General features: G+C 43.2%; 3 protein-coding genes across 6 annotated transcripts in view; 2 read left to right on the top strand and 1 right to left on the bottom strand.

Annotated features, from left to right (window-relative positions):
* The first annotated feature begins 276 nt into the window (after nt 1-276).
* Nucleotides 277-13,197, top strand: LOC109868917 (interleukin-17 receptor D). Its single transcript, XM_020458678.2, has 12 exons — nt 277-552; nt 1,171-1,255; nt 5,015-5,173; nt 5,740-5,858; nt 6,136-6,259; nt 6,454-6,492; nt 8,205-8,365; nt 8,484-8,558; nt 8,683-8,749; nt 10,501-10,641; nt 10,728-10,897; nt 11,337-13,197. The coding sequence occupies exons 1-12, from the start codon at nt 382-384 to the stop codon at nt 11,871-11,873; spliced, it is 1,848 nt and encodes a 615-aa protein (XP_020314267.2). The 5' UTR covers nt 277-381; the 3' UTR covers nt 11,874-13,197.
* A 2,145-nt stretch (nt 13,198-15,342) lies between these two features.
* LOC109869227 (SRSF protein kinase 1) lies at nt 15,343-32,247 on the top strand. 3 transcript variants are annotated; one of them, XM_031804048.1, is made up of 16 exons: nt 15,343-15,450; nt 16,137-16,191; nt 19,363-19,499; nt 19,916-20,024; nt 20,227-20,314; nt 20,478-20,672; nt 21,240-21,405; nt 21,532-21,557; nt 21,709-21,940; nt 22,234-22,383; nt 22,477-22,680; nt 22,895-22,995; nt 23,213-23,320; nt 23,905-23,974; nt 29,770-29,862; nt 30,170-32,247. In XM_031804048.1, the coding sequence occupies exons 1-16, from the start codon at nt 15,438-15,440 to the stop codon at nt 30,355-30,357; spliced, it is 1,935 nt and encodes a 644-aa protein (XP_031659908.1). In that variant the 5' UTR covers nt 15,343-15,437; the 3' UTR covers nt 30,358-32,247. The 3 variants fall into 3 exon arrangements, with proteins under 3 accessions (XP_031659908.1, XP_020314803.1, XP_031659909.1); XM_020459214.2 differs by having other exon boundaries at nt 22,234-22,680; XM_031804049.1 differs by lacking the exon at nt 15,343-15,450 and adding an exon at nt 15,602-15,865 and having other exon boundaries at nt 22,234-22,680.
* Nucleotides 32,248-64,581: 32,334 nt separating this feature from the next.
* Nucleotides 64,582-72,089, bottom strand: part of LOC109869099 (copine-5-like) — a 173,829-nt gene continuing 166,321 nt past the window's right edge. For both annotated transcript variants that reach the window (XM_031804051.1, XM_031804050.1), the window contains 2 exons: nt 70,218-70,291; nt 64,582-69,733 (listed from right to left, as the gene is read on the bottom strand). In XM_031804051.1, coding sequence (XP_031659911.1) covers nt 69,530-69,733; nt 70,218-70,291 — 278 coding nt within the window. In that variant the 3' untranslated portion in view covers nt 64,582-69,529. The remainder of the gene's footprint in view (nt 69,734-70,217; nt 70,292-72,089) is intronic.

Here is a 72,089-nt window from a genome sequence, read left to right on the forward strand (position 1 = left end):
GAAAATGTGATCCTATTTTTTTTTTTTATACAAATAAACCTACACTTGGATGCTGTCCACTTTGTTGATATAAATTAGATTATATCAACTTGATTTATATAATTAAAAATATATATATATTAATTTGTCCTTGTTGTTTTTAAGTGTCATTGAATGAGAATATGGTTTGGTTGGCTCTTGGAGACTGAACAGTTAAAGCGTGCAGGTGCCTGTGTTTTTCTTTTGCCCTTTAGCTTCAAGATACCACACCCTTGTTTCCTTCACTCTCTCTCACGCACTCACCCCGATGTGTCAACTTCATAGCGTTCTCCATGTTGTACATACAAGGACCCGACAACACCTATTGTTTTGCAGAAAACGGATATACAGTCCGATTGGGAGATGTTTGAGTCCAAGTGCTTTGCTTTTGGGCACTGCTATGTGTGCTTTGGCAGCATGCGGAGAGCCAAGCTCATCTTGCTCCAGGTCCTGACTCTGAGTCAGTACCTCTGGGCCCAGGAGGACCTAACAGCCATCTCGCCACAGGACTGCAGTCTTAAATGTGTCCTGCAGGTAAGCCTCCACACACATGAATTAGGCCTCTGCCCACTACCTGACTTTCTATATCTTTCACAAGATGTTTGGCTAATTTTCTCTGCTATTGTTGGAACACTGAAGGGTAGGAATCAGACTGGCCTGTGACATGCAGGATTTTTAAAAAAGGGCTAAATTAAGGACAACATCTTTAAATGGACTACATAAGTACAAAATTATTAATCCCAGTAAATAGTCAACTGTAGAGTAGATTTAAAGTAGTACAGTGATTGATTGTGTGAAGTTTTGCCCTAGTACAGTATGTACATTTCTCCCATCTGAAGTGATATATGCCATTAACAAGCAGACTTCATCCAAAGTGATTTACAGCCATGCATGCAAAGGTAGTAGGCAAGATAACCTACCTAGTATACTACCCACCTGACAAGTGAGAGCCTGGGCTCTCTGGCTGTTTCTGTTTTCGCTCTCATTTTCTCCAGCTGTGTGTTGTCTCTTAGACTAGTAATGACTCCTGAGGACACAGCCAAAAGGAAAAGAAAGGATGGCTCCTCCTCTCCTCCACCACTGTGTTTACCTATTCACGGTGTCACGTACAAGTCCTTTATGCATACCCTGTCCTCTCACACACCATCTTAGGGGGGTCCAGGATGTGTATACTGCAGAATCAGCAGAGAAGATGTTGCAAGAACCCTAGGCGTTCCTTCTGTCGAGACATTTGGAAGTAAGTGTGTTTGACTGGTCTGACTAAACAGGTTCTCATCCTACAGAAATTATTCACATCGCTTTGACTTTTTTTTTTAAACAACATTTTGTTTTTACAGCCTGAATTTAAAATGTATTAAATTGAGATGTTGTGTCACTGATCTATACACAATACCCCATAATGTCACAGTGGAACATTTTTGAGAAATTAATAAAAACTTGAGTCAAATATTCAAACCTTTTGTTGTGGCAAGCCTAAATAAGTTCAAGAGTTAAAAATGTGTTAAAATAGCTGAATATGTTGCATAGACTCATTCCGTGTTCAATAATAGTTGGTTAACATTAATTTTGAATGAAGTACCCCATCTTTGTACCCCCACACACACGTTTATCTGTAATGTCCCGCAATCGAGTAGTGAATATCAAGCACAAAGACCGGGGAGGTTTTCCAATGCCTCTCAAAGAAGGGCACTGATTTGTAGATGGGTACAAAAATCAGATGCTTAATATCTCTTTTACGATGGTGAGTTATTAATTAGGCTTTGGATGGTGTAACAATACATCCAGTCATGACAAGGATACAGGAGTCCTTCCTAACTCAGTTGCCAGAGAGGAAGGAAACTGCTCAGGGATTTCACCATTAAGTCAATGGTGCTTTTAAACACGTTACGTAGTTTAATGCCTGTGATATGAGAACTTAGGATGGATCAACAACATTGTCGTTACTCTTCAATACTAACCTAAATGACAGAGTGAAAATAAGGAAGCCTGTTCAGAATAAAAAATATGCCAAAACATGCATCCTGTTTGCAACAAGGCACTTAAGTAATAATGCAAAACATTTGGCTAAGAAATTAACTTTTTGCCCTGAATACAAAGTGTTATGTTTGCCGCAAATACAACACAACACATCAATGAATACCTCTCCTGATATTTTCAAGCAGGGTGGTGGCTGCATCATGTTATGTTACACTGGCCATCGGCAAGGACTAGGGAGTTTTAGAGGATAAAAAGAACTGGAATACAGCTATGAGCACAGACAAAATCCTAGAGGGAAACCTGATTCAGTCTGCTTTCCAACAGCCAATAAGAGACAAATTCACCTTTCAGCAGGACAATAACCTAAAACACAAGGCCAAATCTACACGAGTTGCTTTCCAAGACGACATAGGAACATTCTAAGTGGCCTAGTTACAGTTTTGACTTAAATCGTCTTGAAAATCTATGGAAAGACATGAAAATGGCTGTCTAGCAATGAACAATCACCAACTTGACAGAGCTTGAATAAGTTTTAAAAAGATTGGACAAGCTCTTAGAGACTTACCCAAAAAGACTCGAAGAATCATTAATGTAGATGCCAGCATGATTACAGATAAACATGAATTAATTGTGAATAATAATAATAATAATAATGATGAGTGAGAAAGTTAGAGGCATAAATATCAAGCCCCCACAGTTGTGTCCAGTTGGCTGGATGTCCTTTTGGGTGTTGGACAATTGTTGATACACACAGGAAACGGTTGAGTGTGGAAAAACTCAGCAGCATTACAGTTCTTGACACACCATTGTGCCTGGAACCTACAACCATACCCCTTTCAAAGGCACTCATATTGTTGTGTCTTTCCCATTCATCTTCTGAGTGGCACATATAAAATCCATGTCTAAATTGTTTCAAGGTTTAAAAATTGTAGCCTGTCTCCCCTTCATCTACACTGATTTGAAGTGTATTTAACAGGTGACATCAATAAGAGATCATAGCTTTCACCTGGATTCACCGGATCAGTCTGTCATGGAAAGAGCAGGTGTTCTTAATGTTTTGTATACTCAGTGTATACAGTACATTCAGAAGGTATTCAGACCCCTTCTCTTTTTCCACATTTTGTTACATTAGTCTTATTTTAAAATGGATTAAATGTTTTTCATCGTTAATCTACACACAATACCCCGTAATGACAAAGCGAAAACAGGTTTTTAGACATGATTGCAAATGTATTAAAAACAGAAATACCTTATTTGCATAAGTATTCAGACCCTTTGCTATGAGATTTAATTGAGCTCAGATGGATCATGTTTCCATTGATCATCCTTGATGTTTCTACAACTTGATTGGAGTCCAACTGTGATAAATTCTATTGGTCGGACATGATTTGGAAAGACACACACCTCTCAGTATAGGATCCCACAGTTGACAGTGCATGTCAGAGCAAGTAATGAGGTCGCGGGAATTGTTCGCAGAGCTCCGAGACAGGATTGTGTCGAGGCAGAGATCTGGGGAAGGGTACTAAAACATTTCTGCAGCATTGAAGGTCCCCAAGAACACCGTGGCCTCCATCATTCTTAAATGGAAGAGGTTTGGAACCACCAAGACTCTTCCTAGAGCCGCCCAGCCAAACTGAGCAATCGGGGGAGAAGAGCCTTGGTCAGGGAGGTGACCAAGAACTCGATGGTCACTCTGACAGAGCTCCAGAGTTCCTCTGTGGAGATGGGAGAACCTTCCAGAAGGACAACCATCTCTGCAGCACTCCACCAATCAGGCCTTTATGGTATAGTGGCCAGACGGAAGCCACTCCTCAGTAAAAGGCACATGACAGCCCGCTTGGAGTTTGCCAAAAGGCACAGAAGGACTCTCAGACAATGAGAAACAAGATTCTCTGGTCTGATGAAACCAAGACTGAACTCTTTGGCCTGAATGCCAGGACAACGACCCTAAGCACACAGCCAAGACAATGCAGGAGTGGCTTCGGGACAGGTCTCTGAATGTCCAATCGAACATCTCTGGAGAGACCTGAAAATAGCTGTGCAGTGATGCTCCCCATCCAACCTGACAGAGCTTGAGAGGATCTGCAGAGAAGAATGTGAGAAACTCCCCAAATACAGGTGTGCCAAGCTTGTAGCGTCATACCCAAGAAGACTCAAGGCTGTAATCTCTGCCAAAGGTGCTTCAACAAAGTACAGAGTAAAAGGTCTGAATACTTACACTACCGTTCAAAAGTTTGGGGTCACTTAGAAATGTCCTTGTTTTTTAAAGAAAAGCATTAAAATAAAATAAAATTGATCAGAAATACAGTGTAGACATTGTTAATGTTGTAAATGTCTATTGACCTTACAGTGAAATGCTTACTTACAAGCCCTTAACCAACAATGCCGTTTTAAGAAAAATAACTTGTGTAAAAAATTACTGAGTAAAAAAATAAAAGTAACAAATAATTAAAGAGCAGCAGTAAAATAACAGTACCAAGTCTAAATACGAGGGGAACCGGTACAGATTCAATGTGCGGGGGAACCGGTACAGAGTCAATGTGCGGGGGTACCGGTACAGAGTCAATGTGCGGGGTTACCGGTACAGATTCAATGTGCGGGGGTACCGGTACAGAGTCAATGTGCGGGGGTACCGGTACAGAGTCAATGTGCGGGGGTACCGGTACAGAGTCAATGTGCGGGGGTACCGGTACAGAGTCAATGTGCGGGGGTACCGGTACAGAGTCAATGTGGAGGCTATATACAGTGGGTACCGGTACAGAGTCAATGTGCGGGGGCACCGGTTAGTCGAGGTAATTGAGGTAATATGTACATGTAGGTAGAGTTAGTCAAGTGGTCTGGAACTTTTCAAATGCACTGAGTGTATGTGTGTGTATATATATATATATATATATATATATCTCACTGTATAAAAAACACTGATCTAAAATACAGCAGTGTGTTCTATGTTAGTCATTGCTATTATTATTATTATTATTATTATTATTATTATTATCATCATCATCATGAATTTCCCCAGGTTGTGTTCCGTGGCCATGTTTTGTCTTTCTGGGTGGACAGAGCTCTGATGTGTGCCAGCATTATGTCCATGCTCCACACGATGTGACTGTAGAGTTCGTAGCTGATGAGAACACTAAATATGACACTGTCGTTGTCTCCTGGAAACCCAGCCAGTTTGGTAAGATACAAACCCTTTCCTGTAATCATCAATCGTCTACTGTAGATCCAATGTAGTGGTCATTTATAATGTGGTTGTTTGTGATGTCACTCAAATGGAATATGAATTCATTGAATGAAAAGGTACAGGCCTAGATGGCATCAATCTGAATATACAGTAATAATGGTGACTGTCATTGTGTATTGCCATAAAAATTACATTCATGTTAATGAATAGTATTGCCATGCATTCCTGTGTATGTTAGTTGACTCACTCTCTACTGTGTATGTTAGTTGACTCACTCTCTACTGTGTATGTTAGTTGACTCACTCTTTACTGTGTATGTTAGTTGACTCACTCTCTACTGTGTATGTTAGTTGACTCACTCTCTACTGTGTATGTTAGTTGACTCACTCTCTACTGTGTATGTTAGTTGACTCACTCTCTACTGTGTATGTTAGTTGACTCACTCTCTACTGTGTATGTTAGTTGACTCACTCTCTACTGTGTATGTTAGTTGACTCACTCTCTACTGTGTATGTTAGTTGACTCACTCCTTACTGGCCTTGTCCCTGTGTTTGTTCCAGGGATCTCCTTCCTCAGAGGGTTCCAGGTCTCCCTTCAGGCCTTGGGAGGATCTCATATGGCCTGTCAGCTTTTTCTCTTTCAAATCAATATTTCTCTCTCTGCCTCACATGCCCAAACGGTAGGACACTTTTCTAACATGACACCATTCCTCAAAATTTGTCAATCTTTTTGTTTAAAAACACATCTATGGAAAAAGGTGGATAAAACCCAGTACAACCTCAATACCAAGTTCTTCTAGAAGTTTTCTATACTTTTATTTTTTTTTCACTGAAAGGGATGCTACTGTAAAGTGAAACTGTTTAAAGTCAGAATGTGAGACGTAATTGGACCAGTAAAGCAGGGTTTGTCTTGTCAAGATTCCCGACACGTTTAATAGGCTTTATTGGGTGTTGTAGGTGTACCAGTCAGACGCCTTCTCCCGCCTAACCCTGGGGGCCCAGTATGCTGTCACTGTGATGGCCCTGCCAGTTCCTGAGTTGTGGGATAAATTCTATCACAGCACAATGTTCTCCACACGCAGTAAATCTTCCTTCTCAATATACAGTACCACATCCAACGGAACACGAGAACAGTGTTCACTAACACTGTTGGCTTCATCTATGACAAATGTTTTTTATTTTTGTACATTTACAATCAACCATGATCCAGTCACAAAAAAAAACACAACAAGGTGAATGTATTGTAAACGTGTGAATTCCCTTCCTGTTTTGCAGCATGCCCGGAGAAAAACGGACTTGAACATTGCAAGAAAGGTGAGAAATAAAACGCGTTTGTTTACAATCTTATGAACCGCTCTCTGTACCTCATTGGTTCATAAAACTCTGCTGCGTTTGTTTACAATCTTATGAACCGCTCTCTGTACCTCATTGGTTCATAAAACTCTTCTGCGTTTGTTTACAATCTTATGAACCGCTCTCTGTACCTCATTGGTTCATAAAACTCTGCTGCGTTTGTTTACAATCTTATGAACCGCTCTCTGTACCTCATTGGTTCATAAAACTCTGCTGCGTTTGTTTACAATCTTATGAACCGCTCTCTGTACCTCATTGGTTCATAAAACTCTGCTGCGTTTGTTTAGAATCTTATGAACCGCTCTCTGTACCTCATTGGTTCATAACTCTGCTGCGTTTGTTTACAATCTTATGAACCGCTCTCTGTACCTCATTGGTTCATAACTCTGCTGCGTTTGTTTACAATCTTATGAACCGCTCTCTGTACCTCATTGGTTCATAAAACTCTGCTGCGTTTGTTTACAATCTTATGAACCGCTCTCTGTACCTCATTGGTTCATAACTCTGCTGCGTTTGTTTACAATCTTATGAACCGCTCTCTGTACCTCATTGGTTCATAACTCTGCTGCGTTTGTTTACAATCTTATGAACCGCTCTCTGTACCTCATTGGTTCATAAAACTCTGCTGCGTTTGTTTAGAATCTTATGAACCGCTCTCTGTACCTCATTGGTTCATAAAACTCTGCTGCGTTTGTTTACAATCTTATGAACCGCTCTCTGTACCTCATTGGTTCATAAAACTCTGCTGCGTTTGTTTACAATCTTATGAACCGCTCTCTGTACCTCATTGGTTCATAAAACTCTGCTGCGTTTGTTTACAATCTTATGAACCGCTCTCTGTACCTCATTGGTTCATAAAACTCTCCTGCGTTTGTTTAGAATCTTATGAACCGCTCTCTGTACCTCATTGGTTCATAACTCTGCTGCGTTTGTTTACAATCTTATGAACCGCTCTCTGTACCTCATTGGTTCATAAAACTCTGCTGCGTTTGTTTACAATCTTATGAACCGCTCTCTGTACCTCATTGGTTCATAACTCTGCTGCGTTTGTTTACAATCTTATGAACCGCTCTCTGTACCTCATTGGTTCATAAAACTCTGCTGCGTTTGTTTACAATCTTATGAACCGCTCTCTGTACCTCATTGGTTCATAACTCTGCTGCGTTTGTTTACAATCTTATGAACCGCTCTCTGTACCTCATTGGTTCATAAAACTCTGCTGCGTTTGTTTACAATCTTATGAACCGCTCTCTGTACCTCATTGGTTCATAACTCTGCTGCGTTTGTTTACAATCTTATGAACCGCTCTCTGTACCTCATTGGTTCATAAAACTCTGCTGCGTTTGTTTAGAATCTTATGAACCGCTCTCTGTACCTCATTGGTTCATAAAACTCTGCTGCGTTTGTTTACAATCTTATGAACCGCTCTCTGTACCTCATTGGTTCATAAAACTCTGCTGCGTTTGTTTAGAATCTTATGAACCGCTCTCTGTACCTCATTGGTTCATAAAACTCTGCTGCGTTTGTTTACAATCTTATGAACCGCTCTCTGTACCTCATTGGTTCATAAAACTCTGCTGCGTTTGTTTACAATCTTATGAACCGCTCTCTGTACCTCATTGGTTCATTTTGTTTGTAAGTGTTTTTTTGTTGTTGTTTGTTTTCTGTTATAGATTGGTACCCAAAACATATAGAAGTTCAGCAGGAAGAGCATGACGTTATTGTGACGTTCAACCTTGCTCCCCCACATTTTGCAATCAACCGCTACTTCTCATTATGTTATGGAGAGGGGCGGCGGGGAGGAGGTGGCCTGAAGAGATACATAATTAAACCTGTGAGTGAGAGAGCTTTTGATCCAACTATTTTACACGTCTACGTGGAGAATGATTTACTGTCACTTATTAGTCTGCCGTGTATAAAGATTTCTACCTTTCTATTGTTACTTTCTGTAGAATTCCACAAAAAACAGAACTCACCACAGTTATCATCTCCAAGGCCTGATGGTAGGGTTCAACTACACGTGTGAGGTGAGTCATTAAAAATGTTACCCAACTCATACTCTATACAAACAAAACTTATAGTTCCAGACGATGTTTCCATAAATCACTCCTCTTTTTATTGATGTATAATTAGTTTATTTTTTAATCACAGATCGCAGTTGATGAGGTAGACGCTGTAAGAAAAACATTCAATGTTCAAGTGATGCAGATTAAGCAAGGTATGTTCCAATCAATACCAACATTTATACAAGTTATACACATTCTTGTAGATATTTTTTTGCTGTGTACTTAGCGTGTTTTTTGATTGGTTCATTTTATTTCCGTGTCATACACCGATTGGTTTATTTTATTTCCGTGTCATACACCGATTGGTTTATTTTATTTCCGTGTCATAAACCGATTGGTATGGCTTTCAATACACTGCTTCTTTAAGTACTTGCGCACAAAACGAAATGATATGCAGAATGAATCATAAAGTATGGCCATAAATCACCTTGTCATATTATGCAAACAATACTACACTTCTCCTTCTCCCCCTAGGTTTTGAAAAGAAATTGGGCAATGTCAAAAACTCCCTTTCTGAAAATGAGAAACAGTGTAGTGTGTATAACAGTATAGAGCATATCTAGCTATTTATACTGAACAAAAATATAATCACAGTATGTAAACTGTTGGTCCCATGTTTGATGACCCAGAAATGTTTCATACGCAGAAAAAAAAGCTTATTTCTCTAAAAAAAAATAGCTGAAAATGTGTTTACATCCCTGTTAGTGAGCATTTTACAAGATAATCCATCCACCTGACAGGTGTGCCATATCAAGAAGCTGATTAAAGAGCATGATCATTACACAGGTGCACCTTGTGCTGGGGACAATAAAATGCCACTCTAAAATGTGCAGTTTTGTCACATAACATAATGCCACAGATGTCTCAGGTTTTGAGGGAGCGTACACTTGGCATGCTGACTGCAGGAATGTCCACCAGAGCTGTTGCCAGAGAATTGAATGTTAATTTCTCTACCATCAGCCACCTCCATTGTTGTTTTAGAGAATTTGACGGTACGTCCAACCAGCCTCACAACCGCACACCCTATGTAACCACGCCAGCCCAGCACCTCCACATCTGGCTTCTTCACCTACAGGATTGTCTAAGACCAGTTACCTGGACAGCTGATGAAACTGCAGCTTTGCACAACCAAAATATTTCTGCACAAACTTTCAGAAACCGTCTCAGGGAAGTTCATCTGTGTTCTTTTCATCCTCTTCAGGGCAGGCTGGAGAAATGTGCTCTTCATGAATGAATCCCGGTTTCAACTGTACCGGGCAACTAACACAATTGAATTTTATATATGGCAATTTGAATGCACAGAGATACCGTAACGAGATCCTGTGGTCCATTGTCGTGATATACATCCACCGCCATCACCTCATGTTTCAGCATGATGATGCACAGCCCCATGTCGCAAGGATCTGTACACAATTCCTGGAAGCTGAAAATGTCCAAGTTCTTCCATGGCTTGCATACTCACCAGACATGTCACCGTTTGAGCATGTTTGGGGTGCTCTGGGTCGATGTGTACGACAGCGTGTTCCAGTTCCCGCCAATATCCAGCAACTTTGCAGAGCCGTTGAAAATGAGTGGTGCAACATTCCACAGACGACAATCAACAGCCTGATCGACTCTATGCGAAGGAAATGTGTTGCGATGCATGAGGCAAATGTTGGTCACACCAGATACTGACTGGTTTTCTGATCCACGCCAATACAGTTATATATTTTTTTAAGGTATCTATGACCAACAGATGCATATCTGTATTCCCAGTCATGTAAAATCCACAGATTAGGGCTTAATCATTTAATTTCCATTGACTAATTTCCATATGAACTGTAACTCAGTAAAACCTTTGAAATTGTTGCCTGTTGTGTTTATATTTTGATTCAGTGTATATAGTCTACCTTGCTCCCCTCAGAGCCACCTCCCACGGCCACTCCATCCCTGACCCTGCTGCTCCCTGTTGGTGTTGCCCTGGCAGCCGCGTTAGTGGTGTTATTACTGGCTGTCGTCTGGAAGAATCACAGGCAGATTAGGAGGAAGACGGAGATAAATCCAGGTCGGCATTTTTACATTTCACTAACGATACCAATGCTTTCTTTACATGTGCAGGTCAGACATTATTTTTTTTTTTGTGGTTTTCAGAAATAATCGAGCAACATCATGACAAGAAAGGGAACGAGGAACATGTGTCACTGACCAGCAGGTTAACTCCGCCTCGACTACTGATTTGCTACAGCAGCGATGACGGCCACGCCCATGTCCGAGCTGTAATGCAGCTAGCAGTCTTCCTGCAGCAGCACATGGCAACACAGGTAACACTGGGAGGAAAATATCAGTACGACAGAACTCCGCGCAACGTTTAATTCAACACAAACAGTTCTGTACTGAACGACCAGTTGAAGAATGTTGTGATTATAGTGGCCCAGAGAGTGATTGTGTGTGCCATGTTGGACGTGATTTCCTTGCCACACCCACCAAACAGGAGCAAACGTTCCTCAAAGGCTGTTGAAGAATGGTACACATTGTTTTGGCGGGAAACGTGTTATTTTATTTCAAACCGTTATGAAACGGCAATCTTTGAACCCGAATGGAATGCACGCCTGCCCTGGTCTGTGTTAAATAAATAGAAAATAAAAAATGATTGGTTGAAATTGCATTTTAAATGGACAAATGTAAATGTTATTTATAATATATTATATTATTTGTATTATTATCATTATGATATTATTTGTTGTTGCATTGTCGCGCCAGGTGTTTCTGGACCTGTGGGATTCTCTAAGCTTGGCAGAGGAGGGGATCATGGGATGGCACTGCAGGAGGATCCAGGAGAGTGACTTTGTTCTGGTCATCTGTTCCCGGGGACTACAGAGGCGTCCAACGGAGAGAGATGCGGGGGAAAGCAGAAGCACCGCTGCAGCCGTAGTATCCCTGATGGGAGAAGAGCTTGGTCGTGCCAAAGCCAAGGGGAGAGACATCTCCAAGTACATGGCTGCTATATTTGAGTACTCTGAGGAGAAGGACATCCCTGCCGAGCTAGGGTTTGTGTCACGCTACACCCTACCTAGAGACTTGCCTCTGCTCTTCTCCCACATCCATGGTGTGGCCCTACATAAGCCCGGGAAGTATCTGAGAATAGAACACATTACAGAGGAGGGTTACACCAAACTGCCAGCCGGTGCTGCTCTACAATGGTCTATATATGAAGCTGGCATGGCATTGACTAATCATCAGGAATCATGTGATGAATGGGGAGGTAAATCTCAAGACAATCATGTGGAATGTGTGTGAGCATCCCAGTTGGGCCCTGCACTGCAAACTCCGGGGCAATTGACATATGACGACTGTATTACCAGTATTATTAAAGCCCTTCTTTCCAAAGTGATCCTCGATGGGGAACTATTCTGTGACTACTGAGCCGCGATAAGCTTTTAAAAATGGCCTTGCTTATACAATACGTTAGGAGGAATATATTATTGGTGTGTTATGTGTGCTGTGGTTAGGGTTGGCCATGGGCTTATGGTGGATCATTTTAGATTCCCTACAAATAATCTGAGAATAACATCAGACACAATCTATACATTTTCATTAGATGTTTTGGGAATTACCACACTAACATATCACACAAGCAAACCCCTGAGGCTATCCATATCTCTACACTGCTGATGTAGATGGAAAATTATTTTTGAAATGGGGAAATATAGGCTGAAGAAATTCTGAAATTCTGTGAAAATGTTTGATGCCATGCGATTTTTATTAACTAAATATAAAACTGATATTTATTTACATGAATTATATTTATGTAGAATGCTATAGCCTGAACAGCCGCTAGTGGTCGCAGTTTACCTGTCTTATTGACGGTCTCACAATCTGCAGGCTAGGATATAAACTAAGAGATAGAATATAAACTAATTTGACAGTCATTTCATTGTCCAGAAAAAAATATGAATCAAATTAATATAGTTTTTATTTGCAATAGGCTACATTTGATGTTATTTCATGAAGAAAGCTGCGGAATGGGAAACAGGATTTTGATTGCCTTGACAGTCGAATAGGTTTTCTCATCTCCGTTCTGCTAGCAGCAGGAAGTTATGCTGAACTTTTTTTCTCTCAAAATAAAAGTCCCCCTGCAAAGACACTAAACATTGGGAAAATCGATTTTCGAAGCACTCTAGTGCAGTGAAACGTGTTGCACAGCGTTTGCAACAATCTAGGAAAATAGATAGATCAGCATTATTATTTTGAAAGTTTACACAAATACTGGTATGTTCGACTCTATTTAAATAGAGGGGTATGAAGTGCTCAAATAGAGGGGTATGAAGTGCTCCTGGATATGTATGAGAGTCTCAAAACCTGAACATATTTGGTTAGTAGAGACCCTACTGAGTATGTTCCATGAAGCTTAGTTGTTGCTGCTATAGCCCAATGCGTAATACACTGTATTCAGTGGCGACTCATCATTCTGCCCCACCTGTTTTGAGACCCACATTTCTTTGAGGGGGGGGGGGCTTGCATGTTATTTGGACATTAATGTGTCACATATCAGTTTGCAAACAATGTACAAAAAAAATATACAAAAAGGAATGTATGTCATTGAGTTAATAAAGCCACACACAACCTTGGTCTCTTGTTTGTTTTCTTGAGTAAGGCAGATCCAAAATGCAGGTGTTTCAGTCTAGCTCAGTGTTTTCTGTGGTGGTGGGTCGGGCCAGCAGAAAATAGTAACATGATGAGCCGTGATTGGCTCACTATTCTGTCACTCATGGGGACCTTACGCAATCCCCTAGCTTCAGTCCTTTAGTAATGGTAGACATCCAAAATGTCAGCCTTTTGGGTCCTACCATAGAGTTATATTTACAAGTGCCCTTCCAAGAAGGCTCAAGGTCATTGGCCACAGAAATGAAGTCAAATCACGTTATATGTACAGTAGCTTTGATTGGACTGATCATGTCAACATCGTACTTTCACTTAGCTAGCAGTCATCATCATGAATCAAGTCTACTGGCAAATCCTTTTTAATCCTTGTCATATGAAGAGAAATAATCCCTAAGGCCAACACCTCATTTGGCCGCCTTTCGTTCCAGTTCTCTGCTGCCTGTGACTGGAACGAATTGCAAAAATCGCTGAAGTTGGAGACTTTTATCTCCCTCACCAACTTTAAACATCTGCTATCTGAGCAGCTAACCGATCGCTGCAGCTGTACATAGTCCATCGGTAAATAGCCCACCCAATTTGACCTACCTCTTCCCCATCCTGTTTATATTTATTTACTTTTCTGCTCTTTTGCACACCAATATCTCTACCTGTACATGACCATCTGATCATTTATCACTCCCGTGTTAATCTGCAAAATTGTAATTATTCGCCTACCTCCTCATGCCTTTTGCACACAATGTATATAGACTCTTTTTTTTCTCTTTTTCCTTCTACTGTGTTATTGACTTGTTAATTGTTTACTCCATGTGTAACTCTGTGTTGTTGTCTGTTCACACTGCTACACTTTATCTTGGCCAGGTCGCAGTTGCAAATGAGAACTTGTTCTCAACTAGCCTACCTGGTTAAATAAAGGTGTTCTCAACTAGCCTACCTGGTTAAATAAAGGTGTTCTCAACTGGCCTACCTGGTTAAATAAAGGTGTTCTCAGCTGGCCTACCTGGTTAAATAAAGGTGTTCTCAACTGGCCTACCTGGTTAAATAAAGGTGTTCTCAGCTGGCCTACCTGGTTAAATAAAGGTGTTCTCAGCTGGCCTACCTGGTTAAATAAAGGTGTTCTCAACTGGCCTACCTGGTTAAATAAAGGTGTTCTCAACTGGCCTACCTGGTTAAATAAAGGTGTTCTCAACTGGCCTACCTGGTTAAATAAAGGTGTTCTCAACTGGCCTACCTGGTTAAATAAAGGTGTTCTCAACAGGCCTACCTGGTTAAATAAAGGTGTTCTCAGCTGGCCTACCTGGTTAAATAAAGGTGTTCTCAACTAGCCTACCTGGTTAAATAAAGGTGTTCTCAACTGGCCTACCTGGTTAAATAAAGGTGTTCTCAACAGGCCTACCTGGTTAAATAAAGGTGTTCTCAGCTGGCCTACCTGGTTAAATAAAGGTGTTCTCAGCTGGCCTACCTGGTTAAATAAAGGTGTTCTCAACTGGCCTACCTGGTTAAATAAAGGTGTTCTCAGCTGGCCTACCTGGTTAAATAAAGGTGTTCTCAGCTGGCCTACCTGGTTAAATAAAGGTGTTCTCAGCTGGCCTACCTGGTTAAATAAAGGTGTTCTCAGCTGGCCTACCTGGTTAAATAAAGGTGTTCTCAGCTGGCCTACCTGGTTAAATAAAGGTGTTCTCAGCTGGCCTACCTGGTTAAATAAAGGTGTTCTCAGCTGGCCTACCTGGTTAAATAAAGGTGAAAAAAAATTATATAGATATAACTAGTAGTTACTGGCGGAGAGGTTTGGAACTCTTTGTTATTGGTCTATTAACCAATTTATCACGTCAATGTCACCATGTAAAACTGAAACTCCCACCCATGTAAACATGGTGATTTAGAAGGCCCTGTGTAGATTGTATTTTCAACCAGCAACTACTGTATCAGCAAATAACACTGAACTTTTTCAAGCTTTTACAGTGTTTTATCAGCTGCTGTACAATATGACATAAAACACAGGAAAAACGTATTTTCACTGCACTGGGCCTTAACATAAAAAAAATTTTTGTTGGATAAAATATATATTTTTAAGTCAGTTATTGACGTTGCAATGTTGAAACGCGGGCTTTTAATCTGAAGGTTTCCTCATTGCCATACCAGAGTGACGTCATCGTTTGTGCTGCTGGCAGAACGAACGTCTCTGAAACTACCGGATCCAACATGGAGAGAAAAGGTAATCTTCATAAAGACACAAAATACAAACGTTTAATCAGTTGTGTGTTAACATATTAATAGCAAATGTCAATGGATGTCGTTTTTTTTTTTTTAAGTGACAGTTCATGATATCGACAATCTTTATGTACGAAGTGTTTTGTGGAACTGCATCTTGCTAAGCTGAACGCATTTGGCTCCGCTAGCTACCTTTTTTACTAACTAATTAGCACCGTCAACCTGACCCTACAGTCATGTCTAACTGCTTCTATTTCATGTGCTTTTCATGGAAAAAGTAATTGAGTAAACGTGGAGGGAATAATGCAATATTTATACGACAGATCTTCAGTGAGCGTTGGTGCCAAACATCTCAGTGGCTCTTCCTGTTTTTAAAAAGAGGACGTTACTGAATATTTTCAATCACTATCTTCACTTATGTAAATACGAACCAGAATTGAATTCCTTTCTGTTTTCTGCGACAATAGCTAACAAATGTTTGCTAACGTTAGCTAGCTAGCTAATCATTTATTTGATATACCTCAGCCAGCTTTCAAGTGTCTTTGGCTAACTAACGTTAGCTAGCTAGCACAACGTTCAACCCAGATGAAGAAACATAGCTCCTAAAATACGGGTTCAACAGAAATGGGATAGTTAGCTAGATATTGAATAAATGTGTTGTTTAAAAAAAATAAACATTTGCATTTACAGTTCTAGCACTTCAAGCAAGGAAGAAGAGGGCGAAAGCAAAGAAGTCGAGCAAGAAGTGAGTAATTGTGTAGTGTACTGTTAGCATGTCTCGCTACATTTGACACAGGACATTTTAGTTTGACCATAAGCATTGAATTACGTTTCCATTGGGTCCTGAAAAAGGACTGACTGTGGTCCGGCATGTCGACGAGAGCCACAATTACTACCAGACTTCACTTGCGGCAGATGTCGTGTATTTTTCGTTTTTTAATAAATTGTCAGTTGCCTGTCATTCAAGTACATCCGTTTTCTACCACATATCATAAACACCAGTTAATTCTTTATTTAGGAATGAAACTATATGAGATGTTGTATGAAAAATGCATTGAATGTTTGTTTTTTTGTTGTGGGAAGTTTCGTGAAAATACTTTAGATGGCACCTGTCCCTCGTTTCCATAGCAGCAGTTAATTGGTTGGCTTTGAGTGTGTCTGGTTTATTCTCTGTCGTCAGAAGGAATGCAGCATATCTGGAAATGTAATGAGCTAATAACGTCAATATTTACATAGTGACACAAACTTGCCATCACATCAGTGTATGGTATCGTGTGAGTGTGACCACGACACGTCTAAGGTAGATATGGACATCTGAATGCATAGAGCAGGGCTACTCCTGGTGTGCCAAAGCACTTCTGGGTTTTGTTTCCATCGGATTGTTAATTTGCACGCAGTTAATTGGTGTCCTAGGCCTACACTAAATCAGTCCCTAAGTAGGAGGCGAGATTGAAAGCTGGCAGAAGTGTAACTGGCCTCGAGGGCCCGATTTGTGAGTAGCACCTGCACAAAGTTTAGTACAAATGTAGGTGACACTTGGGCCTGCCCTGAACAAAAATATACCTTTAAAAAATCCTATAACACCCTTTTTCAATATTCTGAATAATGTTGAGTATTTTAGTTAATGTTCCTATAGAACAGATTGAGATCTTTGTGGTTTACCCAACAACAGCCAAGCCAACCCAACCCACACTATGCCAGCAGACATCCTTTCTGTAGGCCCGATATTATGTAATGCCTAGCTGTTGTGCTGCTATTTAGAGCAGCAGGAGAACGATGAAGTCCTCAGCACGGGCCAGCTGACGCACAACGTTATGGATAAGGGAAAACGCCCTGCCCTTGGAAGTTGTTTTTCGTTTGTCAGTTCCTCCTTTTGCTGACCTAAACAATGCTAAATCATTCATAAATCACATTTTAAACATTACATAAGCAAAATGACTCAAGTGAATGTTGTCCTTCAAAACAATGGATTCGCAAACTGTAGTCATCCTATGTATATGTGTGAACATTGTTTTATAGAGGATTATGCAATGGGTGGGTCTAATCCTGAATGCTGATTGGTTAAAACCGCATTCCAGCTGGTGTCTAGTCTACAAATTACAACCGGCTAAATTTATGGCGTTGTAATGCCTATTTACTCTTCAATCGGGGCGGCAGTGTAGCCTAGTGGTTAGAGCATTGGACTAGTAACCGAAAGGTTGCAAGTTCAAATCCCCGAGCTGACAAGGTACAAAATCTGTTGTTCTGCCCTTGAACAGGCAGTTAACCCACTGTTCCTAGGCCGTCATTGAAAATAAGATTTTGTTCTTAACTGACTTGCCTAGTTAAATAAAGGTTAAAAAAAAAAAAAATCTGACTGCGCAATCCACTGTCTCATCAGCCCAGCCAGGCAATTTATAAACTTGATCTCTAGATTAAAAAGCATATAAACTAACATTTTAGTTTTCAACAGCAGAGATTTGTATAAACCTTGCTGTCTGTCTGACATTTGCAACATTGTTTCAATATTCAAATTCGATCTCCGATTGTCCCACAGTAATAATCTTGTTGGGATGAGACATTTAGGTAGGCAGCTTTTGTCAGCCAGCCATCAATCAGCATCATTTTTATGGATATATTCAAAGAACTATCAATGGAAAACAGGTCAAATTAAATAAAGTGTAGATAGTTTGCTTTCCCGCTTCAGTTTGAAGTGATTGTGTTAGCTGTGTTGTTGACTAGCTCCTCTGAACAACAGTGTCTTGACTAGAGAGCACCTTTTCTATGCCAAGCTAGCTCATTGTTACGGATGTATCAAAATAAATGTCACTAGAAAACAGCTTATGCAAATGCACTGCAAATGCACAGTTTTTATAAACTGGGTGGTTAGATCCCTGAATGCTGATTGGCTGACAGCCGTGGTATATCAGACCATATACCAAAGGTATGACCACATTTATTTTTGCTGCTCTAATTAAGTTGGTAATCAGTTTATAATCGCAATAAGGCAACTCATGGGCTGTGTCCAGGCACTCAGTGATGCGTCGTGCCTAAGAACAGCCCTTAGCCATAGTATATTGGCCATATACCACAACCCCTCATGCCTTATTGCTAAAATAACACAGTATATTTCACGGTAGAATTCAATGTCTATAGTTCATTCTTACATGTTTGGGGTTGCAAAAGCCGAATTGAAAACATTATTGGCGTTGTTGAATTCAATTTTCATAATGGCAAACTATAGGACTGATGGTTTGGTTAGCTAAACTAGCAAGTATGTTGGTTTGGTTACCAAGGCAACTACGGTAGCTGTATCTAGTTAAACGTTCTAGCTACTTCAGTGGATGTTGAACACATTTCTAGACACCAATGTGTTAAAGTTATAGCCATGGTATAAAAGGCATAATCACCTCGGGGCTCTATGCGTTCTCTGGAAAATAATGCAACTCGGTGGAATATTGTTCATTATTTTCCATAGAACGCCTAGCCCCACCTACACACACACACTGATTATCCCTTACAGTTAGTGGGCTGTCACTCTACTGTGAGATGTCGTGAATGGAAAGGGTGACAGTCCTGTATTAAATGTTTGTGTATTAAATGCCATGCAAGTATCACGCGTTTCTTGGAAAATGTCACGTTTTCTCTGGAAAGATGGTTATAGAATGTAGATCTGATACTGTGCTGTTATACAACAACATATCATCTTAGTGCCATTAGTAATATACATTAGTAGGTCTGCCAGGAATACCAGAATGTTTTGTCATGTACTATTTTCTGTGACTGAAAATATATTATTGAAACGAGTTCCACTAGTGATTTTTAAGGAAAGAGGGAAAAGTTGAACACTGAACAGTATTGGTAAATATTGTCACAGCCTGTGCCAAGTGCTCAGGAAGAAGGTCTCTAACCATTGTTATGCATGTCCTCCATCCAGACAGCCAGCCCACCCCAGGGGTGCAGCACCCCAGCAGCAGCCCCAGCCAGAGGCCTCTCCCCAGGAACCAGATGAGCCTGAGGAGATCTTAGGCTCTGATGATGAGGAGCAGGAGGATCCCAATGACTACTGCAAGGGTGAGGGGATGACTGCGGCGAGGGTGAGGGGATGACTGCGGCGAGGCTGTGACGATGATGAAGTGCCCCAGCTAGTCTTTAGGGAGTTCCTGCGGTGTCTGCTTTCTTTCTGACTTCTGGCTGTGTGGATAGAACTGACCAGAAAGTTACCTTCTTTCCTAATATGTGAAACTTGCCACTGGTTTCAGGCAGAGCCAAGAGTTTAAAGTTGCCAAGAGTTTAAAGTTGCCAAGAGTTTAAAGTTGCCAAGAGTTTAAAAGTAGAATGTTATTTCATTATTAGTCCTCTCTAGTTATAATACATTAACTTGGGAGTCAACAATAGTCTACATGCTTATTTATGTTATTTTGGACTTTCGGGCTGAGCCAATGACTTGTTTGAATGATGTTCTCTATCTCCCTCTGCTGTGTTTCTAGGTGGCTACCACCATGTAAAGATAGGAGACCTGTTCAATGGGAGGTACCATGTGATCAGGAAGCTGGGCTGGGGACACTTCTCCACTGTGTGGCTGGCTTGGGACATTCAGTAAGATCACTTCTCATATCATTGTCTGTGAAGGCCTGAGACTGCATCACACTAGATTCTGATCAACACATCTTCACAATACCAGAAGCAGTATTTGTTAAATCAACTTTTGTTGTTGTTGCTAAAATAATCCTATATTGCATAGAATCAAACATACATTGTCTTCTGTGTCAGCTTGACTGACTGACTGTTTGTTTTGTAGGGTGAAGAGGTTTGTGGCTATGAAGGTGGTGAAGAGTGCAGAGCATTACACAGAGACGGCTGTAGATGAGATCAAACTGCTCAGATCTGTGAGTATTAACTTGGTCAATCCTACTCACCAGCATGACAACAGCCTGCTATTTACATCTGGAAAATGCTTCCTTTTCTTCCTTGTCCCTTTGTTCACCTTTTCCTTTCAGACATTTTGTTTTCTCTACGTTTTTTTACAATTTCCTGTTTTGTGGTTCGTAGGTGAGAAACACGGACCCTGACGATCCCAAGAGGGAGATGGTGGTTCAGCTACTGGATGACTTCAAGATCTCCGGCGTCAACGGGACTCATGTGTGCATGGTGTTTGAGGTGCTGGGGCACCACCTACTGAAGTGGATCATCAAGTCCAACTACCAGGGCCTTCCACTGCCCTGCGTCAAGACCATCATACGACAGGTAATACCACGGGACGTAGTCCTCCATACCGTGGCTATCCAAACCTAATCCTAGACCTTGTTGCTGATCGGGATTGGGGTCAGTTCCATATCAATTCAGCAAGTGAACTAAGATTCCTTATTTCCTCCATTGAAAAGCAATGAATTGAAATTGAATTGGCACCAACCCTGCTACTGATCCTTCACCTCATTGACCTTGTAAAGAATCATTTCAAAAACGATTCAGCCCTATTTTTTTTGCATGTCTTATTTACTGATCAACTTAAACTATCACATGACCTCTGGCTGAAGGGAAAGGGATTTCCAGACTTCCTTGACCAATGACCAAGAGGGATGGGACTAGTATTACTGAGTGGTGCAGCGGTCTGAGGCTCTAGAGGCGTCAATACAGCCCCACCCTGGTTCGATCCCGAGCTGTATCACAACCCGGCTGTATTCAGGAGTCCCATAGTGCGGCGGTGTCTGGGTTAGGGGAGGGTTTGGCCGGGCTAGGACGTCATTGTAAATAATATTTTTTTTCTGAACTGACTTGCCTAGTTAAATCAAATAATTGGTGCCCATTGTGCAGGTTCTCCAGGGGTTGGACTACCTTCACACCAAGTGTGAGATCATCCACACTGACATCAAGCCAGAGAACATCCTGTTGACGGTGAATGAGCCATATGTGAGGAGGCTGGCCGCGGAGGCTACAGAGTGGCAGAAAGCAGGGGCTCCCCCTCCCTCAGGGTCCGCAGGTAAGGGTTTAAGTCCATGCACCCCACATACGCACCGCACAGACGACCGCACTCGTGCAAAAGTTCCCCAAAATATGGTACTTGGGTGTACAGAAGTATGTTGATTTGGCTTTGTTCTATTTTCAGTCAGCACAGCTCCAGCTCCAAAAGCAGTAAGTCTCCCCTGTTCACTCATTGCCTTTTTCTTACCATTTCAGCCATTCAGTGTTTTACTGTGCTACTGCAACCACAACCAGTAGCTATTGTATTCTGTAAACCCTGTTGAAGTCAGTCCTGTCTGTCCTGCTTCTTCCTCTTCTCCAGACGACCAAAATGTCCAAGAACAAGAAGAAGAAATTAAAGAAGAAGCAGAAGCGTCAGGCGGAGCTGTTGGAGAAGTGCATTCTGGATCTGGAGGAGATGGAGAGGGAGGAGGAGGAGGAGGAGGATGATGAAGAGGATCCGGAGTCTCCCGTATCTCCCAAGCAGCAGCGGCCATATTGTGCTCCTCTCAGACAAGTCTCCTTACAGGAAGTAGCTAGCCAAGACACAGCAGGTGACTTTCTGTAATTCAATTCAATACTACTTTGTCACTCAAGGGGACGTTAGTATTTTTCAATCATGGGCCTGGAGATCCACACTGGGTTGAACAGGCTTTTTGCTCAGCAGTGATGCATCTGATTCAACTAATCTACTAATTATCAAGCCCTTGATTAGTTGAACCAGCTGAGCTGGGACACAAGCCTGCACACCCAGTTGGGTCTCCCAGATTAGGATTAAGAACACAGAATTAGACAAATTAGAAGGGAACTACTAGTCCAGCCTAATGTTATTTTCTCATTTACCCAGGATGCATTGCGGGTGCGGAGGGGACGTGGTTAGGAACAGAAGGGATAATAACAGACGCAGACGTGAACTGTAACGGCCTTCATCCTGAGGCAGAGGACAATGAAACGGAGGAGAGGAAGGCACAGTGGAGAGAGCAAGACCAACACAACGGTAACGTAGACCAAACAGGGGATTGTCCTCTTCTTCAGGAGTCTCCACCACCTCAACCCGTGTATAACGGCCTGGTGTCCCCGGATACCCCAGAGAGTGAGGAGGGGAGTGGAGCACCGACCAGGAAGGAGGCTGAAATAAAGACTAAAGCATCCGAGACTGAGACGAAAAGCTTTGGTGGCCGGGAGGAGCTATCGTCAGAGGAGCAGAAGAATCAGGAAAGGAGTCAAGTGGAGGCCACAGAGGAGGCGCTGGAGAACGTCCAGTATGGAGGAGAACAGGAGAGTCTGAAGGATGGTGAGAAGACGGATATCAAAAATCACATATTTGTATATTTAAACGGGCGGATTTTGGATTATTATGCAAATTCGATTTTGGTGTGGGCGTCGACTAGTACAGTACATTGTTGTATTCCTCCTTTATTTGACGGTCAGATCAGTGTTGTAATGGCAGGTTGCTGAGTTTCTCTCTCTACCTCTCTCTACCCCTCTCTCTCTACCTCTCGATACAGCCAAATTAGCAGCGGGGAACCTCCTGGTGAACCCTCTGGAGCCACTCAACGCAGACAGACTGAAAGTTAAGATAGCAGACCTGGGCAACGCCTGCTGGCTGGTGAGTATCTGTGTGCAGATGACCTAAGGGATTTCCTGCTTCAGTCTTTCCCCTGTCATTCATGTCGCCTACCTGCTTGCTTGAGTTTACCAATGGAATAACCCCTCAATCAAATGTGGAAAGTAAAACAATTTTTTTAAACACTGCTTGAACCCAGTTCTGCAATAGCAGTCTCATTGACCTGGCTCCCCCTTGCCCCTTTCTCTCTACTCCGCAGCACAAGCACTTTACGGAAGACATCCAGACGAGACAGTACCGTTCTCTAGAGGTGCTCATAGGGTCTGGCTACAACACACCAGCTGACATATGGAGTACAGCCTGCATGGTAAGACTGGACAACAACACACTTTACATTCAAATAAAACAACATTTTTAAAACCAGTAAATAAACAGAAAGTAGAAGACATTCATTTAGTCATTTCCTTGCTGTAATTGGATTCAGTCTAGGATGGATTGCGATGCTACGACGGACTAGAATTCCCCTTTTGCTAGCCATGTGAATTTCCCCACTTGGGATAATTAAGCAATAAGGCATGAGGGGTGTGGTATATGGCCAATATACCATGGCTAAAAGGCTGTTCTTATGTACTACGCAACGCGGAGTGCCTGGATACATTGGCCATATACCACAAACCGCTGAGGAGCCTTATTGCTATTATAAACTGGTTCCCAATGTAATAATAATGTAATAATAAATATTTTGTCATATCTGTGCTATACAGTCTGATATACCACGGCTGTCAGCCAGTCAGATAATTGACTCTGATGGAAGAAAGAGGAACATCTGTACAAGAAGGAGATCCTATTTAGAATGGCTTTCCAAGATCTTCCTCCCTACACGTACACTGTCTGCTTCCTGCCATTAGGCTGTCTGTGTTTCGTTGTTGTTTATTGTGTCCTTCTCTGCAGGCGTTTGAGCTGGCCACTGGGGACTACTTGTTTGAGCCTCATTCCGGGGAAGATTACTCCAGGGACGAAGGTAGTTATGCAGCCGAATATTAATCTGCTTCATTTAAATATATGCTTAGTAGTCTAATTTTAGAAGGTTGCCTCTGCTAATCTTACATACCTGATTCTAATAATTAGCTGGCTTATCAGCTGAATCCGGTTATTTACAACTGGGGTTGGAGTTAAAACCCTACAGGAGGGTAGCTCTCCAGGAACAGGGTTGGAGAGCCCTGGTGTGAACCTACAGGAGGGGAGCTCTCCAGGAACAGGGTTGGAGAGCCCTGGTGTGAACCTACAGGAGGGGAGCTCTCCAGGAACAGGGTTGGAGTGTAAACCTACAGGAGGGTAGCTCTCCAGGAACAGGGTTGAAGAGCCCTGGTGTGAACCTACAGGAGGGGAGCTCTCCAGGAACAGGGTTGGAGAGCCCTGGTGTGAACCTACAGGAGGGGAGCTCTCCAGGAACAGGGTTGGAGTGTAAACCTACAGGAGGGTAGCTCTCCAGGAACAGGGTTGAAGAGCCCTGGTGTGAACCTACAGGAGGGGAGCTCTCCAGGAACAGGGTTGGAGAGCCCTGGTGTGAGCCTACAGGAGGGGAGCTCTCCAGGAACAGGGTTGGAGTGTAAACCTACAGGAGGGTAGCTCTCCAGGAACAGGGTTGAAGAGCCCTGGTGTGAACCTACAGGAGGGGAGCTCTCCAGGAACAGGGTTGGAGAGCCCTGGTGTGAACCTACAGGAGGGGAGCTCTCCAGGAACAGGGTTGGAGTGTAAACCTACAGGAGGGTAGCTCTCCAGGAACAGGGTTGAAGAGCCCTGGTGTGAACCTACAGGAGGGGAGCTCTCCAGGAACAGGGTTGGAGAGCCCTGGTGTGAACCTACAGGAGGGGAGCTCTCCAGGAACAGGGTTGGAGTGTAAACCTACAGGAGGGTAGCTCTCCAGGAACAGGGTTGGAGTGTAAACCTACAGGAGGGTAGCTCTCCAGGAACAGGGTTGAAGTGTAAACCTACAGGAGGGTAGCTCTCCAGGAACAGGATTGGAGTGTAAACCTACAGGACTGTAGCTCTCCAGGAACAGGGTTAGAGTGTAAACCTACAGGACGGTAGCTCTCCAGGAACAGGGTTGAAGAGCCCTGGTGTGAACCTACAGGAGGGTAGCTCTCCAGGAACAGGGTTGGAGACCCTTGGTGTGAACCTACAGGAGGGTAGCTCTCCAGGAACAGGGTTGAAGAGCCCTGGTGTGAACCGACAGGAGGGTAGCTCTCCAGGAACAGGGTTGAAGAGCCCTGGTGTGAACCGACAGGAGGGTAGCTCTCCAGGAACAGGGTTGAAGAGCCCTGGTCTACAGAGAAGAGCCGTTTTGGATTATTGGCATTAACTGTTTGCATACTGTGAAATGCCTTCCGAAATATTTATAGGTTTTCATTCAATCTCATCTTGTCACTTTGGGATTTTACTTGGTCCTAAATATTCATAAATACATTAATGATTTAAAAACCAAGAGTTATACATTATGCAGTAGGTGGTGAGTACAATACTGTGCAATGCATTTCATGGTACAATATTGATTAGTAGTCTAGTTGACAGTAAAGACTACAGTGATTTTGTAATTGGTTTAATAGCCATCTGGACACGTTGTTTTAGCATGTGTCAGCTAGCCTGGGCCTGTTCAATGTGTCAGCTAGCCTGGGCCTGTTCATTACTGTAGCCAGCTGGACACATTGTTTTAGCATGTGTCAGCTAGCCTGGGCCTGTTGACTATAGAACGTTGTGTGGCTATATGTCAGCTATAGCCAAATCCTAAAGGGCCAGTTTCCTGGATTATTGTAAAGCCTTGACTTGGACTGGAAAGTAATGTTCAGATTTTAACATTGAAAGTGTTTTTATAGTCCAAAGGAAACCTGCTACCTGCTATGTTAACCTATCCACCCCTCTTTTACAGCTCCATAATAACCTGCTATGTTAACCTGTCCACCCCTCTTTTACAGCTCCATAATAACCTGCTATGTTAACCTATCCACCCCTCTTACAGCTCCATAATAACCTGCTATGTTAACCTATCCACCCCTCTTTTACAGCTCCATAATAACCTGCTATGTTAACCTATCCACCCCTCTTTTACAGCTCCATAATAACCTGCTATGTTAACCTATCCACCCCTCTTACAGCTTTTCTGCTCCATAATAACCTGCTATGTGTTTATTTTCCCCCTCGTGACAATTGGAGATATATTTCTGTCAACACTGCACATCCTCTCCATTTTCCCACGGCCTCTACTCTTCTGCCTCCTCCTCCTCCCCACGCCCTCTACTCTTCTGCCTCCTCCTCCTCCCCACGCCCTCTACTCTACTGCCTCCTCCTCCTCCCCACGCCCTCTACTCTTCTGCCTCCTCCCCACGCCCTCTACTCTTCTGCCTCCTCCCCACGCCCTCTACTCTTCTGCCTCCTCCCCACGCCCTCTACTCTTCTGCCTCCGCCTCCTCCCCACGCCCTCTACTCATCTGCCTCCTCCTCCTCCCCACGCCCTCTACTCTTCTGCCTCCTCCTCCTCCCCACGCCCTCTACTCTTCTGCCTCCTCCTCCTCCCCACGCCCTCTACTCATCTTCCTCCTCCTCCCCACGCCCTCTACTCTTCTGCCTCCTCCTCCTCCCCACGCCCTCTACTCTTCTGCCTCCTCCTCCTCCCCACGCCCTCTACTCTTCTGCCTCCTCCTCCTCCCCACGCCCTCTACTCTTCTGCCGCCTCCTCCTCCCCACGCCCTCTACTCATCTGCCGCCTCCTCCTCCCCACGCCCTCTACTCATCTGCCTCCTCCTCCTCCCCACGCCCTCTACTCTTCTGCCTCCTCCTCCTCCCCACGCCCTCTACTCTTCTGCCGCCTCCTCCTCCTCCCCACGCCCTCTACTCTTCTGCCGCCTCCTCCTCCCCACGCCCTCTACTCTTCTGCCGCCTCCTCCTCCTCCCCACGCCCTCTACTCTTCTGCCGCCTCCTCCTCCTCCCCACGCCCTCTACTCTTCTGCCGCCTCCTCCTCCTCCCCACGCCCTCTACTCAGCTGCCTCCTCCTCCTCCCCACGCCCTCTACTCAGCTGCCTCCTCCTCCCCACGCCCTCTACTCAGCTGCCTCCTCCTCCTCCCCACGCCCTCTACTCAGCTGCCTCCTCCTCCTCCCCACGCCCTCTACTCAGCTGCCTCCTCCTCCTCCTCACGCCCTCTACTCAGCTGCCTCCTCCTCCTCCCCCCGCCCTCTACTCAGCTGCCTCCTCCTCCTCCCCCCGCCCTCTACTCAGCTGCCTCCTCCTCCTCCCCCCGCCCTCTACTCAGCTGCCTCCTCCTCCTCCCCCCGCCCTCTACTCAGCTGCCTCCTCCTCCTCCCGCCCTCTACTCAGCTTCCGCCTCCTCCCGCCCTCTACTCAGCTGCCGCCTCCTCCCGCCCTCTACTCAGCTGCCTCCTCCTCCCGCCCTCTACTCAGCTGCCTCCTCCTCCCGCCCTCTACTCAGCTGCCTCCTCCTCCCGCCCTCTACTCAGCTGCCTCCTCCTCCCGCCCTCTACTCAGCTGCCTCCTCCTCCCGCCCTCTACTCAGCTGCCTCCTCCTCCCGCCCTCTACTCAGCTGCCTCCTCCTCCCGCCCTCTACTCAGCTGCCTCCTCCTCCCGCCCTCTACTCAGCTGCCTCCTCCTCCCGCCCTCTACTCAGCTGCCTCCTCCTCCCGCCCTCTACTCAGCTGCCTCCTCCTCCCGCCCTCTACTCAGCTGCCTCCTCCTCCCGCCCTCTACTCAGCTGCCTCCTCCTCCCGCCCTCTACTCAGCTGCCTCCTCCTCCCGCCCTCTACTCAGCTGCCTCCTCCTCCCGCCCTCTACTCAGCTGCCTCCTCCTCCCGCCCTCTACTCAGCTGCCTCCTCCTCTCGCCCTCTACTCAGCTGCCTCCTCCTCCCGCCCTCTACTCAGCTGCCTCCTCCTCCCGCCCTCTACTCAGCTGCCTCCTCCTCCCGCCCTCTACTCAGCTGCCTCCTCCTCACGCCCTCTACTCAGCTGCCTCCTCCTCACGCCCTCTACTCAGCTGCCTCCTCCTCACGCCCTCTACTCAGCTGCCTCCTCCTCACGCCCTCTACTCAGCTGCCTCCTCCTCACGCCCTCTACTCAGCTGCCTCCTCCTCACGCCCTCTACTCAGCTGCCTCCTCCTCACGCCCTCTACTCAGCTGCCTCCTCCTCACGCCCTCTACTCAGCTGCCTCCTCCTCACGCCCTCTACTCAGCTGCCTCCTCCCCACGCCCTCTACTCAGCTGCCTCCTCCTCCTCCCCACGCCCTCTACTCTTTTTGCTCAGACTTGTGTACTTTGAGTAACTAAAATTAGAATTTTTTCAAATCAATTTGGCACAGCTAACTGTGACTACTCACAGCTAACTGTGTTGACTACTCACAGCTTGATTTGATTCAGTGGCACGTTAGGTATTTGCAGAGGTAGGTGGAAGCTAGCCCAGGGCTAACTGTCATAAGCTACAACTCTCCATCTGCTACAGCCACGTGTTGACTACTCACAGCTTGAACCTGGACACCTAGTTATAGATTGGCCCGACGTTGTGCGTGTGAACACGTATTACTCTACTTGTGAGTACCAGAAGTCCTTACAAGAATCATAAATAAGCTCAAATGTTGAGGACAGTTCTCACTGTTTTTAAAGGCTATTATAGGGTTAGGTTTAGTGAAAATAGGATTTTGAATGTCAAGTATAGTAAGACATAGGTCTGTGTGAGTTGATCTGAGGATCTTCTAACCCCATGTCTATTCTTTATCTTACTGGCTTGTAATGTCTGCGTGTAGCAGACATGGTCTTCCTTCTGCTTTGTGACTTCAGTCTACTGAAACTAGTTTCTGCCGTAGAGAGAAATCTACAGAGATTATGGTGTTAAGTGGATTATCGTTATGTTTTCTGACAGCTCTGTTCCAAAGACTGAAGGTGTTCAGTTGGCAAAGATACTGTGGTTGTCGTCTACATGTGCTTCATGTCATACTACGTTCTCGTTGTCTTAATAGTGTTTTATTTAAGCTTTTACTTAACGAGGCAAGTCATTGAAGAACAAGTTGTTAATTACAACGGCCAAACCCGGACCAAGCTGGGCCGATTGTGTGCCGCCCTATGGGACTCAATCACGGCCAGTTGTGATACAGCCTGGACGCCTCTAGCGCTGAGATGCAGTTCCTTAGACCGCTGCGCCACTCGGGAGCCCCAAAATATGCTGCCGCTTGGCTTTGTTCTGCTTCTTTCTTCCTCTCTGCTTCCTCCTGGCTTCCTCCTGGCTTCCTCCACTTCCTCATGTCTCTATCTCTCTCTTTTATTTATTTATATATCTCTGATTTATTGAGTTGTTGGGGAAAGTTCCCCACCACAATGCACTGAGTGGGAAATTCTCCCAGGAATGGTTCACCAGAAGCAGTACTGTGTGTCTGTGGCCAGCACTGGGGGGTGTGGGGAGGTAGAGCAGGCAAGGTCCTCTGACAGCACCAGGAGACCCAACTGCTACATTCCAAATGTCAACACTTACTACGTAGAATCAGAACCACTTTAAATCCAGTCTCTGTCATGTGAAGGTGTTCTCTACTTAGTTTTAGGCAGCGGTCTTTGTACTGTTTGACAGGTAGTTATAGAGATTGTACACCCCAAAAATAAAAGGGACTGTACACCCCAAAAATAAAAGGCGGGGTCCTCAGTGCTGTCAGACTGACCCCTTCACCCTCACCTAGGGTGGGCTTGTGACTGACTGGCACACCAAGTCTGACTGTTTGTCTCGTCCTCTTCCCCCGGTCTCTTTCCTCTCGTTGTGTCTGTCAGACCATATCGCATTGATCATCGAGCTGCTGGGGCAAGTCCCACACAAACTCGTAACAGCTGGGAGATATTCCAAGGATTTTTTCACCAAGAAAGGTAAAGAAAAGTGGTTATGTAAAGGTTTTTAAATGATCTTTCTCTCCTTTGTTGTAAATCTATGTGTGTATTTCATAGTGCCAAAGTTTTTTGGGTTGGATTTTCTTGTATGCTGTAATTTAAAGGAAAGCTTTTAGTAACAGTCTTGTGTGTGTGTGTGTGTGTGTGTGTGTGTGTGAGATGGTGGTGAGTCTTGTCGTGTGCTGTGGTGACGTGAAACCCTGTCTGGCTGGCTGACTGCTGTCTCTCTCTCTCTGTCTAATCCTTCTATGTGTCTCTGAGGCTGACTGTCTCTTCTCTTTCCTAGGGGACCTGAAGCACATCACCAAGCTGAAGCCGTGGGGGTTACTAGAGGTGCTGCAGGATAAGTACGAGTGGTCCAAAGAGGAGGCTGATTGTTTCGCTGACTTCCTCCTCCCCATGCTGGAGCTGGTACCAGAGAAGAGGGCCACGGCTGCAGACTGCCTGCGCCACCCCTGGATCGCCCCCCAGTGACGGCCCCCCAGTACTGCAATGCAAAACACCTAGGGCCTGTTCAGTCGGCAAACGTTTTTGAATGTTGCAGCTAATTCGAATGACTGGAGCTGACTTAACTCATTTTTCTACTTGTCATTGAGGCATGTTTGTTCTCCGTTAAGGAGTTCTATCTGAACGTTCCATAACGTTTTGCCCTGCTGAATGCGGCCCGGCCTGGTTTGCCCCTGATGAAACCTTCCAACCACTGTAATGTAAAACCCTGGGGCTATGTTCAGGAGTATGTAACCTCCAGTAAGCCCAACTCCGGTCCTCCAGTAAGCCCAACTCCGGTCCTCCAGTAAGCCCAACTCCGGTCCTCCAGTAAGCCCAACTCCGGTCCTCCAGTAAGCCCTACAGCAGCCTTTTGTTGTAGACCTGGACAAACACACCTGATACAGCTCATTGAGGACCTGATGAATAGTTGAATCAGGTGTGCTTATCTGAGAATGTGTACTGTTGTGGAGTTAGGAAATACTGTGGGAAATGACTCCAAATGTGAAAGTATCGTTTCACATCCCTGAATTACATCCCTAGATGTATACTCTCTAGTGGAGGCATCTGGCCACTGGGATGCAAATTAAACCTCTTACAAGAGACTTGTTGCAACAGATCACTTTCCAATTGGATCATCTGAGATGGCTATTTATTTGGGGTTTGTATTCTTACATTTTGTTCTTATTGTCATCATCAAGGACTCTTTGTCTTTTAAAAAAAATATTTGTTTCTTCTTTTTTCTTTTTGTACTGATGTTTAAGAAGCTAGTAGACAACACTGACCATATAAACCAATCATTTTGATGGTCCACAATTCTGTGCTCTGTACACTTCTCACCCATGTACACTATAAATACAAAGTATGTGGACACCCCTTCAAAATTAGTGGATTTGGCTATTTCAGCCACACCTGATGCTGACCGGTGTATAAAATCGAGCATGCAGCCATGCAATCTCCATAGACAAACATTGGCAGTAGATTGAATGGCCTTACTGAAGAGCTCAGTGACTTTCAACGTGGCACCGTCATAGGATGCCATCTTTCCAAAAAGTCATTTTGTCAAATTTCTGCCCTGCTAGAGGTGCCACGGTCAGCTGTAAATGCTGTTGTTGTGGAAACGTCTTGGAGCAACAACGGCTCAGCCGCGAAATGGTAGGCCAGACAAACTCACAGAACGGGACCACAGAGTGCTTGAAGCACATTTAAAATCATCTCCTTGGTTGCAACACTCACTACCGAGTTCCAAACTACCTCTGGAAGCAACGTCAACTCCATATTAATGGTTTTGGAATGAGATGTTCGTTGAGTGGGTGTCCACATACTTTTGGTTATGTAGTGTAAGGTAACTTGTGATTCCCACCACCATCTTGCTTTGTTCTACCCCAGCACAAGACCTGGAGCAGAACACGATCAAGGAACCGTAGTCACTAGTGCCCTCCACCACTTTTCTCTGTCATATAACTTGATACCACTTGGTTTTTCCTCTGATAAAGTCTAAGAGTACGAATGTGTTACACCTTCACCCATAAGGCATTTTGTTTTGTATTAGGAAGTTGCACATAGGGCAAACGAACATGAACAAACGGGTAGGTTGCACTCCACTCTCTCTCTTTTCTGACTGAATAATTTCTAGTTCTCCACAGGAAATTCATTTAGAGGACTGTCTAGCTGTTTAGATCAGTAAAATCCATACCACCTTTTTTGTACAGAATCTGTTATTGTTCTACCTTGTCATTGATTCATTCTCATTGGATAAGAGACTGGTTTTCTCATGTTTTGTGGGTTTCATTAAGTAATATTATGTTCATAAGAGCCCCCCCCCATCCAAAATGAGACATTTTCAAAAAAATAAAATTGTCTGTGTATATACCTGTACCAAAGAGTTGTTCTGTATGTTACAGCCATGTAGAGTTAACAAATCCTAGGTTGTGTCCGAAATGGCACCCGCTTCCCTTTACAGTGCATTCGGAAAGTATTCAGACCCCTTCACATTTTCCACATTTTATATTACAGCGTTATTCAAAAAATGGATTCAATTTGTAAAAAATCCCCTCATCAATCTACACACACTACCCCATATTGACAAAGCGAAAGTAGGTTTTTAGTTTAATTTAAAATAAATGTGAAAACATTTCTATGAGTGTTCAGACCCTTTTTCAGTACTTTGTTGAAGCATCTTTGGCAGTGATTACTGCTTTGAGTCCTCTTGGGTATGACGCTACAAGCTTGGCACACCTGTATTTGGGGAGTTTCTTCCCTGCAGATCCTCTCTAGCTCTGTCAGGTTGGATGGGGAGTGTTGCTGCACAGCTATTTTCAAGTCTCGATAGAGATGTTCGATAGGGTTCAAGTCCGGGCTCTGACTGGGCCACTCAAGGACATTCAGAGAGTTGTCCCGAAGCTACTCTTGCGTTGTCTTGTCTGTGTGCTTAGGGTTGTTGTCCTTGCCTTCTGGCCAAATAGTTCAATCTTGGTTTCATCAGACCAGAGAATCTTGTCTCATGGTCTGAGAGTCCTTTAGGTGCCTTTTTTAGCAAACTCCAAGCAGGCTGTCATGTGCCTTTTACTGAGGAGTGGCTTCCATCTGGCCAGTTCCATGAAGGCCTGATTGGTGGAGTGCTGCAGAGATGGCTGTCCTTTTGGAAGATTCTCCCATCTCCACTGAGGAACTCTGGAGCTCTGTCAGAGTGATCATCGAGTTCTTGGTCACCTCCCTGACCAAGGCCCTTCTCCCCTGATTGCTCAGTTTGCCAGGGTGGCCAGCTCTAGGAAGTGTTGGTTCCAAACTTCTTTCATTTTAAGAATGATGGAGGACTATTCTTGGGGACCTAAAATTCTACAAATTTTTTTTGGTTCCCTTCCCCAGATCTGTGCCTCAACACAATCCTGTCTCGGAACTCTACTGACAATTCCTTCAACCTCATGGCTTGGTTTTTGCTCTGACATCCACTGTTAACTGTGGAATCTTGTATAGACAGGTGTGTGCCTTTCCAAATCATGTCCAATCAATTGAATTTACCACAGGAGGACTCCAATCAAGTTGTAGAAACATCTCAAGGATGATCAATGGAAACGGGATGCATCTGAGCTCAGAGTCTTATAGCAAAGGGTCTGAATACTTATGCAAATAAGGCATTTCAGTTTTATTTTTTTAATACATTTGCAAAAAATGTCTAAACCTGTTTTTGCTTCATTATTATGGGGGATTGTGTGTAGATGAGGAAAAACATTTATTTAATAGAATAAGGCTGTAACGTAACAAAAATGCATCTGCAGAGAAGAATGGAAACTTCCCAAATACAGGTGTGCCAAGCTTGTAACATCTTACCCAAGAAGACTCAAGGCTATAGTCTCTGCCAAAGGTACTTCAACCAAGTACTGAGTAAAGGGTCTGAATACTTATGTACATGTGATATCAGTTTTTCTATTTTAAGACATTTGAAAACATTTCTAAAAACCTGTTTTTGCTTTGTCATTATGGGGTATTGTGTTTAGATAGGTGGGGGGGGGGGTGACAATGACAATTTAATCCATTTTAGAATAAGGTGCCAACGTAACAAAATGTGGGAAATGTCAAGGGGTCAGAATACTTTCCAAATGCACTGTGTATAGTGCACTACATGGGAAGTAGGGTGCAATTTGGAACGGACCCTACTATGTCTTAGTAGTGAAGTTTTAGTAACGCATTCAGAAGAGGCGTGCAAAGAGCTTTGGTACGCATGTCCATCAGCTGTTAAATGGCCCTGCATGTCCATCAGCTGTTAAATGGCCCTGTCAATGGCACTGCATGTCCATCAGCTGTTAAATGGCCCTGCATGTCCATCAGCTGTTAAATGGCCCTGCATGTCCATCAGCTGTTAAATGGCCCTGCATGTCCATCAGCTGTTAAATGGCCCTGCATGTCCATCAGCTGTTAAATGGCCCTGTCAATGGCACTGCATGTCCATCAACTGTTAAATGACCCTGCATGTCCATCAGCTGTTAAATGGCCCTGTCAATGGCACTGCATGTCCATCAGCTGTTAAATGGCCCTGTCAATGGCACTGCATGTCCATCAGCTGTTAAATGGCCCTGCATGTCCATCAGCTGTTAAATGGCCCTGCATGTCCATCAGCTGTTAAATGGCACTGCATGTCCATCAGCTGTTAAATGACCCTGCATGTCCATCAGCTGTTAAATGGCCCTGTCAATGGCACTGCATGTCCATCAGCTGTTAAATGGCCCTGTCAATGGCACTGCATGTCCATCAGCTGTTAAATGGCCCTGTCAATGGCACTGCATGTCCATCAGCTGTTAAATGGCCCTGTCAATGGCACTGCATGTCAATGGCACTGCATGTCCATCAGCTGTTAAATGGCCCTGTCTCCTAGAGGTCTGAACTCAAGAGTTTGATATCACACCATTTTTCTTTACATGAATGTCACTTTTGATTTGTCTTGCCTTCCGGGGTAAAAACCCACTTGGTCATTGGGTAAATACAGATTATTTTCTGGATCTACTACATGTACCTATCTCGTCGTTATTACATGATTAGAGATCCGTTTTGTTTTGTTGCATCCACCATGCATCATGTCCGCGATGGTCATGTGAGGTGAAATGTGTATTTTTGGGGATGTGAGCACTCAGTTTGTTTTGACCTGACGAAGATCTGTTTTGGATCGAAGCGTTGTCCATAAAGACGTGAATTGGGAGCTTTAACGGGCTTTCTTCTTCTGTACCAGTAATCTTTTATGAGCCCAGCGCCTATGTTTTTAAGTATGTGCGTATGAACATAAAATAAAAATTACTATTTGATGATTATACAGTTATATTGTATACAGAAAACATTGCTAATTATCAACATGATGAAGTAAAACTGCATTCAATTACCAAGGCTCGAAAAAGGGGGGAAAGACCACAGGAAAACAGGGTCCCAATGGATACAGTAAGGTCCAATCAACTGTCCTCTAGCATAATGAGTAATACAACTGTCCTCATAGCATAATGAGTAATAACTGTCCTCTAGCATAATGAGTAATACAACTGTCTTCTAGCATAATGAGTAATAACTGTCTTCTAGCATAATGAGTAATACAACTGTCTTCTAGCATAATGAGTAAATCAACTGTCCTCTAGCATAATGAGTAATACAACTGTCCTCATAGCATAATGAGTAATAACTGTCCTCTAGCATAATGAGTAATACAACTGTCCTCTAGCATAATGAGTAATACAACTGTCCTCATAGCATAATGAGTAATACAACTGTCCTCATAGCATAATGAGTAATAACTGTCCTCTAGCATAATGAGTAATACAACTGTCCTCTAGCATAATGAGTAATACAACTGTCCTCATAGCATAATGAGTAATACAACTGTCCTCTAGCATAATGAGTAATACAACTGTCCTCATAGCATAATGAGTAATACAACTGTCCTCATAGCATAATGAGTAATACAACTGTCCTCTAGCATAATGAGTAATACAACTGTCCTCTAGCATAATGAGTAATAACTGTCCTCTAGCATAATGAGTAGTAACTGTCCTCTAGCATAATGAGTAATACAACTGTCCTCATAGCATAATGAGTAATAACTGTCCTCTAGCATAATGAGTAATACAACTGTCCTCATAGCATAATGAGTAATAACTGTCCTCTAGCATAATGAGTAGTAACTGTCCTCATAGCATAATGAGTAATACAACTGTCTTCTAGCATAATGAGTAATACAACTGTCCTCTAGCATAATGAGTAGTAACTGTCCTCTAGCATAATGAGTAATACAACTGTCCTCATAGCATAATGAGTAGTAACTGTCCTCTAGCATAATGAGTAGTAACTGTCATCATAGCATAATGAGTAGTAACTGTCCTCTAGCATAATGAGTAGTAACTGTCCTCTAGCATAATGAGTAGTAACTGTCCTCTAGCATAATGAGTAGTAACTGCCCTCTAGCATAATGAGTAATACAACTGTCCTCTAGCATAATGAGTAATACAACTGTCCTCTAGCATAATGAGTAGTAACTGCCCTCTAGCATAATGAGTAGTAACTGCCCTCTAGCATAATGAGTAATACAACTGTCCTCTAGCATAATGAGTAATACAACTGCCCACTAGCATAATGAGTAGTAACTGCCCTCTAGCATAATGAGTAGTAACTGCCCTCTAGCATAATGAGTAATACAACTGTCCTCTAGCATAATGAGTAATACAACTGCCCACTAGCATAATGAGTAGTAACTGCCCTCTAGCATAATGAGTAGTAACTGTCCTCTAGCATAATGAGTAGTAACTGCCCTCTAGCATAATGAGTAATACAACTGTCCTCTAGCATAATGAGTAATACAACTGTCCTCTAGCATAATGAGTAGTAACTGCCCTCTAGCATAATGAGTAGTAACTGCCCTCTAGCATAATGAGTAGTAACTGCCCTCTAGCATAATGAGTAATACAACTGTCCTCTAGCATAATGAGTAATACAACTGCCCACTAGCATAATGAGTAGTAACTGCCCTCTAGCATAATGAGTAGTAACTGCCCTCTAGCATAATGAGTAATACAACTGTCCTCTAGCATAATGAGTAATACAACTGCCCACTAGCATAATGAGTAGTAACTGCCCTCTAGCATAATGAGTAGTAACTGCCCTCTAGCATAATGAGTAATACAACTGTCCTCTAGCATAATGAGTAGTAACTGCCCTCTAGCATAATGAGTAGTAACTGCCCTCTAGCATAATGAGTAGTAACTGCCCTCTAGCATAATGAGTAGTAACTGCCCTCTAGCATAATGAGTAGTAACTGCCCTCTAGCATAATGAGTAGTAACTGCCCTCTAGCATAATGAGTAGTAACTGCCCTCTAGCATAATGAGTAGTAACTGCCCTCTAGCATAATGAGTAGTAACTGCCCTCTAGCATAATGAGTAGTAACTGCCCTCTAGCATAATGAGTAATACAACTGTCCTCTAGCATAATGAGTAATACAACTGCCCACTAGCATAATGAGTAGTAACTGCCCTCTAGCATAATGAGTAGTAACTGCCCTCTAGCATAATGAGTAATACAACTGTCCTCTAGCATAATGAGTAGTAACTGCCCTCTAGCATAATGAGTAGTAACTGCCCTCTAGCATAATGAGTAGTAACTGCCCTCTAGCATAATGAGTAGTAACTGCCCTCTAGCATAATGAGTAATACAACTGCCCACTAGCATAATGAGTAGTAACTGCCCTCTAGCATAATGAGTAGTAACTGCCCTCTAGCATAATGGAATGGCCTAGTCAAAGCCCAGACCTCAATCCAATTGAGGATCTACAGTATGGAAACATACCCCAAGAGACTTGCGGCTGTAATTGCTGCAAAATATGGCTCTACAAAGTATTGACTTTGAGGGGGTGAATAGTTACGCACATTGTTTCGCAAGACAAAAATATTTTGCATCTTCAAAGTGGTAGGCATGTGGTGTAAGTCAAATGATACAAACCCTGCAAAAATCTATTTTAATTCAAGGTTGTAGGGCAACAAAATAGGAAAAATGCCAAAGGGGGGTGAATACATTGTAGGTGTCAGAATCCCTTTGGGCTGGAATCCACAGTGATGTTGTCATCGAGTGAGGGCTGGAATCCACAGTGATGTTGTCATCGAGTGAGGGCTGGAGTCCACAGTGATGTTGTCATCGAGTGAGGGCTGGAGTCCACAGTGATGTTGTTATCGAGTGAGGGCTGGAATCCACAGTGATGTTGTCATCTAGTGAGGGCTGGAAACCACAGTGACGTTGTCATCGAGTGAGAGCTGGAGTCCACAGCGTTGTCACCTAGTGACAATAGCACTGAACTCATGCCACCTCTGAAACAGGAGAGATTTCACTTGGGGGTAACAGACTGGACAGGGTAGGTTGGTCATCTCACCTCTCCTGGACAACAGGGATGACAACTTCAGTCACTGGGGGTTACAGCCAGGGGCCTGTATGACTGTTCATGAGCTAAGGTTGCCTCGAGGCCGGATAGAGAGGAAGGACAGCAAGGGCATTTTGACACGGCCTCTAGGTCAGCACCTAGCTATACATGTTGGCTCAGCAAACACGGGATGCTACACATTAAAATGTGCAGGTTAGTTAAGCTAGATTCTTACAATCTCACCTGATGCAAACTGAATCCACTCACAGATCTTGTTAACACTCCCAGTGTTAAAACCAGAACAGAGTGAAACAGACCATACAGCACACAGCAGCATGGAGGTACCTGCGGAGAAGAGGGCTGTTCTAAAGGGATGGAAGTGAAGTTCAGAGAACTTCCTTTATGAAGGAGAAGGGGGGAAAGGGGGATGAGGGGAAGGAGAAGTAGAAGGGGGAGGACGAGAAGACATTTTTTTTCAGCACTTACTGTGAGTCACTGTCTGTTTGAGTTTCTCTTCACTGCCATCTCGTTTTCAGTCTCCGTTTGGTCGTCTGCCAGACAATTCCAAGCATCCAGATTAATTTGTCATATGAAGTTATAACTGAATGAAAATTAACGTCACACTTATGTCCACAAAACAAATCCTTCCTAATTCAAGTCCCCATCTATTGAGAGCTGAGGTTGTTCCCACTGGGTACACACTGCTTGAATCAATGTTGTTTCCATGTCATTTCAATTAAATTACTTTGAACCAAGGTGGAAAAGGGGTTGAATTTTCCTCTGTGCCCAGTGGGTTCTCTCTGCTTTTCTTTGGCTTGTCCTGAAGTCTGTGAGAAAATCAATGTTCTGCTGGATCTGGACAGCAGCTCAACATTTCAGAAAGGACAGCGCGCCTTCACAAAGATGGTGGATAACTGAAGATGTCTTTCTCAGGCTGTTTACCATTTAAAAAACAACAACACCGTTCCAGTCTCTTTAAGCTTTGTCAAAATGGACTTTTCATAGCAGGTTTAGGAGAAGTTACGCAGGTTAGGAAAAGGGTTAGGGTCAAATGTAAAGGAGTCCAAGAAATTTGACTTGGGAAGAAATCTTATACAATGTCTGACTCTGCCGCTATCAATTGATCTGTTCACTTCCCATAAAAAAGGATATGCATTCATGGGTTGCACCTCTGTCACGTCGTTACCATTGTTATCAATGTTCTACAGATGCCGCAGCATATTGATGTCCGACTTAAGGTTAGTGCTTAGTCTTTCTGAACAGGGGCTAATGACTGTTTAATCAAATTTACACTATCGTGGCCTGGAAATATGATGACATTGCCAATGTAGACACATAATTAGTAGAAAGCAACTTTGCCAACATTATGATGTTGTCAAGTTTACTTTACTAGCTCATGGCAACACTGCAGACCACATCACCCTCTGGAGAGCCCTGTGATTGCGGGTGGTGCAATTGCCATACCAGGCGGTGATACGGCCCGACACCATGCTCTCAATTGTGCATCTATAAAAGTTTGTGAGGGTTTTAGGTGCCAAGACAAAAACAATTCCGCCTCCTTCTTCACCACACAGTCTGTGTGGGTGAACCATTTCAGTTTGTCAGTGATGTGTACGCCTAGGAACTTGAAGCTTTCCACCTTCTCCACTGCGGTCCTGTCAATGTGGATAGGGGGGTGCTCCTTCTGCTGTTTCCTGAAGTCCACGATAATCTCCTTTGTTTTGTTGACGTTGAGTGAGAGGCTATTTTCCTGTCACCACATTCCCAGAGCCCTCACCTCCTCCCTGTAGGCTGTCTCGTCATTGTTTGTGGTGTTTTTAATATATTGACATCAGTCCTACAATGAACGTTCAAAGCAATATTGTGACGAAACATACAAAACATGAATAATTAAATAATTAAACTACATTATCATTAAAATAAACATATTTGCTAACAGAATAATATTTGGGAAAATCAGGTCTATGATTTATTTTCCTAACCCATTATTATTATTAGAATTAAATAGTCTACCTAAAAGATGTCAGAAGTAGAATTAAACTACGTAGAATTGCAGGAAATTAGCTTAAAAACAATCACATTTTCCTTTAAATTAAACTAAATCAAGCTGGTGGTTTATTTAATATAGTGACATTTTTCAAATGTGAAAAAGGGGGCCCTGGGGAAAAAAAAGTTTGGGAACCCAGTCAACTGGGTGGGACTTCCTATTGGTTAAGGAAATATCACATAATTCCTTCCAGGTCACCAGGGGGGCTGAGCCAATGAATTCTACTCATAAGAAAACATTCCGTAACTGCAGGTGGCATTAATCGCCAACCTTGGCTTTACACATGTTTCAACAACACCCTCCAGGGGGCAGTGTTCACCCTTTCAGTTTGTTTACCAACTCATAGAAGTAGTAGTAGAAGAAAATTAAATACTTTCAACTGAGATGGCATTAGAGGCACTGCTCTCACAGATGCCATGCAGAGGTGGGAAACGACAGTCCTCAGGGGCGTGGTTGGTGTCACACTTGGTGTCACCAATCAGGTCCCCCGAGGACTTGAATTGCCCACCCCTGTGTGGAACAGATACAAAGATGCGATGTCTGTCTTAAGTCTATGGTCTGTTCTGCTTAGTTCATTGACCGTATATGAACAAAGAAAAAAGGAGTGAGTGAGATGTCTTGTTTCCTCTGCCATCTCTGGCCTTTACCTGCCTGATGATACAATGTCTCCGGTCAGATGATTGTTATTGATGATATTTGCATGATTTACAACAAGTTATGGTAGTTTAGGTGTCCTAGGTTTAGTCATGCTAAGTGCTACTTGTTAAGATTTGGTATGTCCCCTGTGTTGGAGACAATCGTCATGCCAGGACAGGTGTGAGGTATTGAATTATTCAAGGTAAGGAGATGAGAGGCGGTAGGAGTAAGGTGACAGAACATGTTGCATAGTGGAACCAGATACACCTAGCTAGGTGTTATTCTTTTGATCGATTTATAAGATATCTGACTGACAATTCTCCAATGTGATGTGATAACCTCAACATTGTTTACTAATGCAAAAAGTAGGTAAAAGAACAAAAACATGACTGCAACAATATTAGAATGTTCCTTCTTCTGTGCTAGTGCATTAATGTGTTTGGGTTTGTCCAACACATGGACCAGATCTACTGTAGTCCAGTCAGGAATCTCACACTTGAAGATGTAATGAACGAATCTGATCTGTGTAATGGATGGAATGTTTTTCCTGTGTGGAATCATGTCAATTTTTTTTGGGTTGTTGCTGTAGTTGCCTAAAAAAAAGGACCTAATAGTCTGACTAACGCCACATGTAGCTGATACTGTACTTTATGTCCCTGGGTGTTATATTGAGGATGGGATTATATTTCACTCCCTGATATAATATGTGTACTTCTACTGTATGTGTGTTTTCCCACCACTGCAGAAGAACGGGGAGGAGATATGTGCCAGCAGAGTAGTGTAGTCATTATTTAACTAGGTAAGTCAATTATTTACAATGATTACAATGATGGACAATGAAGGATCTCAACTTGAGTGGTGATATTAAACTATTCTATAAACTCTAAACCTATCTGTGGTTGGACATCAATGGATGCAGTGGGACATTATACCATTAAATGTTGATTGATATTTTCACCTGTGTAGCTCAGTTGGATGTTGTTTCTTTAGATAAAAGCGGCTGCTAAGTGCCATATAAATTCACCATTCTGTATGTTCTGTCTGCTTGTGGTGTTACCGTGGGCACCAAATTCCCTGGCTTGGCTGATTGGCGATTCAATTGGCTCATAAATCAAGTGTCTTTTTTGTTAACACATTTGAAAGATTGAATATCTGCTCTTCCTAAACACATTTGCGTATGACACCAGTGCAATGGATGCATTTAAGTTAAGTCTGATAAACATATCAGACTGGGTTTATATTTGAAATGTAAATCCCCTCACATCACTGTAGTGTTGCAGAGGAAACAGCAATGAAAATAGAAGATACAAACCTCAAAGACATTAAACAAACACAATCAGTACACAGCCAGAAGTGAAAAACTATATGATGATGACGATATGATGATGATATGACGATACGAGGATGATGATATGATGATGATGTTATGATGATATGACGATACGAAGATGATGGCGATATGATGATGACGATATGATGATATGACGATATGATGATGATGATATGACGATATGATGATGATGATATGACAATATGATGATGATGATATGGAGATATGACGATATGATGATGATGATATGACGATATGATGATGATGATATGGAGATATGACGATATGATGATGATGATATGAAGATATGATGATATGACGATACGAAGATGATGACATGATGATGACGATATGACGATATGATGATATGACGATATGATGTGATATGTTTAATCTTCACATACAGTAAAATAAAGCATAAAGATGCTGCTCAGAACTAGAACAGACTCTTCCCATGACTTAATGTGTTCAAATCCCCCACGTTCCCTATTTTATCTTTCAGCTGATAAGATTATAGCCACTAGTGACCCAGTGACCCAGCGTCGACCAGGTTTGGCCGGGGTAGGCCGTCATTGATAATAATAATTTGATAAACAGGTTAACTGACTTGCCTAGTTAAATAAAGGTTAAATAAAAAATAAAAAATAAAATATTCTGCCCTACCAAGCAGAAGGCAGTAACTGCTCATAGTGTGGAACTGAGAAAAATGTATTTTATTTACCTTGGTTTCACAGTAACGTTATGCAGTTACTGCTAACATGACCCCCATTTTCTCCAAAACAAAACACAAACATTCAGACCACAAACAAATCAGTATGTGTGACAGGTGGGCTTTGATGGCGTTGTAAAGAGGGTTAGGCCTTGGACTGCCCTGTGATTGCGGGGGATTGTGTGTGTGTGTGTGTGTGTGACAGGCGGGGCTGCTTTAAATGCCGCTACTGAGGGTCAGGCCTAGGCTATAGCTATTTGCTGGTTTACTTAGCTTCTGGCTGACAGACTTGTCAACAGCAGCTACAACTCAATCACTCTGCTACGACTCACTCACCCTGCTACGATTCACTGACTCACACTAATATGACTCACTCGCCCTGTTACGACTCACTGACTCACCCTGATACGACTCACTGACTCACCCTAATATGACTCACTCACCCTGCTACAATTCACTGACTCACACTAATATGACTCACTCGCCCTGTTACGACTCACTGACTTGCCCTGCTACGACTCACTGACTCACCCTGCTACGACTCACTGACTCACCCTAATATGACTCACTCGCCCTGTTATGACTCACTGACTCACCCTGCTATGACTCACTGACTCACCCTGCTACGACTCACTGACTCACCCTGCTACGACTCACTGACTCACCCTAATATGACTCACTCACCCTGCTACGACTCACTGACTCACCCTAATACGACTCACTCACCCTATAACGACTCACTGACTCACCCTAATATGACTCACTCACCCTATTACTACTAACTTACTCACCCTAATACGACTCACTCACCCTATGACTACTCACGGACTCACCCTGCTACGACTCACTGACTCACCCTAATATGACTCACTCACCCTATTACTACTAACTGACTCACCCTAATATGACTCACTCACCCTGTTACTACTAACTGACTCACCCTAATATGACTCACTCACCCTATTACTACTCAAGCCCACTTTGAAACAATGTATAATTACATTACTACACAAACCTGGGAAAGACCGTAGATATATTGATAACTTTAGAACTATAATTGTACGAAATAACGATATAATCTATTTTCACATGTGTTAGCCAGCAGACTAAAAGAAGGCAGATTGTAAATGAGACTCAATCTGGCTTTTTGTAAAATAGGTCCATCCGTAATGTGGACCTATTTTGGACGTGATAGACTATGGTGAAATGATAGATTTATTTTATTTTTAGATTTTTGGAAAGGCAGATCCCCCCCCCCCCCCCACTCCCTAGCTATTCATTTAGTTAACCTCTTCTCAGAAGCATCAGGTTTGAGTCTAAATATGAATAAATGTGAGCTTATGGCCATACATGACCATCCATTCATTTCATTTCGTCATATCCCTATGAAGTACAATTTCATTTCTGGGAGTTGATGTCACAAAGGACGGTGATGCAAGTGTGAAATCAAAATCTTGAAAACCGTTTATTGAAAGCTGAAGCTATTGGCTTCAAAGAGATGTATCTATACTGTGCAAAAATATAAACACAACATGCAATAATCTCAAGGATTTTGATAAATTACAAAATCCCCCTCCCCAACAGGGACTATTGGTCATGTTTCATGAGCTGAAATAAAAGATTGCAGAAATGTTCTATACGCACAAAAAAACGTATTTCTCTCAAATGTTGTGCACAAATTTGTTTACTTGTTCCTCCCTGAAAAATGTGCCTCAGGCAATTTTATGAATTTAGTCTTCATTATTGCGTCTGTCTCTTTAGATGGTAGGATGCTCTTTTGATTCTAATCTGATCCCAGATCTATTTGAGTTTTGTCAGACCAATTAGAACTGATTCACTCTGGCTACGTTTACACAGGGAGCCCAATTCTGATCATCAAAAGACCAATTAGAACTGATTCACTCTGGCTACGTTTACACAGGGAGCCCAATTCTGATCATCAAAAGACCAATTAGTGGTAAGAAATATCAGAATTGGGCTCCCTGTGTAAACGTAGCCCCTTTGTCTTTTATTTTATAGTGGTTTAATCATTTTAATTAGGCTGCTTATGAAGTAGATCTTGAGCAATTAATAAGGTATCAGATGATGATAATTGAAATCTGCGAATAAGGGCCAATTTCACATACCTTCACTGCACAAGTGATGCATTTAAAGCTGTGTCAAGACATCTTGTCACAGCATACGTTTGAGATCTAGATGTATAACACCAAATGAAAGTGTTAGGGATCAAACATTTATGGACAGAATAAATCATGTCATTAAACGTTCTCTCTGGCATTGATTTCTTATAAATGGACAGGCTCCCAGACTGGAAAATACATAGCTACATCATATTTTATACCAGCAGATGTCCGAAATGGCACCCTATTCCCTATATAGTGCACTACTTTTGACCAGGGATCATGGCACCCTATTCCCTATATAGTACACTACTACGGGTTAACAGTTGTGCACCATAAAGGGAATAGGGCACCATTTATGATGCATCCTGGGTAATCCAATAGAAGGGCAGAAGCATTAGAAAATGCCACCTGGCACAGTGGCAGTTCTAATAAACATGGCAGCTGTATTACATTTACAGGCTAGCTTTCCTCAGGCAGAGCTACGCTAATTTATCTGTGTGATTGAAGACTCCAAAATGTTGCATAATCAGTTGCTGTGTGGTCACCTTCGGATTTCAGTCGTTGATCTCCTCACAGTGACAGTTTCCTTTCCAAAACAACAATCCCACACTTGTTTATCCATGTGGTTAAGAAACACTGACATATCATCATCAGTCTTCCCAAATCTCATTCAAGGCAGAAAATGAGGAGAACAGAATAGTATTTGAGGAGAACAGAACAGTATATGAGGAGAACAAAACAGCATGAGGAGAACAGAACAGTATATGAGGAGAACAGAACAGTATATGAGGAAAACAGAACAGCATGTGAGGTGAACAGAACAGCATATGAGGACAACAGAACAGTATATGAGGAGAACAGAACAGTATATGAGGAGAACAAAACAGCATATGAGGAGAATATAACAGTGATAAGTCATCGGATTTTAAAGTGAGAGATCCCCAACATCCCCCAGCATCCCCTAAATGAACTGGAATGCAGCAGCCACACATTTATCCCCCAGCAGGGTACACCAGAGTATTAAAAAAACTAAATGAACTGGAATGCAGCAGCCACACATTTATCCCCCAGCAGGGTACACCAGAGTTCTAGAACTAAATTAATTGGAGTGCAGCAGCCACACATTTATCCCCCAGCAGGGTACACCAGAGTTCTAGAACTAAATTAATTGGAATGCAGCAGCCACACATTTATCCCCCAGCAGGGTACACCAGAGTTCTAGAACTAAATGAATTGGAATGCAGCAGCCACACATTTATCCCCCAGCAGGGTACACCAGAGTATTAAAAAAACTAAATGAATTGGAGTGCAGCAGCCACATATTTATCCCCCAGCAGGGTACACCAGAGTATTAAAAAAACTAAATGAATTGGAATGCAGCAGCCACACATTTATCCCCCAGCAGGGTACACCAGAGTTCTAGAACTAAATGAATTGGAGTGCAGCAGCCACACATTTATCCCCCAGCAGGGTACACCAGAGTTCTAGAACTAAATGAATTGGAATGCAGCAGCCACACATGTATCCCCCCGCATCCCCCAGCAGGGTACACCAGAGTTCTAGAACTAAATGAATTGGAATGCAGCAGCCACACATGTATCCCCCCGCATCCCCCAGCAGGGTACACCAGAGTTCTAGAACTAAATGAATTGGAATGCAGCAGCCACACATTTATCCCCCAGCAGGGTACACCAGAGTTCTAGAACTAAATGAATTGGAATGCAGCAGCCACACATTTATCCCCCAGCAGGGTACACCAGAGTTCTAGAACTAAATGAATTGGAGTGCAGCAGCCACACATTTATCCCCCCGCATCCCCCAGCAGGGTACACCAGAGTTCTAGAACTAAATGAATTAGAATGCAGCAGCCACACATTTATCCCCCCGCATCCCCCAGCAGGGTACACCAGAGTTCTAGAACTAAATGAATTAGAATGCAGCAGCCACACATTTATCCCCCCGCATCCCCCAGCAGGGTACACCAGAGTTCTAGAACTAAATGAATTAGAATGCAGCAGCCACACATTTATCCCCCCGCATCCCCCAGCAGGGTACACCAGAGTTCTAGAACGAAATGAATTAGAATGCAGCAGCCACACATTTATCCCCCCGCATCCCCCAGCAGGGTACACCAGAGTTCTAGAACTACATTAAAGAAATCCAGGCACAGCCCATTACTTCCTAGGGAGGGAACCTGTATCACCAGCCTCTTCCGTCCCAATTGGCACCCTAATCCCTTCATATTGCACTACTTTTTACCAGGGCCCTTAGTGCTCTAGTGAAAAGTAGTGCACTATGTAGGGAATATAGTACCATTAAGGACGCAAGCCTTCTAGTAGAGACGCTGTGTAGAGAACCTGTACAGCCAACCTCTTAAGCCCAGAGGGGCTATGAGAACGTAATAATTCACTATATATTCTACATTTAATTCTATAGTCTCAGCTACATCTGAAGAATAAAGGTCCCTATAGAGGGCTTGCAGTTCAATCACAAACTCAGCAAAAAAAGAAGCGCACTCTCACTGTCAACTGCGTTTATTTTCAGCAAACTGAATATGTGTAAATATTTGTATGAACATAAAAAGATTCAACAACTGAGACATAGACTGAATAAATTCCACAGACCCTGTCCCTGAACAAAGGGGGGTGTCAAAATCAAAAGTAATAGTCAGTATCTGGTGAGGTCACCAGCTGCATTAAGTACTGCAGTGCATCTCCTCCTCATGGACTGCACCAGATTTGCCAGTTCTTGTTGTGAGATGTTACCCCACTCTTCCACCAAGGCACCTCCAAGTGCCTGGACATTTCTGGGGGGAATGGCCCTAGCCCTCACCCTCCGATCCAACAGGTCCCAGACGTGCTCAATGGGATTGAGATCCGGGCTCTTCACTGGCCATGGCAGAACACTGACATTCCTGTCTTGCTGTGACACACCGCCCCAGACCGTGCCCAACCCACCTACAAATCGATCCTGCTCTAGAATACAGGCCTCGGCGTAACGCTCATTCTTTCGACGATGAACGTGAATCCGACCATCACCCCTGGTGAGACAAAACCGTGACTCATCAGTGAAGAGCACTTTTTGCCAGTCCTGTCTGGTCCAGCGATGGTGTGTTTATGCCCATAGGTGACATTGTTGCCAGTGTTGTCTGGTGAGGACCTGCCTTACAACAGGCCTACAAGCCCTCAGTCCAGCCTCTCTCAGCCTATTGCGGGCAGTCTGAGCACTGATGGAGGAATTTTGCATTCCTGGTGTAACTTGGGCAGTTGTTGTTACCATCCTGTACCTGTCCCGCAGGTGTGATGTTCGGATGTACCGATCCTGTGCAGATGTTGTTACACTTGGTCTGCCACTGCGAGGACAATCAGCTGTCCGTCCTGTCTCCCTGTAGCGATGTCTTAGACGACTCACAGTACGGGCATTGCAATTTATTGCCCTGGCCACATCTGCAGTCCTCATGCCTCCTTGCAGCATGCCTAAGGCACGTTCAAGCAGATGAGCAGGGACCCTGGGCATCTTTCTTTTTGTGTTTTTCAGAGTCAGTAGAAAGGCCTCTTTAGTGTTCTAAGTTTTCATAACTGTGACCTTAATTGCCTACCGTCTGTAAGCTGTTAGTGTCTTAACGACCGTTCCACAGGTGCATGTTCATTTATTGTTTATGGTTCATTGAACAAGCATTGGGAAACAGTGTTTAAACCCTATACAATGAAGATCTGTGAAGTTATTTATATTTTTACAAATGATCTTTGAAAGACAGGGTCCTGAAAAAGGGATGTTTCTTTGTTTTGTGAGTTTATGTTTGCAAATGTTGGGAACAAAAATGCAGTTTAAAAGTCACACAATGTATAAACCTATTACATATGCAGCAGGCCAACCCTGCAGGGTGTGCAGGCTTCTGTTCCAACCCAGCACTAACACACCTGATTCAACCTGATCACCTGATCAAACCTAATGAGTTGATAGTCAAGTGTGCTGTTACTGGGCTGGAATAGAAGTCTGCTCCCCCAGTAGATCAGTCATCAGTGGAGGGAGGTTGGACACCTCTGGAATTGAATTTTGTTTTTGGTTCACCTGAAATTATGTTTTAGTAAAACTATCCTACTTGTAACAAAGGTATATAACCTTTACATATGAGTTAGCTTACTTGTACACTTTGAAATTATGTCAAAGTATTGATTCTTTGAAGTTAATTGTTTAAACTTGTTTTAATTGTTAACTAAACTATTATTCAAGATTAACTAGGGTCAATGTTGATTAATCACAGATTACAATCCTGCAATAAAGCAGGAAAGGGAATCTGTCTCTAATCTGTCTGTGTTTTATTCTCAAATGAACATGACCTTTTTGTTCAGTCATAAGCTCTCCAATTAGTTTTATTAGATTTAAAAAACTAATTCAGGATATCAGCCATTTGAACCCATTTTTCAGCTGATAATGGCGTGTAACGCCACTGCAACCATAGGCCTACAGCGGGGGTTCCCAACTCCAGTCCTCCAGTACCCCCTAACAGCCCAACTCCAGTCCTCCAGTACCCACAACAGCCCAACTACAGTCCTCCAGTACCCACAACAGCCCAACTCCAGTCCTCCAGTACCCCCAAACAGCCCAACTCCAGTCCTCCAGTACCCCCTAACAGCCCAACTCCAGTCCTCCAGTACCCACAACAGCCCAACTCCAGTCCTCCAGTACCCCCAAACAGCCCAACTCCAGTCCTCCAGTACCCCCAACAGCCCAACTCCAGTCCTCCAGTACCCACAACAGCCCAACTACAGTCCTCCAGTACCCACAACAGCCCAACTCCAGTCCTCCAGTACCCCCAAACAGCCCAACTCCAGTCCTCCAGTACCCCCAAACAGCCCAACTCCAGTCCTCCAGTACCCACAACAGCCCAACTCCAGTCCTCCAGTACCCACAACAGCCCAACTCCAGTCCTCCAGTACCCACAACAGCCCAACTCCAGTCCTCCAGTACCCCCAAACAGCCCAACTCCAGTCCTCCAGTACCCCCAAACAGCCCAACTCCAGTCCTCCAGTACCCCCCAACAGCCCAACTCCAGTCCTCCAGTACCCACAACAGCCCAACTCCAGTCCTCCAGTACCCACAACAGCCCAACTCCAGTACCCCCAACAGCCCATCTCCAGTCCTCCAGTTACCCCCAACAGCCCAACTACAGTCCTCCAGTACCCACAACAGCCCAACTCCAGTCCTCCAGTACCCCCAACAGCACCATGTTGTTGTAGCCCTGGCCAAACCTACCTGATTCAACTCATTGAGGAACACCTGATGAATAGTTGACAAGTTGAATAAGGGCTACAATAAAACTGTACTGTTTGGGGACTGGAGTTTAGGACCGGAGTTGGGATCCACTGGCCTACAGTATGATGGCATTAGCCTTATGGGCATTTACAAAGCACCCCTTGACATTGTGCATCTGAAGCAGAGAATAGCTTAACTTACACATGGTTGACATATTGTTCAGCTATACGTTCTCAGTTTAAAAACGATACCAGTAGACAATGTATAGCAGACCCGTTACTGACAGTTGTCTGTGTTCAGGTTTTGACGGGCAAAAAGGTTTCTTTGCTTTTCCGACAGCTCTTGAGTCTTATCTTGGTGTCACCAATGGGGTTTCATGATTGCGGAGAATATGAAAACATGTCATTTGGGTTAGCCATTCGGCTGTTGTTGTCAGCAGAATTAATGCGGTGGTCTTCCAACATGGCCGCCAGGGGGAGTCGTACGTAAACTGTAAGCCCTCTATTGGAATTCAGAGGACCATCTCTCTAATTCTGCAGAAACTAATCTTGACATTGTAGAGACAGTGATCTGATCAGTGTGTATTCCTATTATCTTGTGATTATGTTTGATCACATTAATAATTCAGAAAGCACACAATACTCCCACGGGTTGGTGGAAAGATGAGCCTGTTCTAACCCGAGAACATAGTGGAAAATCTACTGTTGAACCATCAATGGCCTGTCCTCACAGTCCATGTCAAAATTAATCTTGAATCAGCACTATGGACAGCACCCCGCAAATCTTTGTGTGCAGCACCCTTCAGAGCTCAGTGTGCAGCACCCTGCAGAGCTTAGTGGCCAGCACCCTGCAGAGCTTAGTGGCCAGCACCCCGCAAATCTTCATGTGCAGCACCCTTCAGGGCTCAGTGTGCAGCACCCTGAAAAGCCAGATCTCATGTACTGTATTTGTTGAGGCTGAGGCTTGTCTGAATGTTTGAGAGTGAGGCCTGTCTGTAGGGATGAGGCCTGTCTGTAGGGTTGAGGCTGAGGCTTGTCTGTAGGGTTGAGTCAGGCCTGTCTGTAGGGTTGAGACTGAGGCCTGTCTGTAGGGTTGAGACTGAGGCCTGTCTGTAGGGTTGAGGCTGAGGCCTGTCTGTAGGGTTGAGGCCTTTCTGTAGGGTTGAGGCGGAGGCCTGTCTGTAGGGTTGAGGCTGAGGCCTGTCTGTAGATTTGAGGCTGAGGCCTGTCTGTAGGGTTGAGACTGAGGCCTGTCTGTAGGGTTGAGGCGGAGGCCTGTCTGTAGGGTTGAGGCCTTTCTGTAGGGTTGAGTCTGAGTCCTGTCTGTAGGTTTGAGGCTGAGGCCTGTCTGTATGGTTGATGCTGAGGCCTTTCTGTTGGGTTGAGTCTGAGGCCTGTCTGTAGGGTTGAGTCTGAGTCCTGTCTGTAGGTTTGAGGCTGGGGCCTGTCTGTATGGTTGATGCTGAGACCTTTCTGTTGGGTTGAGTCTGAGGCCTGTCTGTAGGGTTGAGGCGGAGGCCTGTCTGTAGGGTTGAGGCGGAGGCCTGTCTGTAGGGTTGAGGCGGAGGCCTGTCTGTAGGGTTGAGTCTGAGTCCTGTCTGTAGGTTTGAGGCTGAGGCCTGTCTGTAGATTTGAGGCTGAGGCCTGTCTGTGACTGTGTCCTCTGACTTTATTTATTTCTGACTGTCTGAGCTGGGGTAAACTTAGAAGGATGAGGACAGCTGTGACTGTGGAGAGGGAGAGAACAGAAAGAGAACAGCAAGAGAACAGATAGAGAACAGATAGAGAACAGCAAGAGAACAGCAAGAGAACAGCAAGAGAACAGATAGAGAACAGAAAGAGAACAGATAGAGAACAGAAAGAGAACAGCAAGAGAACAGAAAGAGAATAGCAAGAGAACAGAAAGAGAACAGAAAGAGAACCGCAAGAGAACAGATAGAGAACAGATAGAGAACAGATAGAGGGGGATTTGAGGAGTTGAGCAAAGTATAACGATCGTCGTTAGAATGAGGTGAGGACCAAAGCGCAGCGTGGTAAGTGTTCATAATATTATTTATTAAACAGAGAACACTTAACAAAATAACAAAGGAGAACGAAATGAAACAGTTCTGTAAGGTGACATACACATAACAGAAAACAATCACCCATACCACACAGGTGGGAAAAGGCTACCTAAATATGATTCTCAATCAGAGACAACGAACGACACCTGCCTCTGATTTAGAACCATACCAGGCCAAACACAAAACCACAACATAGAAAAAAGAACATAGACAAACCCACCCCACTCACGCCATTGACCATACTAAAACAAAGACATAACAAAATAACTAAGGTCAGATCGTGACACAAAGGCTGCCAACTTCAAGCATATTATTAATTCTACATTTTTAGAAATGTAGAATTAGATACTTTCAGATACAGTTTGAAACACCTTTTAAAAAGATTGAACTGGATCTTAAAGTGGAACTGGAGGTGTTTTATCAACATGAAATCAGATTAAAATACGTTCTTCCCTAAGGAAGAACATGACGCTTTTTGTGTTTACAATTTCTGACAAACATTTTTAAGTTTTCAGACTTTCATAGAATGTTTGGGAATGATGTAGAGCAGGTATTCCCAAACTGGTGTACACGTTGTTGGACTACAAAAAAATGTATTGGTGAATTATATTAATTATTCATTGAACTGCATCCATCTATTCTGCCAACAATGACTTACTCTATGTCATGGACCTTTGAGTACGATATAACCTATTTTTAAAACCTCTTATAAAGTTGGGTTTGGAGCATAAACTGGGATTTTATATTTTTTGACAGATATTGTCTGTTTGTTTAATATCTGCAAAGTAGTTAAAATGCTGTCAGTTCCACTTTAAGCACTTACTAATTCATAACATATTGCATGAATTGGAATTTGTAAAATATCACAAGGAATTGCAGGCATCTCACCTTGCCCTAAGAGGTGTTCTTAACTGACTTGCCTAGTTAAATAAATAAATAAAGGCTTGTAATGTGTACTACACAATAGATTTACTGTAAAATTGAACTTGCATGTCTAGTACTGCCTTCTTATATCAATTAGAATTGTTCCAACACCAAATGTCTAGCAGCGCATTCATTTATATCAATCATAATCATGTCAACACACCATTAATGGCAAATATGGCTGTTGATAAGTAGAGGAGTCATGAATCCCTTTCAGTAGACCAGCTGTGAATTACACAAACGGGATTCAGTCAAAGCTGGACGAGTCAGAGCCCAGCAGTTTCCTGTGCGAGCTTCTCTCTCGCCCCCCCCCCCCCCCTCAATCTCATGGCTGTGTTTGCCTGTCACAGACATCAGGACCCTCCTGTGAACACTCTCCCTGACCCAGTCTGTAATCCCTACATGTTTCAAGCAAATAATTCCAAGGTAACCTGTCTAAATGACTATCTCCCCTTGACACTCACATCTGTAGCCATGAAATGCTTTGAAAGGCTAGTCATGGCTCTCATCAACAGCATCATCCCAGACACCCTGAACCCACTCCAATTCGCATACCACCCCAACAGTTCCACAGATGGCTCAATCTCTACTGCACTCCACACTGTCCTCTCCCACCTGGACACGAGGAACACCTATGTGAGAATGCTGTTCATTGACTATAGATCAGCGTTCAACACTATAGTACCCTCCAAGCTCATCACTAAGCTAAAGACCCTGGGATTGAACATCTCCCTCTGCAACGAGACCCTGGACTTCCTGAGGGGATACTCCCAGGTGGTGAGAATAGGCATAAATACATCCGCCACGCTGACACTCAACACGGGGGCCCTTCAAGGGTGCATGCCTAGCCCCCTCCTGTACTCCCTGTTCACCCACGACTGCGTGGCCAAGCACGACTCCAACTATCATTAAGTTTGCTGACTAGACAACGGTGGACAATTCATGGTATGTAAAGTAGTCCAGGACAATTGACCATAGACAGGAGGGAAGAACAGATCCCCCTCACCACCGTGTGGTACACCTGAAGGATGCATTCTAAGAACAATCCAAAACAATAGAAGCCTACAAGGACATTGTGACCTCTGGTGAACAACCAGAGACTTACATCAAACTACTCCCCATAGACGGACAGAGTGGTTTCAACAGAGAGATGACAGAGAAAGACAACTACTTGTAAATATATGTTGCATTTCTAATCCGAATCAACGGTTGTTAGGGTGCTAAATATTCATATGTACAATAAGTCCACTATCTTTGTCTCTCCCGCTTTTTATCTTTCCCCACCCCCTTTCCATTGTGTAACAAGCCGTCATATCGGGTCAGTCCACTAGGGACTGTTTTCATTGCATTATGTTAGCAATCAATAACCTATACCGTCTGTGTGTGTTTATGTATTTCTGTGTGATTATTTAGTTAGTTAGTAAGTGAATAAATAATTAAGCCTATTTGTCTATTGCTGATTCATCACTTAGGTTAGAGTTCGTGCAGATTTACGAGGTCAATGACATTCAGAATGAGACTGATGTGAGGAATTAATTCATAGTTGACCTTTATTGATGTAAGAGAGATAGTAACTCGGTAAACAACTGTTCCCGTGGTGCCCCAAATTCATAATGACTTAATTGTTACATTACCCATTTAATCGAGAAATAATTAAACATAGGTAATTGTTCGATAAATAGCAGTCATCACATTAGCGATAGTCACGTCACGACATCAGTAAGGATCTATCATGGTCCACACACACCAACACAGTCGTGAAGAAGGAACGACAATGCCTCTTCCCCCTCAGGAGGTTGAAAAGAATTGACATGGGCCCTCAGATCCTCAAAACATTCTACAGCTGCAACATGAGAGCATCTTGATTGGCTGCATCACTGCTTGGTATGACAACTTCTTGGCATCCGACCGCAAAGCGCTACAAAGACTCCAGCCAAGTCATAGGCTGTTCTCTCTGCTACCGCACGACAAGCGGTACTGATACACTAAGTCTGGAACCAACAAGACCCTGAACAGCTTCTACCCCCAAGCCTTAAGACTAAATAGTTAGTCTGGGTAAAGGACCATTTTCCTTTACCCAGACTAACTGGGGTTTTAGGCTGGGTTTCTGTACAGCACTTTGAGATATCAGCTGATGTACGAAGGGCTATATAAATACATTTGATTTGATTTGATTTGACAAAACTGCACATTTTAAAGTGGCCTTTTATTGTCCCCAGCACAAGCTGTTTAATCAGCTTCTTGAAAGGCCACACCTGTCAGGTGGATGGATTATCTTGGCAAAAGAGAAATGCTCACTAACAGGGATGTAAGCAAATTTGTGCAAACAATTTGTGAGAAATATGCTTTTTGTGCATATATAATATTTCTGGGATCTTTTATTTCAGCTCATGAAAAATGGGACCAACACTTTACATGTTGTGTTAATATTTTTGTTATTACATTTCTATTATTATTCTATTCTCTCTCTCTCTGCATTTTTTGGGAAGGTCCCGTAAGTAATCATTTCACTGTTAGTTTACGAAGCTGTTGTTTACGAAGCATGGGACAAATACAATTTGATTTGATTTGGAAAGTTTTGTAAGTGTGTGTGTGGAGAGCAGAGAGGCTAAATCCATGGCATCCATGCTATGTGTTGAGAGCAGAGAGGCTAAATCCATAGCATTTATGTGATGTGTGATAGGCAAAGATGCTAAATCCATGGCATCCATCTTGTGTGTGGAGAGCAGAGAGGCTAAATCCATGGGCCCTTTGTTTTTTTTCCTTTGCTGATTGGGTGGGCCATGCAGGGCCTGGCTCCCCAGTGGATGGGCCTGTGTCCACCCAGGTCCACTCATGGTTATACCTGCATGTAGCCTCCACTACACCACTGGCCCTTTGTGTTTGACAAAAAGTGCCCTCTCCTGAGTGTGTTGGTATTACTGTTGCTGTCCTTTCAGCATCCCAAACCTGTCACTAAAGGTCCAATAGGTTCACCACTGTACTAACCTGTTACACACTAAAAGGCCCAATAGGTTCAACATTGTACTAATGTGTCACACACTAAAGGTCCAATAGGTTCACCACTTCGCAAACATGTCAATAATAGATATAAATATCTGAAAAGTATTTATATTTCAAGAAAGGTGTGTATACATTTGGCCTGGCGAAGCGATTTTATGCCCTTATAGAATGGAAGTTGATAATAATGATGAGTTTTTTTTTACTCCACTGGTCTCGGCTGGTCTCATGAAGAAATTGCGAGTCCTCACTGTCCGAGACCGTGTCAATCCCGAGACAAAACCGAGACACTCAAAATGTGGTCTCAAGACCGGACTCCAGACCGAGACCGTACTACAACACTGGCTGTAGGCCCTCCTTGGCTGGGGAAAGAAGCACCAGGTCATCTGCAAACAGTAGACATTTTGATTTCTGAGTATAGTAGGGTGAGTCCGGGTTCATTGATATACATGTTGAAGAGGGTGGGGCTCAAGTTGCATCCTTGTCACACCCCTCAGCCCTGAGGAAAGAAATCTGTGTGTTTATTGCCAATTTTAACTGCACCCTTGTTGTTTGTGTACATTGATTTTATAATGTCATATGCTTTCCCCAACACCATTTTCTGTTCATTTGTATACAGACCCTCATGCCAAATTGAGTCCAAATTTTTTTTATATACAAAGCATGAGAAGACTTTGCTTTTGTTTTGCTTGTTTGTCAATAAGGGTGTGCAGGATGTATGCGTGGTCTGTCATATGGTATTTTGGTAAGAAGCCAATTTGACATTTGATCAGGACATTGTTTTCACTGAGGAAATGTTGGAGTCAGCTGATGATGGTACTGCAGAGGATTTTTATAAGATTGCTGCTGAGGCATATTTTACGGTAATTATTGGGGTCAAATGTGTCTCCAATTTTGTGGATTGGGGTGATCAGGCCTTGGTTCCAAATATTAGGGAAGATGCCAGAGCTTACTCTCTCTCTCTCTGTCTCAATCACTCTAATAAACTTGATGCACACTCTCTCCACCTCTCTCTCACACACACTACATGGCCGTGTCCAAATACCCATACTAGCCATGTCCAAATACCCATACTAGCCATGTCCAAATACCCATACTAGCCATGTCCAAATACCCATACTAGCATACTACATACTTAAACTGCATACTAATTTCGGCGTTTGTTCTAGAAGAATTCCCTCATCTTTTCTGTGTAGTGGTCTGGTGGCTGTGTAGTGGTCTGGTGACTGTGTAGTGGTCTGGTGACTGTGTAGTGGTCTGGTGACTGTGTAGTGGTCTGGTGGCTGTGTAGTGGTCTGGTGACTGTGTAGTGGCCTGGTGACTGTGTAGTGGTCTGGTGACTGTTTACTGGTCTAGTGGCTGTGTAGTGGTCTGGTGACTGTGTAGTGGTCTGGTGGCTGTGTAGTGGTCTGGTGACTGTGTAGTGGCCTGGTGACTGTTTACTGGTCTGGTGGCTGTGGTCTTCGGCGTTTGTTCTAGAAGAATTCCCTCATCTTTTCTCACTCACGTGTTTGACAACAGCTGATAATCAGATAAATTGACATGCTGTATCCAACATGAACTAATGGTGGGAGGCAAAGCAATTGTGAATTAGATGACGGATTCGGAGTACTATTTTCAAAATGTCACATACTATTTAGTACGCTAGGATGGGTATTTGGACACGGCCACTCTTCTATTAGTTTTGCAATCTCTTCCTTCTTATTTTTGAATATTCCAACCAGCACATGCAATTCAACTCCACTCTTTAATCCGTGTTATTATCCTTTTCTATTATGTTCCATTGTGGCCCGAGCAGAATTAACATTCGTGCAGTGAAATCACTAAAATATCCCTCCCTGTCTGACAGTTTCAATTACAGTGATTGTGTCCCAAGACTCCAAAATAAATGGCCACCTATTCTCTATTCAGTGCACTAATTTTGGCCAGAACCCGATGGGCCCTGGTCAAAATGAGTGCACTAGGTCCCTATGGGCCCTGGTCAAAATGAGTGCACTATGAAGGGAATAGGGTACCATTGGGATGCAGATGTTTTTTTCTGTAATGGGAATGTGTTTGTACAGAGGACAGTCTGTTCTCTCTCTCGCACAGCAAACAGTAAATAAGATGCATCCTATCAGGAAGATTTAATAAGATTCAACATAATGGATTCTTCTCTTGCTCTTGTGTTTTTCTTAGTTCACTGAGGAATAGTCCTCCTCAACCCACTCACCATTACTGCATTGGAGGCTACTGTGTGTATAAGAGATGAACGTTTTTCATAAGCTATGGAAAAATAATTGTTTTTAATCAAGAGTTTAAAAAAAATAGAAATAATTATCTGTATATATCAAACAATCACTGCCTTCATACTTTTTATCATGTGTTGATGATTGTCTATAAATATTTTCTATTTGTAACAACAGTGATCATATCAGGGCAATTATATTCGATTTGATTTGACTGACTATGCCATAATCAAGGTAGCTTTTACTGAAGGCACTGGTGGCTGTGTAGTGGTCTGGTGGCTGTGTAGTGGTCTGGTGGCTGTGGTCTGGTGGCTGTGTAGTGGTCTGGTGGCTGTGTAGTGGTCTGGTGGCTGTGGTCTGGTGGCTGTGTAGTGGTCTGTTGGCTGTGTAGTGGTCTGGTGGCTGTGTAGTGGTCTGGTGGCTGTGTAGTGGTCTGGTGGCTGTGTAGTGGTCTGTTAGCTGTGTAGTGGTCTGTTGGCTGTGTAGTGGTCTGGTGGCTGTGTAGTGGTCTGGTGGCTGTGTAGTGGTCTGGTGGCTGTGTAGTGGTCTGGTGGCTGTGTAGTGGTCTGGTGGCTGTGTAGTGGTCTGGTGACTGTGTAGTGGTCTGGTGGCTGTGTAGTGGTCTGGTGGCTGTGTAGTGGTCTGGTGGCTATGTAGTGGTCTGGTGGCTGTGTAGTGGTCTGGTGGCTGTGGTCTGGTGGCTGTGTAGTGGTCTGGTGACTGTGTAGTGGTCTGGTGACTGTGTAGTGGTCTGGTGACTGTGTAGTGGTCTGTTGGCTGTGTAGTGGTCTGGTGGCTGTGGTCTGGTGACTGTGTAGTGGTCTGGTGACTGTGTAGTGGTCTGGTAACTGTGTAGTGGTCTGGTGACTGTGTAGTGGTCTGGTGACTGTGTAGTGGTCTGGTGACTGTGTAGTGGTCTGGTGGCTGTGTAGTGGTCTGGTGGCTGTGTAGTGGTCTGGTAACTGTGTAGTGGTCTGGTGACTGTGTAGTGGTCTGGTAACTGTGTAGTGGTCTGGTGACTGTGTAGTGGTCTGGTGACTGTGTAGTGGTCTGGTGATTCACCGTAGTAAAGGCGTAGGTTCATAGACCAGTTTCCTGGGTCTCTATGTTTTTGGTTGGATAGGTTTCTCAATTTCCTTCTTAGGTTTTTGCATTCTCCATCAAACCATTTATCATTGTTATATTTTTTTAGGTTGTCTGCTTGACATTATTATTTGATAGGGGTCTCCCCCCCCCCCAAGCGGATTAGTGCTCGATATAAATTCCAGGACCACTCATTATCTTCAAACTGACCTCATTATTTTCAGACTACATCAGACTGACCTTATTAGCTCAATGATGAAGATTTCTTCTCTCTTCTCGCCTTAGAAAACACTTTAAATGTAATAGACATAGCCTGGCTCATTGGTTTCTTTGTCATGGTCTGCATGGTAATCAATGTGTAGCTTAGAGCCTGCATAAGAAATTATGACTCATCTCTCTAGAAACTAAGTGCACTGAACGTTCTGAAACCATAAAACCATTTGCATATACTTGTCTTCTAAACTCATGAAGTAGTTGGAGTTGTTTCATTATTATTTGCTCTCTGTAAACTTATGAAAAATGATCCCTTAAGTACAAAACTAAGAGTGATTAACGTATAGGTAACTATCCAAACAATTTTCCTCAGCAACATGCCACTCTCAGAAGCATGAATCTGCTTATTTCTCCAAAGCTCAGTTTTCCTGAGTCTGCACAGCACTGCCAGGACCTTGGATCAACGGAGACACTCAAGTTTTTTAATCCTGTATCTCTCGACACATTCATGACCATAGTCATGGCGTCTTAACCATCAAGCTGCATATTGGACCATATTCCAACTAAACTACTGAAAGAGCTACTTCCTGTGTTGAACATAATAAATGGCTCCCTATCCACCGGATGTGTACCAAACTCACTAAAAGTGGCAGCAATAAATCCTCTCTTGAAAAAGCCAAACCATGACCCCGAAAATGTAAAAGTCTATCAGTGTATATCGAATCTCCCATTCCTCTCAATAAAATTTGAGATTCGTGAAGACTGCATTCGTGAAGACAAATAATATATACAAAACGCTTCAGTTTGGTTTTAGACCCCATCACTGAGACTGCACTCGTGATGGTGGTAAATTACCTTTTAATGGCGTCGGACCAAGGCTCGGCATCTCTCCTCGTGCTCCTAGACTTTAGTGTGTCTTTTGACACCATCGATCACCATATTCTTTCAGAGAGATAGGACACCCTAATTGGTCTACACCGGGCCTGGGCAATTATTTTCCATGGAAGGTCACATTAGAATATATTTTTTTGCCATCGCGGGCCAGAATCATATTCCAGGATTATACATCACGTGTATGAATGTGTTGATAGATATATCTACTGTAAATCAAGTCCAGATATGCTATTCATGTAATCTTTTAAACATGCACAGAAATAAACTACATCCATGTTCTCCTTTTCATTATTAACCATGTATTGAACTACATGGAGGGAAAAGTACACTGTGCAGAGGAGAGGAGAGGAGAGGAGAGGAGAGGAGAGGAGAGGAGAGGAGAGGAGAGGAGAGGAGAGGAGAGGAGAGGAGAGGAGAGGAGAGGAGAGGAGAGGAGAGGAGAGGAGAGGAGAGGAGAGGAGAGGAGAGGAGAGGAGAGGAGAGGAGAGGAGAGGAGAGGAGAGGAGAGGAGAGGAGAGGAGAGGAGTGCATTCAGCACCACGGACAGAGGTCTTGTTAACAGGTATGTACAAAAACACAAGAAAGAGAGAGAGCTCAACATTACATTTAAACGACTCAATCAGTGTGCGGAGTGAAGTCTCTGATGGGCATTGACTAGAGCAGTGAAGTCAGGTATAGTGTCTGACGTCTCTATGCGCAGGATTGCTGAGATGGTGAACTCGTTCCTTCTTAGGTTCCTACCTTCCTAGGGAGTTTTTCCTCGACACCGTGCTTCTACATCTGCGTTGCTTGCAGTATGGGGTTTTAAGCTGCGTTTCTGTATTGCAATTTGTGACAACTGCTGATTTAAAAAGGCCCTTTATAAATACGTTTAATTGATTGATTTAGTCCCTTACCCCCTGTGGGATTATTACAGTTACAGTGTATATAGTTAGCAACTCGTTGTCTTTCTTCCAGCCAGTCTGTATAATTATTAACTTTATTAAACTAGAGAGGAGAGTAGTGGCCATCTATATCTCCAGCTGCTGTTCTCTTATCCTCCTGGTAGGAAGGTCATTATTTGAAGAATCACTTCTCAGCAAAATGGTACGTAGATTCTTTATCAAAATCTGACAACAGTTCTGTCATTAGCAGCTCGTTGTTGGTGTTATAGAGAATAGTGGCACTTCCTTGTATGTTCTTTCTACAGTATGTCCAAATGCAGTCTTCCCCCAGGTTCAAAGGTAACTGTTCAAGGAACTCCCCCATCTACAAAACGGTACCTAGAAATGTCCTCTCACTGTCAACTGCGTTTATTTTCAGCAAATGTAACGTGTAAATATTTGTATGAACATAAGATTCAACAACTGAGACAAAAACTGAACAAGTTCATGTGACAAACAGAAATTTAATAATGTGTCCCTGAACAAGGGGCGGGGGGGTCAAATTCAAAAGTAACAGTCAGTATCTGGTGTGGCCACCAGCTGCATTAAGTACTGCAGTGCATCTCCTCCTCGTGGACTGCACCAGATTTTCCAGTTCTTGCTGTGAGATGTTACCCCACTCTTCCACCAAGTTACCTGCAAGTTCCCAGACATTTCTGGGGTGAATGGCCCTAGCCTTCAACCTCCGATCCAACAGGTCTCAGACGTGCTCAATGGGATTGAGATCCGGGCTCTTCGCTGGCCATGGCAGAACACTGACATTCCTGTCTTGCAGGAAATCACGCACAGAACGAGCAGTATGGCTAGTGGCATTGTCGTGCTGGAGGGTCATGTCAGGATGAGACTGCAGGAAGGATACCACATGAGGGAGGAGGATGTCTTTCCTGTAACGCACAGCATTGAGATTGCCTGCAATGACAACAAGCTCAGTCCGATGATGCTGTGACACACTGCCCCAGACCATGAGGGACCCTCCACCTCCGATCCCGCTCCAGAGTACAGGCCTCGGTGTAACGCTCATTCCTTCGACAATAAACGCGAACTCGACCATCACCCCTGGTGAGACAAAACCGCGACTCATCAGTGAAGAGCACTTTTTGCCAGTCTTGTCTGGTCCAATGACAGTGGTTTAGTGCCCATAGGCGACGTTGTTGCCGGTGAAGTCTGGTGAGGACCTGCCATACAACAGGCCTACAAGCCTTCAGTCCAGCCTCTCTCAGCCTATTGTGGACAGTTTGAGCACTGATGGAGGGATTGTGCGATCCTGGTGTAACTTGGGCAGTTGTTGTTGCCATCCTGTACCTGTCCTGCAGGTGTGATTTTCGGATGTACCAATCCTGTGCAGGTGTTACATGTAGTCTGCCACTGCGAGGATGATCAGCTGTCTCGTCCTGTCTCCCTGTAGCGCTGTCTTAGGCGTCTCACAGTACGGACTTTGCAATTTATTTCCCTGGCCACATCTGCAGTCCTCATGCCTCCTTGCAGCATGTCTAAGGCACATTCACGCAGATGAGCAGGGACCCTGGAAATCTTTCTTTTGGTGTTTTTCAGAGTCAGTAGAAAGGCCTCTTTAGTGTCTTAAGTTTTCATAACTGTGACCTTAATTGCCTACCGTCTGTAAGCTGTTAGTGTCTTAACGACCGTTCCACAGGTGCATGTTCATTAATTGTTTATGGTTCATTGAACAAGCAGGGAAGCAGTGTTTAAACCCTTTACAATGAATATCTGTGAAGTTATTTGGATTTTTACAAATGATCTTTGAAAGACAGGGTCCTAAAATAGGGACGTTTCTTTTCTTGCTGAGTTTATTATTAATCTGGGGTACAGTATCATAAACAAGCCTCCTCCTCACATCGACCCCCCCCCCCCCTTCTAGCTCTGACTCTCCTGATATCTACATTATTGAGGAAGAGTGTACTTACTGTGCCTGTGATATGTGGTTCTCACCTAGCTATCTTAAGATGAATGCACTAATTGCAAGTCGCTCTGTATAATAGCGTCTGCTAATTGACAAAAATGTCAAATATAAATGTACTGTGACAGTTTATTGTGAATATACTGTACTTGTACATGGCAATGACTTTTTCCTGTCCCCCCCCCCCCCCCCCCCAGGTAGGAAGGTTACCATCCAAAGAATCTCCCATCAGAAAAAAAAGGTAACTAGATGATTTCTAAACACTTAAAGGGATAGCTATACGTCATTAGCAACAGATGTTCTTCTGTTCAGACTGTAGAGGACAGTATTGTGTGGTCTATTCCAGTTCCAACGGTCTCTCTCTCCCTCTCCGTGTGGTAAAGGTAACTTTCCGTCAGCAAAACGGTACCTAGATGTTTAAGCAATGTATGACAGTTATAGGTGCCATCAGCAGCTCTGTGTCTCTTTATATAACGGTTAAAACAGCAGATGAGTGTAAGGGCTCTACTTTTTCAAGCCTTTTCTACTTCCAGCTGCCGTCTTCCTTCCCCCAGGTGGCCGGCTTGGTTCGTCAGCAATGCATGTCCTTAAAGCTGCTGAGAAAAACACATTTCAAGGGGAACGCTCACTGTGAGGGTCGAGGGGACACAGAGAAGTATTGTGATTGGACAATAGGATCCCAGCAGGAAGCTACACAGTAGAAACTACACATGAATCTGAAAATTCCTGAAATGAAAGCCTAAAGATTTAATTAGAATGGGATATACTGTAGATGGTTGATTTTACAGTGGTAGCTACAGGTTTCCTTTTTTTGGCAAGAGGAACCCAGCATCTCCTCTAAAGATAACCATTTACCAAGGATAACAAACCAACTCTTATGATTTAGCAGGTCTGCGTTATGGGTTGGGAGACCCAGGTTTGAGGCCCACTGTGGTCATTTGCTAAAATTGCTGTACTATCAAATAAAAACCACTCATACATTCAACTATCATTATTTCATTAATCTTCAGTCACTTTATTAAGGCAATCCATTACAAAGCATTTCACAAACCACAGAAATGACGACAATTATGTCCAATGTCTGGTTTGGAAAATAATTCTTCATTATCAGCATGCAAACCAGAGAACAAGAGGGAGGTACACACTGTAAAGCATAGATATACAATGGCATAGAATGACATGTCATTCTATTTCTAGGCTGTAAACACCCTAGGTCATGGTTTAAATAGCGACCGGGGGAAGCAAAAACATGACCTATTTAAGGAACTAAATATGAGGGAAAAACATGGATGCAACATGCTACGTGTCTGCTGTTTCTATTGTAGATACAGTATCATCCTCATCGTCACATACACAACAAATGGCTCACTCAGGGAGTCCCTGCCTATCACAGGCCATCAGTAAGGTGAGTTGAGGAGCAGGGACCACCAGACTTGTTGCCATTTTGGCACAAACATGCACATTATCTAAGAGGTTCATTTCAAACTGAACATCTTTTGGCTACCAAGTCGTCTTCATGTGGGGCTTATGTTAATATTTCAGACTCCAGTGGAGATCCTTTTTAAGGTTATTTTGAAACGCATAATCTCTCTCATTTGCTTTGCTAACCATACACAAAAATATTTTAACCAAATATTATTACAAAATAACTATAAACCCTCACTTTCATTAACTATTAGTCATGTATTTTCTAAATCACAGTGTCTATGTACATGGGGGGAATATAACCAACCTTCACTTTCCCTCACAACTAAAATAAATGAGAACAAATAAGTGAACAGATTCAAAACAAACTTTACATAAAGATAACATCCTTTCTTTAGTATGAATATTTGCTCATACCTCGAGGCAATGTAAATATACAGGTGGGATCTTAATTTGATCGCCCTGTTGCAGGAGAACGTTTGCGGTTTAAAAAGGCTTCTGAAGTCTTGATGAAAAATGTATCATCCCCTAGAAGTATATTAGAATCCACATATTAATTCACATTTCCTGTTGCTGCATGATTATTTTCATTGCAGTAGCAAACTGGCTCAAATTAAGATCCTACATCTTAAATTGTAAACAAGTGTTGACTTTTTTTGCCATACATGCAGTATACTGTCACTACATTTGTAAAATAGATTTGATGCGTGCAATTGTTCTCATTCAATACGAAAGTGTAATAGCAAACTTTAAGGAACATACAGTAAGTATGTTGTTGCAGATACAATGATAATACTTAGTAAATCTTTTTTTGTGTGTTCAATTGGCTATACTGTACATATGAAACATTTATCATTCTAGGCATTGGGAATCATATGTTCAATAATAAAACATAGGAAGGGAACTGGTGCTCACGAAATAACATAAGGGAAATCTAATCAGGATATGCAAGAGTTTCGATACTATAGGCACATTTGGATAGAGATATGGGATTACTGTGATCTATCTGTGAGTAAATAATGGGCTTGGATTACTGTGATCTATCTGTGAGTAAATAATGGGCTTGGATTACTGTGATCTATCTGTGAGTAAATAATGGGCTTGGATTACTGTGATCTATCTGTGACTAAATAATGGGCTTGCTGAACGCACCACTTAGGGCTGTATATTGTAGGACTGCATTGGCATAGTGGCAATTTCATGTTTGTTTTAAACACATTGAAGAGGAAACTAAACACGTCGTTCCACTGTAGAAAAGACAATAATGTAGACATATTAACCTTCTGGTGTGTCTACGGGACGGAAAAGACAGAGACAGTGCTGCTCCGTTGTGTGCTCAAGAAACTATTCCTTCAAAATGGCACTACATCAACAACTTAAACATGGCACTACATCAACAACTTAAACGTGGAACTACATCAACAACTTAAACGTGGAACTACATCAACAACTTAAACATGGAACTACATCAACAATTTAAACGTGGAACTACATCAACAACTTAAACGTGGAACTACATCAACAACTTAAACGTGGCACTACATCAACAACTTAAACATGGAACTATATCAACAACTTAAACGTGGCACTACATCAACAACTTAAACATAGAACTACATCAACAACTTAAACGTGGAACTACATCAACAACTTAAACATGGAACTACATCAACAACTTAAACGTGGAACTACATCAACAACTTAAACGTGGAACTACATCAACAACTTAAACGTGGCTAGATATAACAGGGAGGCAGGTAGCCTAGCAGTTAAGAACGTTGGGGCAGAGACCTAAAGGACGCTGGAATCGAATCCCCAAGCCGACTAGGTGAAAAAGCTGTCAATGTGCCCTTGAGCAAGGCACTTAACCCTAATTGCTCTTGAGCGTCTGCTAAATGACAAAAACGTAAAATGTGTTTTGGAACAACGCACACACGATGAGTAACCTTGTCCGAAACTTGAAGACTTGCGTTGGCTACTTGAGCTAACTGCTTTATCTCAGCGGGCTAACACAGTCTTGTGGTGTGTAGGAAACCCAGATTTGAACCCCAGTCGGTCACATATATATCAACAACTTAAATTAAAGATGGCAATACATCCCTGGCAGCAGGTTTGAACTCTATCAGTAGTCCAGATGAAGTGAGTAAAATAGATTGTACACTGTATCAACTGCTCTTTATGCAGTTACTTTTTATATTGACTCCATTTAAATGACTCCTTGCATGCTGACTAGACCGGGCACGCGCGTCCGAGTACGCCATCGCGCATGTTGATCTTGTCCATCCACACCAGACGCGATCATGACACACAGTTTGAAATATCAAAACGAAGTTTGAACCAACTATATTAATTTGGGGACAGTTTGAAAAGCATTAAACATTCATAGCAATTTAGCTAGCTAGCTTGCTGTTGCTAACTAATTTGTCCTGGGATATAAACATTGGATTGTTCTTTTTCCTGAAATGAACAAGGTCCTCTACTCCAACAATTAATCCACAGATAAAAGGGTAAATCTAGTTTGTTTCTAGTAATCTCTCCTCCTTCAGGCCTCTTGTTCTTCTTTGGACTTAATATGGCGGTTGGCAACCAACTTTAAGGTGCATTACCTCCACCAACTGGACTGGAGTGTGGACCTCAGTTCATCTTTCAATCACCCACATGGGTATATGCTCCTAAAAACCAATGAGGAGATGGGAGAGGCGGGACTTGCAGCGCATCAAGCTTCACAAATAGAACCAAGTTCTATTTTTAAAGCCTGGCTACGCAGAAGCTCATTGACGGGTTTGAGTATTTTGGATGCAAGGCTTGAATACCATGTGTGCATACATTTATTTTGCAATGCTCGCGCACGTAATGCGAGTGGTGTGGTCAGCATGATAGAAACGCAATGAATATGCAATCTGCAAAAGATAAAGTATAAAATGGCATAGGCTACAGTACTTATCCGATATATATTTTTTGACTTCAGTTTATTTTATTAAATACTCTCTTAATAACTCTTATTTTTCTTAAAACTGCATTGTTGGTTAAAGGCTTATAAGTAAGCATTTCAGTGTTGTATTCAGTGTTCAGTGTTGTACACCTGTTTTATTCGGAGCATGTGACAAATTTGATTTGATTTGATTATATTATGTGGGGCTGAAAGTATTTCTCTCATTGTTTGATTTTCTCGGTGAATTAAAAAAAAATATATTCCAACAAATTAATGAATGTAGTTGACATCACACTTCTCAAAAGTTGTTTCATCAACATCTGTTGCCTTCTCTGTGCTCTATATCCACTAAGAATTTCCATGGCACGGTGTGCAGAGGTTAAAGAAATAATCAAACAGAATCAACAACATCATACGAGAAGGATTATACCAACCAATATACGTGTGAATGCAGCTAAGCTAGACGACTATGCCTTTTGAAGATGTGGCTCTGGTCGTGCACGAGCAGATGTGTAAACAATAATAACGCAGAATGTGAAGTAACTAGATTCTAGATTCATTCTCATTCATGACAACGTTCTAGAACTGGAAGACATTTCATTTTGTTGCTGTGCAATCCTTTCCATTGTCTTTGAGGGGTAGCTGTTGGTCGCTAGTATAGAATTGTGGTATATATTTCACTTGATCAGTATATGTATTGTATATGACCTTTGTGCTTTTTGATTTGGACTGTTAGTGCATTGATACCTATTGTAAATATATAGGGTAAGTATGTCTTGTACAGGGTGCATGAAGTTAAACGATCATACAAACATCCGATCATCTGTGTAACTGTCACAATCCAACATGTGAAAGCATTCATCTTGATCTTTTACAACTATTCCTAAACAGTTGGATAGTTTCTATCTACCACATGCTTTATATTACAGTACTCTTCAAAGTATAAATTAACAATAATTTATAGCATTGATCCCCCTCCTCCCTCCAAAAAAGTGTGATGGGAAAATATGAAGAAAAAATATTATCCCCAACATGAATAAATGCTGTAGTTTCTTACAATAGATACGACATTATACTGGTGATTCCTTAGTCCAACATACACCACCACTCTAAAATGTATCATATACACAAACGTGATGCAAACTGGCACATTCTAATAATTAATGTCCTCAAAAACACCCTCTCCGTCTAAAACATGCTACCTGTTACGTCGCCACTTTGACAGCTCTGACTGCCAACGTCTAACATTAGTTTCCGTCACTGCTCTGTTTTTCTCCTCTCTACTCCTCCTTCTGTGACTCTCCAATTCTCATCCCCCTCGTTGCCCTTCCGTCAGGAGATGAAACTCAAAAGGAAAACTCCCTGATCTTCAGCTTTTTTCCTCAAAACAGTCTCGACTCCAAACAAAATGGAGTCTTGTCAATTTGTTCAGCATGAGAAAAAAAAAGTGCCTTGAAAGCATTTTCACATTTACGTTTTGCATCCCTCCATGAGGGGGGTCCACCATCCAGTCTACCACCCATCCTACCGTGACCTCCTTCCCCAGGGTAGGCGCCTCAGATGGGGGTAGGTCTGGGGCTCAGACAGGGGTGGTCTGGGCGTGGTCCTGGTCTTCAGGGCCTGGTTCCTCATTGAGTGGAGGCAGGAGGCAGGGTTTGATGCCTCTACTCTTCATGTAGAGGATGAGCTGTTCAGGAATCTCAGCCAGGACGTCCTTGGCTAGCCGGGCCATACTCAACACGTGGTTTCCTGTCCGGTCCATGTAGTCTCTGAACGGAACAAACTATATGGGGACACAGAGAGAGCGAGAGAGAGAGAGAGAGAGAGAGAGTGAGAGAGAGAGAGAGAGAGAGAGAGAGAGAGAGAGAGAGAGAGAGAGAGAGAGAGAGAGGGGGGGGGGGGGTATCGTTTCTATAGCACTTTGATCTGTTTCGAACTTGAAAGTGGCAATATGTGACAATGGCAAATATGTTACAATGTTAATTGTTATTTAATTTCAGGACAATTTTGTCAATTGAAACTATGACAGATTTTTCCTAATATGTCAGATTGATGGGTTAGGGGTGAATAGGGGTGTGGAATATGGCACCGCTGAGTTTTAAAACAATGATGATATCAATCATCAGTAGTTTCCTTACTTGTATCGACGTAACCTTTCTGTGACATGCCCCCCCCCCCCCCCCCCCCCCCCCCCCCCCCCCCCCCGCCCCCATCACTCATCAGTGTTGTGTTATGGTCATACGGGAAGAACAAAAAGTGAGCTCTACCTGTACAATGTCTCTCTCTGCCAGCTTCCCTCGCGAGGAGATTCTGATGTCATCACCGTCAAGCTCCACCATGGCTACAGAGAAGAGAAAAAGAGACACCAGTTTAACCCTCTACAGTCTGGGTGAGTCACTACCCAGCACTGTCTGTGTAACTTTCACCATTATGGTGGTTTATTACACATGCTGTACATTGTCTGTAGGAGTGACTACCCATCACGGTGTCCATATTACTATAGCTTCAGACTCACAAGTCTCAGTGTCCCTCAGACTTGTAGTTGGAGGCTGTCCTAATATGGCCTTCAGACATAGGTGGTGTGGGTTTCAAGTTTGGGGAAGCTAATTTCCACCACAAAAAAAGAATTTAATAGTAAAGCATTCCATGCATTCCTCACATTTGCAAACTTATGGAAGACGGCCTAATATTCCTAATGTGAATAATAAATTGAATAGTCATAATTTAGGCTAATAATATAACTCAATCACAGTAACTCAAATACATTTCTTCTCTTTTTTCTGCACAGGAAAATGTTGGTGTCACCCCTAATCTGTTTCACCTGTCTTTGTGATTGTTTCCACCCCCCCCCACCAGGTGTTGCCCATCTTCCCCATTATCCCCTGTGTATTTATACCTGTGTTCTCTGTCTGTTGCCAGTTTGTTTTGTTCGTCAAGCCTATCAGTATTTTTCCCCTTGTTCCTGTTTTCTTGTTTCCCGGTTTGGACCATTCCTGCCTGCCCTGACCCTGAGCCTGCCTGCCGTCCTATGACTTCACCCCACATATCTGAATTACTGACCTCTGCCTGACCTCTGCCTGCCCTTGACCTGTCCTTTTGCCTGCCCCTGTTTGTTCGAATAATAAACCTTTGTTATTTCGTCACTGTCTGCACCTGGGTCTTACCTTAAATGTGATAGTTGGCCTTTTTAAAACACATTTCATGCAATTCTACTACACTATATATATATGGCTGGATACATTAGCAGAATCATTTTTAATATGACAAATTACAGAGTAGCCTACTCTGCTGACACTGACAAACAAATCAATAAAAACAACGTCTGATCCATATAATCGGCCTATGAAAACAGGAGAAACAAATATTATATGGCGTCCATCTCACCTGGAGGAGTGTCATGGATCCCCCCGGAACTTTCATTACACACACCTGGCCCTTATTCCATTTGATTAGTAATTGTATAAGTGTGCCTTTTGTTAACCATTGTCCTGTCGATTATTGTTACAATGTCCGTTGGTCGTGTGCTGTGTTTTGGGCTTTCGTGCCACGTGGATTGTGCAGATGATTACGGGTCTCGTCCCGTGTGGTATCATTGGGTGATTGTGTATTTATTCGATGTACTCCTCGCTCTTTTGTTTGGATTTCTACCCTGTGTTTTGTATACGTGTTTGTTTGGTCTTCGTCCCCGTGCTGTAATTTGGGAAATAAAAATCAGTATTACGGATTCCTGCGCCTGTCTCCTGATCCATTTATACCAAGGTGACAGAATAATCTACCATTGAGGGAGACAGCGGGAATGGCCCGTCCGACGATGCTGCGACTGGTCGGTCCGGCGCTGCCGCAACTTCGGCAGCTGCAACTGGGCCGTCCAACGACACAACTTCGGCAACTGGGCCGTCGGACGACACAACTTCGGCAGCTGCAACTGGGCCGTCTGACGACACAACTTCGGCAGCTGCAACTTGTCCGTCTGACGACACAACTTCGGCAGCTGCAACTGGGCCGTCCGACGACACAACTTCAGCAGCTGCAACTGGGCCGTCCGACGACACAACTTCGGCAGCTGCAATCTCACTGGTGCAAATAAGATCGGCTACTGTTCGCTCAATTAAGTTGAGAATTTTGATAACTAAAATACA

The sequence above is a fragment of the Oncorhynchus kisutch genome, linkage group LG24 (assembly GCF_002021735.2).
Source record: "Oncorhynchus kisutch isolate 150728-3 linkage group LG24, Okis_V2, whole genome shotgun sequence".
In the NCBI taxonomy this organism is placed as follows: domain Eukaryota; kingdom Metazoa; phylum Chordata; class Actinopteri; order Salmoniformes; family Salmonidae; genus Oncorhynchus; species Oncorhynchus kisutch.

Bases quoted from the DNA above. Each gene is read 5' to 3' on its own strand.
- LOC109868917 (XM_020458678.2), top strand. From the start codon at position 382: ATGTTTGAGTCCAAGTGCTTTGCTTTTGGGCACTGCTATGTGTGCTTT. The intron at 553-1,170 runs GTAAGCCTCCAC...ACACCATCTTAG, and splicing joins GTCTTAAATGTGTCCTGCAG to GGGGGTCCAGGATGTGTATA. The intron at 6,493-8,204 runs GTGAGAAATAAA...TTTCTGTTATAG, and splicing joins ACTTGAACATTGCAAGAAAG to ATTGGTACCCAAAACATATA.
- LOC109869227 (XM_020459214.2), top strand. The intron at 20,025-20,226 runs GTAAGATCACTT...TTTGTTTTGTAG, and splicing joins TGGCTGGCTTGGGACATTCA to GGTGAAGAGGTTTGTGGCTA. The intron at 29,863-30,169 runs GTAAAGAAAAGT...TCTCTTTCCTAG, and splicing joins GGATTTTTTCACCAAGAAAG to GGGACCTGAAGCACATCACC.